We start from the raw sequence: 71273 nt of genomic DNA on the forward strand, positions 1-71273 counted from the left end.
CCCAGTCCTCTATCTTCCCACTAATTGTTGCTTTGTTGTATGTATCCTCTTTTGCTTTTACAATATCTTTGACTTCTCTTGTCAGCCATGGTTGTAATATTTTACCATTTGATTATTTCTTCATTTTTGGAATACACATGTCCTGCACCTTTCTCATTTTTTCCCAGAAACACACGCCATTGCTGCTCTGCTGACATCCCTGCCAGCAGCTCTTTCCAATTTACTTTGGCCAACTCCCCTCTCATACCAGTGTAATTTCCCTTACTCCACTGATATACTGCTACATCAGACTTTACAGTAGACAGGATCTCCCGGTTGCCACCCACTGCAGCTCTGCTTCACATTCCCATTTGGATATCTCCATACATGGCCTCCTCTACTGCCATGATGAGGCCAAACTTCGGTTGGAGGAGCAACACCTCATATACCATCTGGGTAGTCTCCAGCCCCTTGGCATGAACGTTGAATTCTCCAACTTCTGGTAATTCCCTCCCCCTCCCTTACCCCATCCCAGTTTCACTCTGCCTCCTCCTCCAGCTGCCTATTGCCTCTCTCATGATTCTGCCTTCTTCTACAAAGTGCTTTCCCCTTACATTCCTCCTTCACCTTTCCTGCCTATCCCCTCCCTGCTTCCCCTCCCGCACCCCATCCCAGTTTCACTCTGCCTCCTCCTCCAGCTGCCTATTGCCTCTCTCATGATTCTGCCTTCTTCTACAAAGTGCTTTCCCCTTACATTCCTCCTTCACCTTTCCTGCCTATCCCCTCCCTGCTTCCCCTCCCGCACCCCTTGATCTTTCCTCTGATTGGTTTTTCACTTGGAAAGCCTTCTCTTTCCCAACTTCACCCCCCCCTTCTTTATGGGGCCCCTGCCCCCTCCCTCTTCAGTCCTGACGAAGGGTCTCGGCCTGAAACGTTGACTGCTCGTTTCCACGGATGTTGCCTGACCTGCTGAGTTCCACCAGCTTGTTGTACATGTTGCTTTGACCCCAGCATCTGCAGTGTACTTCATGTTTACTTTCTCCCTATCAAATTTCAAGTCGAACTCAGTCATATTGTGATCACTGGGTCCTAAGTGTTCTTCTATCTTAAGCTCACTAATCGCCTCTGGTTCATTACATTACACTCAAGGCAGTATAGCTGATCCCCTCGTCGGCTCAGTGACAAACTGCTCTAAATAGCCATCTCATAGGCATTCAACAAACTCACTCTCTTGAGATCCATTACTAACCTGATTTTCCCAATGCATGTTAAAATATCCCATGCCTACCATAACATTGCCCTTTTGACTTGCCTATTGTAACCTGTGGTCCACCTCCCAGCCACTGTTGGCAGGCCTGTGTATGACAGCCATCAATCCTGTCACAAAATGAAGACAGGCAGACGGACAGAAAAACAGACAGAACTGGATCGTTGGTCCAGATGTCTGATCTGTGTCAAGTTAGATGGTTGTTCCTCCAACTTGGGTTGAACCTCCCTGTAACAGACAGACATCGCCAAAGGGGCTGAACTGATCTCATCTGGAATGTGCTCTTCACTCATTTATGTCTTCTGTAAATCTTTTTGCAGGTTGGAAACGATAAAGGATTTGTGTATGGGAATCTCAAGCAAATCATTTTTGCTTTCTCTGGCTGGATATTTAAGGAGTGACATTTATAACTCCAATATGTTTGTTGTTAATCCTTGGAGATGAAGGGGTAGCTCATTCCATCTGGAAACAAGTTTTGCGTCTGAAGTGTACCCACAGGAAGCGGGGAGCTGAGAGCAAACCGACATTTGTTCACTCGAGATCAGTTCTTCAACTGCATTGACTGTACGAGGCGTTAACCCTGTCTGATGTTTGACTTGGTGGATTGCCAGCAGGGATTATCATTCTCCTCTTGGTGTGTTATTCTCTCACTCAGCAAACCGCAGACACGACAGTGAACAGAGGGGGAAGCCAGTTCACCTCTGTGTGGGACAGGGTCTACACAGTCATCCAACCTGAAGATACATCAGCAAGTTCACACCACGGTGAGATGGTTCGCCCGTTCCGTCTGCGGGAAGAGATTCATTCAGTCATCCACGCCAATACATCAGAAAATTCACAGCAGTGAGGGGCCAATCGCTTGCTCTGTGTGTAGGAAGGGTTTCACTCACTCAGCCAACACACCAGAGAGTTCACAAGGGACAGAGACTGTTCAAATGTTCTCTATGTGGAAAGGAATTCACTCAGCCTTCTGATCTGCCGACACACGGGTATGTTCACTCTGGTGAGAGGCTGTTCACCTGTTCAGACTGCAGGAAGGGTTTGACTCAGTTATCTGACCTGTTGGCACCCCAGTTAGTTCACACTGGGGAGATGTTGTTCACCTGCTCAGACTGTGGGAAGGGATTCAATCGATCAGCTGCCCTATTGGTACATCAGCGAGTTCACACCGGGGAGAGACCGTTCACTTGCTCAGTGTGTGGAAAGGGATTCACACAGTCATCTAACCTATTGGCACATCAGCGAGTTCACACCGGGGTGAGACCGTTCACCTGCTCAGTGTGTGGAAAGGGATTCACACAGTCATCTAACCTATTGGCACATCAGCGAGTTCACACTGCAAAGAGCCTGTTCAACTGCTCAGACTGTGGCAAGAGATTCACTCGATCATCTAGTCTACAAAAGCATCAGCGAGTTCACAAAGGGGACAGGGCTTTCGCCTGTTCAGACTGTGGGAAGGAATTCACTCGATCATCTCACTTGCATAGACACCAGCGACTTCACACCGGGGAGAGACCGTTCACCTGCTCAGACTGCAGGAAAGGATTCACTCAATCATCCAACCTACTGGCACATCAGCGAGTTCACACTGGGGAGAGACCATTCTCCTGCTCAGTGTGCGGGAAAGCATACTCTCAGTCATCTCAACTGAAGGTACACCAGCGAGTTCACACCGGGGAGAGGCCGTTCACCTGCTCAGAGTGTGGGAAGGGATTCAGTCAATTATCTCACCTACAGGCACACAAGCGAGTTCACACTGGGGAGAGGCCGTTTACCTGCTCAGAGTGTGGGAAGGGATTCACTCAATCATCTGCCCTATTGGTACACCAGCGAGTTCACACTGGAGAGAAGCCATTCACCTGCTCAGACTGTGGGAAGGGGTTCACACAATCATTTGATTTACAGGCACACCAGCGAGTTCACACTGGGGAGTGGCCATACACCTGCTCAGACTGTGGGAAGGGATTCACGAAGCCATCTAAGCTGAAGATCCACCAGCGGCTTCACACTGGGGAGAGGCCGTTCACCTGTCCAGACTGTGGGAAGCAATTCACTCGATCGGGTAACCTACAGGCACACCAGTTAGTTCACACAGAGGAGAGGCCATTCTCCTGTTTGGTGTGTGGGAAGCGATTCACTCGGTCACGTGACCTGCATACCCATCAGCGAATTCACACTGGGGAGAAGCCATTCACCTGTTCAGTGTGTGAGAAGGGATTCACTCAGTTATCTTCCCTGCAGTCACACCAGCGAGTTCATGCTGAGAAGAGACCGTTCACCTGTGCTGACTGGGAAGGGATTCACTCGATCACGAGGCCTACAGACACACCAGCGAGTTCACACTGAGAAGAGACTGTTCACCAGCTCAGACTGTGGGAAGGGGTTCACTCGATCATCTAAGCTGAAGGTACATCAGCAAGTGCACACAGGGGAGAGGCCATCTACCAGCTAGGAATATGGGAGTGGATTGACTTGGCCTTCTGGCAGTTTGACAGGTCGGTTAATACTGGGGAGAGACCGCTCACCTGCTCAGACTGTGGGAAGGGGTTTGTTCAACCATCAGGCTTACTGACCATCAGCGAGTTCACACCGGGGAGTGGCCAAACAGCTACCCTAACTGTGAGGAGGGATTCACTAGGCCATCTAAACTGAAGGTACATCAACAGGTTCACCCAGGGGAGAAGTTGTTCACTTGCTCTCCCTGTGGGAAGGGATTGACTTGGTCATCTAACCTATTGGCACATCAATCAATTCATACTGCAGAGATGCTCCATCTACAAAAAGGTTTTCACCCAGTCATCTGCCTGCAGACACACTGGCGAGTTCAGCCCAGGGAGAATCTGCTTTGTTCCGTGTGTGTGAAGGGATTCACTCACACTGGGAAAAGGTTTCAATAAGCTACATGCTGTATCCAGGGGCAAGTTGATGTTGAACTCTGCAATTATTACTGCTGCTCATCAAACCCAGTTCTGCACCCTGGTCACTGGGGATGGGAGGAGTTTCTGCCGATGTTCACATTTAATGGGACTGGAGTTTCTGTGATAAATAAATCCATTCTATTTTAAACTCTGTCTCCGGTACTCAGTGAATCTACAACACTCCCAGTGTACAGTAGGTGGCCAACTCCACCCAGCTGGTCCCTGCCCGTATTTCTGCTCCACGACAGTCCGTTCTTGTTGTTCACCTCTCGCTGACCCTGTGATGGCGATCCAGTTACCACTCTGCTGGTGAGAACCCTGTCCGTGAATTTCCTGCACGATGTTCTGCCAACCGCAGAAGACAAGCTGACTGCTGTTTTGTCGGGCGTGTTTGTCCCTCCAGTCTCTGGGCCGAGAAAAATATTTTGGTGGTTAATCACCTTATTCCTGCCCATTTCAAAGTTTTCCTGCAGCTGAAGGGCTGTGTCTCATACAGCTGAGTGTTTTGAACACACCACTGTAGTCTAAAGCCAGGAAGCAGAATGAGGAGCTGTCAGTTGGTTGCTCAGTGGAGCAGGGTCAGCACAGGGCAGAGTTTTGGCCCCTGGATAGTGATAAGAGCATATGATGAGAAAGGAAACAGAGCGGGAGGTGGTGCTGACACTGGATGACAGAGTAGCAATGTTTGGAAGTTCATTGCAGGGAAAAACATATATCTTTGCTCATTGCGGCCAAAATGTTCTATTTTCATCATTCCACAGAACTTGTTACCAAAATGCATCAGGCTTGTTAAGATGTTCCTTTGCAAACTTCTGACGCTGAATTTTGGCCACAATGAGCAAAGGTATGCTTGGAGAAAAAAGGGTGCAGAATTTCATGAAAAGAACACCTCTCCAATTGTTAAGCATGGGGGTGGATCGATCATGCTTTGGGCTTGTGTTTTAGCCAGTGGCACGGGGAACATTTCACTGGTAGAGGGAAGAATGAATTCAGTTAAAAACCAGCAAATTCTGGAAGCAGACATCACACTATCTGTAAAACTGAAGATGAAAAGAGGATGGCTTCTACAACATGGTAATGATTGTAAACACACCTCAAAATCCAAAATGGACTACCTCAAGAGGCGCAAGCTGAAGGTTTTGCCATAGACCTTAAAAGAGCTGTGATGCAAGATGGCCCAAGAATCTCACAGAACTAGAAGCCTTTTGCAAGGAAGAATGGGCGAAAATCCCCAGAACAAGAATTGAAAGACTCTTAGCTGGCTGCAGAAAGCATTTATAAGCTGTGATACTTGCCAAAGGGGTTGTTACTAAGTACTGCCATGCAGGGTGCCCAAACTTTTGCTTCGGGCCCTTTTCCTTTTTTGTTATTTTAAAACTGTAAAAGATGGAAATAAAAAAGTTACCTTGCTTAAAATATTAAAGAAATGTGTTATCTTTAACTTATGCATTTTGGAAATCAGTTCACCTTTTACTCACTTAGCTATTCACAGTAACAGAAATTTTGACCAGGGGTGCCCAAACTTTTGTATGCCACTGTAACAATGTCACATTGCTGTTCGTAGACTATAGCTCAGAGTTTAACACCATCATTCTTACAGTCCTGATTGAAAAGCTACAGAACCTGAGCCTCTACCTCCCTTTGCAACTGGATCCTCGGTGACTTCCTAACGCAAAGACCGCAATCTGTGTGGATTGGTAGATTGCCATCTCCACATTGCTGATGATCAACACTGGCGCACCTCAGGGGTGTGTGCTTAGCCCATTGCTCTAATCTCTCTACACCAATGACTGTGCAGCTAGGCATAGGTCAAATGCCATCTATAAATTTGCTGATAATGCAAACATTGTTGGCAGAATTTCAGATCGGGACAAGAGGATGCAGAGGAGTGAAATATATCAGCTAGTTGAGTGGTGTCGCAGCAACAACGTTGCACTCAGTGACAATGAGACCGATGAGCCAACTGTGGACCAGAAAGGGTAAGGCAAAGGAACACACACCAGTCCTCATAGAGGGATCAGAAGTGGAGAGTGATCAATTTCAAGTTCCCTGGTCTCAAGATCGCTGAGGATCTAACCTGGTCCCAACTTAGCGGTGCAGCTATGCAGAAGGCAAGACAGCGGCTATATTTCATTTGAGGTTGAAGAGATTAGATGTACCATGGAGAGCATCCTCACTGGCTGCATCACTGGTTGTGGGGGGGGAGGAGGGGTTTGGTGGACAGGGGTTTGGCTACAGCATGGGATCGAAGTCAGCTGATGGATCAGCTTCATCATGCGTAGACCCTCCGTAGCATCCAAGGAGCGGTGTGCATCATTAAGAGCACCCACCACTCAGAATATCCTCTCTTATTGCTACCGTTGGGGAGCTACAGAAGACTGAAGGCCCACACTTAGTAATTCAGGAACAGCTTCTTCCCCCTGCCATCTGGTTTGTAAATGAACGTTGAAACCATGGACACTACATCACAATTTTTAAATTTCTGTTCTTGCACTACTTATTTTAATTTATTTAATATACATATTATACTTAACATAATTCATTTTTTTCCTGTTTTCTCATGTATTTTATTGCACTAATGCTGCAAAGTTAACGAACTTCATAACATTTGCTGGTGATATTAATTCTGATTCTGACAACTTGTGCTCGTTCCTTCAACCATAATTTACTTGTGCTCAAGGACAATCGTCACCAAACTGATATGAAACTTCTGCACAGATTTGTCAATTTTATATGGATATTGACCAATTCTCACAGCTACTATTAAAACTATGTAATTTACACAAAGTGCTAGAGGAACTTGGGCAGAGTCTATGGAGAATAAACTGTTGACATTTCAGGCTAAGACACTTTAACACCAGCTGTCTGAGTCTGCCTATTCGCCAACCCTCCCCTGATTGCCACCACTCTCCTTGTCTCACTGTCACCCAGTGACCTGCACCCCATCTCTGAGACACCCCTCGCACTGGTTTGGTGTCTTCCACGCTCTTCTCCCCTCTGGGCTGCTCACTTCCTTCCCACCATATCCCCACCCCCATGTCTCTAGACTGCTACCATTCACCCTGACGTTACCATCATCATTCTGTAGGTCATTCACTTCCCTACCTCGTCTACTAGTCAACCTGTTTCCCCCGCTCAGTCTGAAACATCCCCACACCCTGCACTTGTGGCTCTTACCCTTTCCTCGATCCCACTATTTCCACTGTCTCCCCTACCCCTCCTAAATTCCACTCACCCCATCTTTGGGTTGCCACACTCTATCCCCAATAGCCTGTTCCTGGGTCACATCATTCACCCTCAACCCCTGTCGTTGGGTTACCAACTTTCCCACCCACTTCTCGAGGTCATTTTCTTACACCCCTCCACCCACCTCAGGGTTGTCATCTTTCATCCACCTCTGCCATTTCTGGGTCACTACACTGACCCGTGTTTGGATCACTCATTACCTCCTACCGTTCCCCTATGTAGTGTTCATGGATTCAAAGTGTTGGCTCCCCTCCTTTCCATGGAGACTCCTGATCAATCGTTCTCACTTCCCATTCTGCCTCTTCTCCACTCATTCATGTCCTCATTTCTCCTATCACCCTTCCTCTCCCATCTGTTGATTGCACCCTTTCCCTCATCTCTGGATCTCCTCCTTCACCCTTCCCAATGCCAGCATAACCTTCCATTGATCAGGGACCCAGAACTGGTTACGAGGAAAGTTGACGAGGGTAAAGCAGTGAATGTTGTCTATATGGACTTCAGTAAGGCCTTTGACAAGGTTCCGCATGGAAGGTTAGATAGGAAGGTTCAGTCGTTGGTATTAATATTGAAGTAGTTAAATGGATTCAACAGTGGCTGGATGGGAGATGCCAGAGAGTAGTGGTGGATAACTGTTTGTCAGGTTGGAGGCCGGTGACTAGTGGTGTGCCTCAGGGATCTGTACTGGGTCCAATGTTGTTTGTCATATACGTTAATGATCTGGATGATGGGTTGGTAAATTGGATTAGTAAGTATGTAGATGCTACAAAGGTAGGTGGCGTTGTGGATGATGAAGTAGGTTTTCAAAGCTTGCAGAGAGATTTAGGCCAGTTAGAAGAGTGGGCTGAACAATGGCAGATGAAGTTTAATGTTGATAAGTGTGAAGTGCTACATTTTGGTAGGAGTAATCCAAATACGCCATACATGGTAAATGGTAGGGCATTGAAGAATGCAGTAGAACAGTGTGACCTAGGAATAATGGTGCATATTTCCCTGAAGGTGGAATCTCATGTGGATAGGGTGGTGAAGAAAGCTTTTGGTATGTTGGCCTTTATATATCAGTGCATTGAGTATAGGAGTTGGGAAGTAATGTTAAAATTGTACAAGGCATTGGTAAGGCCGAATTTGGAATATTGTGTACAGTTCTGGTCACCGAATTATAGGAAAGATATCAACAAAATAGAGAGAGTACAGAGACTTACTAGAATGTTACCTGGGTTTCAGCACCTAAGTTACAGGGAAAGGTTGAACAAGTTCGGTCTTTATTCTTTGGAGCGTAGAAGGTTGAGGGGGGACTTGATAGAGGTATTTAAAATAATGAGGGGGATAGATAGAGTTGACATGGATAGGCTGTTTCCATTGAGAGTAGGGGAGATTCAAACAAGAGGACATGATTTGAGAGTTAAGGGGCAAAAGTTTAAGGGTAACACGAGGGGGAATTTCTTTACTCAGAGAGTGCTAGCAGTGTGGAATGAGCTTCCAGTAGCAGTGTTAGAGGCAGGTTTGTTATTGTCATTTAAAGTAAAATTGGATAGGTATATGGACAGGAAAGGAATGGAGAGTTATGGGCTGAGTGCGGGCCAGTGGGACTAGTTGAGTGTAAGCGTCGGCACAGACTAGAAGGGCCGAGATGGCCTGTTTCTGTGCTGTAATTGTTATATTGAGGTAACAACCTCTGTACTGCTGCTTGTGCCGCGTGCTAGCGAGGAGAATAGGATGATTTGGCAGAGGAACTGGTGCAGAGGGTAGGGCTTCATTTGGATTTCTTCTCAGGAAGGTATGACCTGTACAAAAGGGATGTACACCCAAACCCGAGGGGAAACAATCTCCTTGCGGGAAGGTTTGCTGGAACTGTTGGGTAGGGTTTAAACCCTACTGGCTGGGGGGTTCAGTACCAGAGCGATAGGGCTGAGGATAGGGGTGTTGGTTTACAAGCAGAGGTAGAGTATCTTGAGAATATTAGGATGAGAGGCAGATAATAGTCAAAATTAGTCGGTGCGATGGGTTGAGGTGTAAAAGGACAAAATTGAAAAGGGTGACGAATACAGGACTTTTGGTTTTATACTTGAATGCACACATTATACATAAGAAGGCAGACGATCTTGCAAATTGTTGCATTTATATCTTGCAGATATAAAGTTGTTGATATCACAGAATCATGGCCAAAAAGCATGTGTGATTGGGAGATTAGTATGTAAGGATACACAATCTATTAAAAGGACTTGCAGTCCACATTGTGAACTTGCTGGTGTTAGGAGACGGAATATATCCCTTCCCACAGTTAGAGCAGTGAATGACCTTTCCCCACTGGGTCTCAGGCTGGATGAATGACTGAATCCCTTCAGAACAGGAGAATAATTTTCCTCATCTATCAGCTCGCCAGTGCACCATCAGGTCAGATGACATAGTGAATCCCTCTCACACCGCAAGCAATGTAATTAGGTGTTTAACTACCATTAGTCCTCAGTCCAGAGATCTGAGGGACTAACAACATGTCAGATGTAACCACAGTCAGCTCGTCTTCAGTCTGCAGAATGTCATGCAGGAAACTCAAGGGAAATCCCTTCACCCACAGAGTGGTGACTGTTTGGAACCCACCACACAGGGAGAGTGAGGGGTGAACAACAGGGTCAGACTTAAACAGTCTGTCGTAGAACAGAAATACTGGCAGGGACCAGCTGGGTGGAGTTGGCTGCCTATTGTACACTGGGAGTGTTGTAGATTCACTGAGTACTGGAGACAGAGTTTAAAATAGAATTGATTTATTTATCTCATAAACTCCAGTCCCATTAAATGTGAACATCAGAAAAAACTCCTCCCATCCCCAGTGACCTGGGTTTGATGAACAGCAGCAGTAAATTGCAGAGTTTAACAACAGTCACTTGTGAACTTGCCTCTGGTTACAGCAATCCTAAGTACCCAGCCTGCAGCACATCGGAACATTTTCCCCCGGTGTGAAGTCGGTAGTGTGTCACACGGTGTATGAGAGATGATTGATAAGTTCATGGTCTAAGGTAGAAGGAGATGAGTTATACAGCTCTTGTTACATGCACATGCAGTTCAACTCTTTGAGTGAAGTTTGCAGGAAGTTTGAAATTAATAACATATCCTTCTACCTTTGGCCACAAACTTATCAATCACCCCTGATGAGTTATTATCTTAAAACTTTCTGCGTAATCACTCAAAGAGTTGAACTGCATGTGCATCTCCTTCTACCTTAGGCCATGAACCTATGAATCACCCCTGCTGTGGACACTTTCTGAAGGTTCAAGATCCGTATGCTCCATGACCGCTGGACTAAGTGTGTAAATGTAGGAGGGGACTATGTTGAAAAATAAATGTGCTTGGTTTTCTAAAATTGGCCTCTTCTACCTCAAGCCATGAACCTATCAATCAAGCTTCGTATATCCCTTCCCACAGTTTGAGAAGCTGAACAGCCTCTCTCCAGTGTGAACTCGACTTTTTCTCCTTGGAGTGACAAAGGATGAGAGGTAACATGATAGAGGTGTATAAGATGATGAGAGGCATTGATCGTGTGGATAGTCAGAGACTTTTCCCCAGGGCTGAAATGGTTGCCACAATAGGGCACAGGTTTAAGGTGCTGGGGAGTAGGTACAGAGATGTCAGGGGTAAGTTTTTTACTGAGAGAGTGGTGAGTGCGTGGAGTGGGCTGCCGGCGACGGTGGTGGAGGTGCATATGATAGGGTATTTTAAGATACTTTTGGATAGGTACTTGGAGCTTAGTAAAATAGAGGGCTATAGGTAAGCCTAATAATTTCTAAGGTAGGGACATGTTCGGCACAATTTTTTTGGGCTGAAGGGCCTGTATTGTGCTGTAGGTTTTCTCTGTTTCTAACTCACTGGTGTAGCCTCAGTTGAGATGACTGAATGAATCCTGTCACACGTTTTCAGCAGATAATTGGTCTCTCCAGCATGAACTCACTGGCAGGGGAATGCCTTCCTCCACACAGAGCAGGTCAATGGCCTCTCACTATTGTCAACGAACTGGTGGCACAGCAGTGAAAACGACTGTGGGATAACCTTCCCCATAGTCTGAGCACATGAACTAACTGAGGTGCCTGTAGGTGAGTTAACTGAGTGAATCCCTTCCCACATACTCAACAGGTGAACGTGCTCACCCCAGTGTGAACCCGCTGGTGTACCTTCAGTTGAGATGACTGAGTGAATCGCTTCCCACAGTCAGAGCAGGTGAATGGTCTCTCCCCAGTGTGAACTAACTTGTGTGCCTGTAAATGAGATAATTGAGTGAAACCCTTCCCACACACTGTACATCTAAAAGGCCTCTCCCCAGTGTGAACTCGCTGATGTACCTTCAGTTGAGATGACTGAGTGAATCCCTTCCCACAGTCTGAGCAGGTGATTGGCCACTCCCCAGTGTGAAGTGACTTATGTGCCTGTAGGTGAGATGATCGAGTGAATCTCTTCCCACACACTGAACAGGTAAATGGTCTCTCCCCAGTGTGAACTCGCTGATGTACCTTCAGCTTAGATGACTGAGTGAATCCCTTCCCACAGTCTGAGCATGTGAATGGCCATTCCCCAGTGTGAACTCGCTGGTGTGCATGCAGGTCAGATGATTGAGTGAACCCCTTCCCACAGTCTGAGCAAGTGAATGGCTTCTCCCCAGTGTGAACTCGCTGGTGTACCTTCAGTTTAGATGGCTTCGTGAATCCCTTCCCACAGTCTGAGCAGGTGTATGGGTACACTCCTGTGTGAACTGACTGGTGTGCCTGTAGGTCAGATGATTGAGTGAATCCCTTCCCACAGTCTGAGCAGGTGAATGGCCTCTCCCCAGTGTGAACTCGCTGGTGTACCAATAGGGCAGATGATCGACTGAACCCCTTCCCACACACTGAGCAGGTGAATGGCCTCTCCCCAGTGTGGACTCGCTGGTGTATCTGTAGGTGAGATAAATGTGTGAACCCCTTCATGCAGTCTGAGCAGGTGAACGGCCTCTCTACCATCTGAACTCGCTGGTGTGCTTGTAGCTGGGATTTTCGATTGAATCCCTTCCCACAGGTGAACAGCCTCTGCCTAGTGTGAACACACTTGAGTGTCAGCAGATCAGATGACTGAGTGAATCTCTTTCCCCATACAGAACAGTTGAACTGTCCCCCCTGTCAGCCCACTGGTGTCTCTGTGGATCAGCTGAGTGAGTGAAACCGTTCCTACACACGGAGCAAGCGATTGGCCCCTCACTGCTGTGAATTTTCTGATGTATTGGCGTGGATGACTGAATGAATCTCTTCCCACAGACGGAACGGGCGAACCATCTCACCGTGGTGTGAACTTGCTGATGTATCTTCAGGTTGGATGACTGTGTAGACCCTGTCCCACACAGAGGTGAACTGGCTTCCCCCTCTGTTCACTGTCGTGTCTGCGGTTTGCTGAGTGAGAGAATAACACACCAAGAGGAGAATGATAATCCCTGCTGGCAATTCACCAAGTCAAACATCAGACAGGGTGAATGCTTCGTATAGTCAATGTAGTTGAACTGATCTCGAGTGAACAAGTGCTGGTTTGTTCTCAGCTCCCTGATTCTCGTGGATTGCACAGAGTCACACATAAAACTTCACTTCAGACACAAAACCTGTTTCCAGATGGAATAAGATACATCTTCATCTCCAAGGATCAACTGCAGATATATTGGTGTTACAAAGGAAATATTGTTGTGATTGAGATTCCCGTACAGAAATTCGCTGTCATTTCCAACCTGCAAAAACATTTACAAAAGATATCAATGGATGAAAGACAGCATTTCAGATGAAATAAATTTAATCTCTGTGGTGAGGATTGTCATCACACTGTTACAGAGAGGTTCAATCCAAGTTGGAGGAACAACTCCTGATTTTCTAACTGAGCACGGATCCATGCTTATCACGGATGGATGCCTCACAGAGTGTCCTCAGCCAGCTTGATTCATTCACAGAAAGGCTCTCAGGATTATAGGTGTAGATGAAGCCACAGCTCGTGAGAAGCTAGCCATCCGTAGCTTACACCACAGACGACAGGTTGCTGCAGCTTCTGTGCCATACAAAATGCACACCAGCCACAGCCACGCCATGTTGCCTTCATCTTATCAGAGACAGCACATCACACAATCTATGTTTATCTATGCCTGCTTATGCTGTTTCTGTCCCTGATGCAAGAACCTACACACTGGATAGAAGCTTCCTTCACTGTGCTATCAGAATTTGGAACAGTCTTCCAGATGCTGTGGTTGAAACATCTGCGATGATGGGGTCCAAGCCTTCAAGAGTCGAGTGCACAAACACCTATCATCTCTGGGAGGGAAGTCACATGCTTCTTCATAAGCTATCATGAAGGGGACCAGGATGGCAATGCTTGGTTGTTGGCAGGTAGGGTTGATACCTGACTTTCAAGAGCACTTGTGAGTTATGTTCTGACTGCTGGAGAACAGTGTGGAAAGAGCAGGTGCTGTTTTCTCCCAATAGGGATTAGTTTTTAGTTCCAAGTGCTCCAGCCATATTTTGTCATCCTTTAACCTTATCCTTCAATCTCTCTGAACTATGGAGGACAGTGTGTGTATAAATGTCTCTCTCCAGCAGACTTCATCATGACTCCAGTCTTTCTACTATTTTTTGATGTTTCTTAATTGTACATATGATTTTTTTAGTGTTCTATCACTGAGCAGCAGTGAACCATCTGACCGGCCTCTCAGAGTTCTCTTCGGGAACTAGTCGACAACATCTACAGAAAAGAGTACAGTTGACATTTCGGGCCGAGACCCTTCAACAGGACCGGGAAAAGAGAGATGAGAAGTTAGATTAAGAAGGCGGGGGGCGGGGGAGGGAGAAGTACAAGGTGGTAGGTGAAACCAGGAGAGGGGGAAGAGGTGAGGTAAAGAGCTGGGAAGCTATTTGGTGAAAGAGGTAAAGGGCTGGAGGAGGGAGAATCTGATAATAGAGGGTAGAAGACAATGGAAGAAAGGGGAGGAAGAGTGCCAGAGGGATTTGACGGGCAGGTAAGGAGATAAGTTGAAGAGGGAAACAGGAATGGGGAATGGTGAAAAGGGGGGGGGGGGGGGGGGGTAAATACTGGAAATTTGAGAAATCGATCTTCCTGCCATCAGGTTGGAGGTGGAAGCATCAGGTTTGTTGCAGCTACATAGGATCCTGGTCAGACCCCACTTGGAGTACTGTGCTCAGTTCTGATCGCATCACCACAGGAAGGATGTGGAAACTATCGAAAGGGTGCAGAGGAGATTTACAAGGATGTTGCCTGGATAGGGGAGCATGCCTTACGAGAATAGGTTGAGTGAACCTGGCCTTTTCTCCTTGGAGCGATGGAGGATGAGAAGTGACCTGATAGAGGTATACAAGATAATTTTTTTTTCTTTTCTTTTTTTTGTGTCACCAAAGTTTTCAATCTTTAAAATATTGATTTTTTTTCCTTTGAGACATTGTAAGTGTTATCTACTTCAATGTACTCTTGTTATTTTGGATAATAATAATAAAAAGATAATGAGAGGCATCGGTCGTGTGGATAGAGGGTTTTCCCCAGGGCTGAAATGGTTAACACAAGAGGACACAGTTTTAAGGTGCCTGGAAGTAGGTACAAAGATGTCAGGGGCAAGTTTTTTTTTACGCAGAGAGTGGTAAGTGGTAAGATAAGATAGGGTCTTTTAAGAGGCTCCTGGGACTTAGAAAAAGAGGGCTATGGGTAACCCAAGGTAATTTCTAAAGTGAGTACATGTTTGGCACAGCTTTGTGGGCTGAATGACCTATATTGTGCTGTAGGTTTTCTATGTTAACTCAGACTGAATATAACGTGACATCCCGCCAATCTGAGTGTGACCTGACATACCATTGGCTGACATATGGGAGTGGGATGTAGAATTAAAATGGGTGGCCACTGGGAGATCCCACATCTTCTCCTGGACAGAGTGAAGGTGCTCTGTGAAATGGTCTATCAATCTCTGTCGCATCTCCTCAATATACAAGAGGCCACACCGGGAGCACTGGATATAGCAGACAACCCCAGCAGATTCACAGGTGAAGTGTCGCCTCACCTGAAAGGACTGTTTGGGGCCCTGAATGGTAGTAAGGGAGAAGGTGTAAGGGCAGGTGTGGCACGTGCAAGGATAAGTACCAAAACGGAGATCAGTCGGGAGGGACGAGTGGACAAGGGAGTCACTTAGGGAGTGATTCCTGCGGGAAGTGGAGAAATAGAGGAGGGGGAAGAAGGGAAAGATTTGCTTGGTGGTGGATCCCTTTGGAGCTGGAGGAAATTACAGAGAATTATATGCTGGATGAAAAGGTTGGTGGGGTGGTAGGTGAGGACAAGAGGAACTCTATTCCTGGTGTGGGTTGAGGGAAGACAGACACAACATGGAGGAGATGCTGGTGAGGGCTGTGTTGATGGTGGAGGAAAGAAAGTCCATTTCTTTGAAGAACGAGGACATCAGTATTCTGGAATGAGAAGTCTCATCCTGGCGGAGACAGTGGAACTGAGGGAAGGGGAGGCACTTTTACAAGTGACAGTGGGGAGAGATCTAGGTAACTGTGGGAATCAGTGGGTTTTTAAAAGATATCAGTAGATGGAGAGATCGAGAATGGGGAGAAAGATGTAGGAAATAGACAAGGTAAATTTGAAGGCAGAGTGCAAGTTGGAGGCAAAGTTGATGAGCTCATAATAGGTGCAGGAAGCAGCAGCAACGCAGTTGTCAATATAGTGTTTAACATGATGCCCCCCTTCACCATTCCCTCACCCTCCTTACCTGCCCATCACCTCCCTGTGGTGCTCCTCCCCCTTACCTTTCTTCCATAGTCTTCTATCATCCCCTACCTTCTTACTCTGACTTCTCATCTTTTCTTCCAGTCCTGATGAAGGGTCTCGGCCTGAAACATCGAATGTTTACTCATTTTCCATAGATGCTGCCTGGCCTGCTGCGTTTCTCAGCATTTTGTGTGTGTCACTATACTTTTGTACCGACTTCATAACCTTTGGGTTGAGATAGCTGGAGCTCGGCAGTGTCTTACAGATTCATCACTCTTATACCCAGTCACTCCACCGAGAGAGGTACCTATGGCTGCCTCTCTACCCAGAAATCCCCACGACCAAGAAACCCCGCTATCCGTTAAGGTCCCAGTGATGCGCATGCGTTTCAGGAACGGCGCCAGCTCCTTACCTCAGCAGCAGAAAGCTCTCCTGGGGCACGCGTTACGGTTCGTGGGTCTGAGAGAGAGGGAAAGGAACGGCAATGATCCCGGTGTGTCCGGACCTCGCAAAAATTTTTCCTCAGTCCTGGTGTGAAAACCGGTGCCGATGAAAACTCTGCTCGGAGCCACGCTACTGGGATCGCCGCCGAACCGACTGGACGTCTGCCGTCCACTGAGCGCATGCGCGAGTACCGGGGAAAACAACGCATGCGCATTTGGTCGCCGAATTCCGAAGCGCCAAATTCAAAATGCTGGAGGAACTCAGCGGGTCAGGCAGCATCAATGGAGGTGAATAACTAATCAACGTTTCGGGCAGTGACCCTTCTTCAGGTCGGACAAGGATGGGAGAAGACGTCACAATATAAGAAGGTTGAGGCGGTAGGTGGTAGGTGAAGACAGGTGAGAAAAGGGATTTGTAAACCGCAGTTGCGCCCCAAGTGGACAGTGGGTGCAAACACAGCGTGATGTTTACATACGCTTCTCCCTCGGGAAAAATGCAGATTTACTTTGGAGTACGGATTTTAATGCAGAATACGGAGTTAATGACAGGATTTTTGGCAGTGACCAGGAACAGGGATATCAGGAACCACATCCTTCGAAGTTTCCATGCAATTTGATAGGGTGGTTAAGAAACAGCAGCGAGGTAATGTTGCAATTCTATGCAATCCTGATTAGATCACACTTGGAATATTATGCAAACACAAGAAAATCTGCAGATGCTGAAAATTCAAATAACACACAGAAAATGCTGGATCTCTCGGCCCAAAACGTCGACTATACTTCTTCCTATAGACGCTGCCTGACCTGCTGCGTTCCACCAGCTTTTTGTGTGTGTTACTTGGAATATTATGTTCAGTTCTGAGTGCCACACTACAGAAAGCATTGGAGAGAGTGCAGAGGAGATTTACCAGGAGCTGCCTAGAGGACAGAGCATGTACTATGAGGACAGCTTGGGGCAAAGGATGATGAGAAATGACGTGATACATGTGGACAAGATAATAACAAGCATAGATCAAGTGGACAGCCAGGCATATTTCCCAGGGCCAAAATGGCTAATACAAGGTGGCTGTAATTGTAAAGTTACTGGAATAAAGTAGTGGTTGGGAGAGCGGGGTAGTTGGAGTGAAGCACTTTGTACAGTCAGGTGGGTATGTGTCATGCCCTACCAGGGTGGATTCTGAAGCAGGTTCATGTTGGACTTTTAAACAACTCCAAGATAAGCATACAGATAGAAAATGGAGAGTTATGTAGGAGAGAACATTTTGAGTGATCGTGTAGGAGTTCCTACGGTCAGTATGACATTGTGGGCTGAAAAGCCTGTGCTGTTCTATTAAATCAGATCTCACATTATTAAATCTGCTGTGTTTCACTGTGAATTTCAGTTCTGGGTGTTTTTTTATACCGTATCGATCTCCCGAACTTCTTTCAGCATTTTGTCCAGCTTTGCTAACTCTTTCTGCATTTCCACAGAGGATTCCCACATCATTCCCTGGGACTGGGAGGCTTTCCCTGTCACCAGACTGAGACAGAGTGGGGAAACCTGTGTCAGGGATCCCTTCTCTGTGTTCCTGTGAGCAGTGAGCTTCCTGAGTGACAGACTGAGCCAAAGAGAATGTGGATGGGACATCCCAATGGCTTTGAGCGTGGTAACAGTCACCCATTCTGTAGATCTCTGGGTTCAGTCCTTAGCAGCAAACTACTGACTGTGGAAATTACAAATGAGAGTATTATTAGACTCGTACAGCACCGCAGCATAGACAGATATCCTTCAGCCCATCTAGTCTGTGCTAACCTGTTTTTCCTGCATGGTGACATTGACCTGCATCATAGTTCCTGGTAACCCTCTCAACCAGGTACTTATCCCAATTTCTCTGAAATGTTGCAATCGAACCCGCACCCACCACTTGTGCTTGGTAGCACAACCCACACTTGCACCACCCTCACCCTAATGCGATGTTCCACTTAAATACTTCACCTTTCACCCTTAACCCAGATCTCTCAGGGGGGGCAGGGGGTAGAAATGTAGGTGGAGGAGGAAGATGGGGTAGAGGGGGAGGGTGTAGGCATTGTGAAGGGGAAGATGGAGGGGTGAGGATAGGTGTGGGGAATGTTTATACTTACTACCTTTTAAATAAAAGTAATTGTTTCAACAAACTTCCCAACGGACCTTGTACATTGTCATTCAAGTTGCTGGTTGTCATCTAACAATAATGGGCCTAACACTGAGCAACCAGTCACGGGACTCGAGACCAAGAAACAGCCTTCCAACATCATCTTCTGATTCATACCATCAAGCCAATGGTGTATCCGATTAGCCAGCTCTGCCTGGATCCCACGTGATCAGACTTCCCACGGCAGCCCACCATGCTGAACCTCATCAAGGCCTCACTGAAGCCCGTGTAGGCCACCTACCTGTGGCAGAGGTTTCTGAGACTGGAGGCAAAGACTTAAACAGGAGTCAGTGATTTAGAGGAATCTGAGGAAGAGATTTCCCCTCACACTGCCTGAGGAGGTGCTGGAGGCTGGTGATTTAGAGGAATCTGAGGAAGAGATTTCCCCTCACACTGCCTGAGGAGGTGCTGGAGGCTGGTGATTTAGAGGAATCTGAGGAAGAGATTTTCCCTCACACTGCCTGAGGAGGTGCTGGAGGCAGGTTCTGTCACATTTGAGAAATGGATGAGCATTGAAACTGTCGGGAATCGATCCGCTATCAGAATCAGGTTTTATATCACCAGCAGAAGGTGCGAAATTTGTTGTTTTTTGGCAGCGGTACAGTGCAATACAGAATAATAATAATAGATTACAAAAAACTAATGGAAAAGAGATTGGAAAATTCTGAAGAAGTGTTCATGGTTTCACTGTTCTCTCAAAAGTCCAATGGCAGCAGGCCATTGAACCCAGAGATTTACAGAATGGGTGACTGTTACCACGCCCAAAGCCATTGGGACTTCCCATCGCCATTCTCTTTGGCTCAGTCTGTCACTCAGGAAGCTCACTGCTCACAGGAATTCACAGAGGAGGGATCCCTGACACAGGTTTCCTTAACGTGAATCCTTAATGATGGATGCTCTGGAGGCATTGCATTTCAATAATAAATACTTTATTGATCCAGAGTGGGAAATTCTTTCGTTACAGCAGCAACAGTTAAAATACACTTAGCAGTGTGCAGACTTAACTAATAACAAAGTACAGAATAATAATTTACCAATGTGCAATAATAATGTGGGAAATAATAAAACAGAGACTATTGTACCATGATGTGTGTTCTCCTGTCACACAGAGATGAACTGTTGTCTATGTTTATTGCATTTGGTAGGGAAGATTTTCTTTAACGATCCTGTGACTGCTGAGCTGTTTGAGTCTGTTTGAAAGGATGCTCCGCTGCTTATTCAGTAGGTCACGGAGAGGATGTGCCTGATTGTGCATGATGGATAACAATCTGTTTAGTGACCTCCTCTCCATCACTAACTTAAAAGAGTTCAGGTGTAGCCAAGGACTGATCCAGCCTTTGATGGTGTTCTTGATACTGGGGAGGCTGCTGCCTATGACGGAGGTGTGTGAGTTTACAACTGCAGCAGTTTTTTCCGATCCTGTGCAGTGGCCTCTCCCTACCAGACGGTGATGCAACCAGTTAGAATGCTCTCCACAGCTCATCTGTAGAAATCTGCAAGAGTCTTTGGTGACATTGACTGGGACACCTCCCATCCCCATTTCTTCTTGTTCATCTGCAAGACAAAAGAATTGATTGTGGACTTTAGGAAGGGGAAGTCCGGGAACACACACACCTACACATTGAGAGATCAGACATGGAAAGAGTGAACAGTTTCACATTCCTGGGTCTCAATGGTGAAAGGCCTTGAAAGAGTGGACGTGCTGAGGATGTTTCCTACAGTGGGAGAGTCTAAGACCACAGCCTCCGAATAGGGGGTTGTCCTTTTAGAACAGAGATGAGAAGGAATTTCTTTAGCCAGAGAAAGATCAAGAAAGGGGAGGGAGGTATTGGTAATGGACCAGATAAATTTGAGGGCAGGGTGAAAGTTGGAGGCAAAATTAATGAAGTCAATGAGCTCAGCATGCATGCAGAAAGCAGCACCAATGCAGTCACCCACCTCCCCTTTCTTGATCTTTCTGTCTCCATCTCTGGAGATGGCTTATCTACTGATATCTACTATAAGCCTACAGACTCTCACAGCTACCTGGACTATTCCTCTTCCCACCCTGTCTCTTGCAAAAATGCTATCCCCTTCTCACAATTCCTCCATCTCCACCGCATCTGCTCTCAGGATGAGGCTTTTCATTCCAGGGTGAAGGAGATGTCTTCCTTTTTTAAACAAAGGAGTTTCCCTTCTTCCACCATCAACTCTACTCTCAAACGCATCTCTCCCATTTCCCGCACATCTGCCTCACCCCATCCACCTGCCGCCCCACTCGTGATAGGGTTCCCCTTGTCCTCACCTACCACCCCACCAGCCTCTGGATCCAACGTATAATTCTTCGTAACTTACGCCACCTCCAACGGGATCCCACTACCAAGCACATCTTTCCATCTCCCCCCTTTCTGCTTTCTGCAGGAATCGCTCCCTACGCGACTCCCTTGTCCACTCATTTCCCCCCCATCCCTTCCCACCAATCTCCCTCCTGGCACTTATCCTTGTAAGCAGAACAAGTGTTACACTTGCCCTTACACTTCCTCCCTCACCATCTTTCAGGGCCCCAGACAGTCCTTTCAGGTGAGGCGACACTTCACCTGTGAGTCGGCTGGTATGGTTTACTGCGTCCGGTGCTCCCAGTATGGCCCTTTATCTATTGGTGAGACCTGACGAAGAATGGAAGACAGTTTTGATGAACACCTACGCTCAGTCAGCCAGAGAAAGCAGGATCTCCCAGTGGCCACACATTTTAATTCCACATCCCATTCCCATTCTGACATGTCTATCCATGGCCTCCTCTAATGTCAAAATGAATCCAAACTCAAGGTGGAGGAACAACCCTTTATATACCGGCTGGGTAGCCTCCAACCTGATGGCATGAACATTGACTTCTCTAACTTCTGTTAATGCCCCTCCTCCCCTTCTCACCCCATCCCTGACATAGTTGTTTTTTGTCTCTCTCTGCCCATCACTCTGCCTGTTCTCCATCTCCTTCTGGTGTTCCCCCCCTCCCCCTTTCTTTCTCCCGAGGCCTCCTGTCCCATGATCCTTTTCCTTCTCCAGCTCTGTATCCCTTTTGTCAATCATCTTTCCAGCTCTTAGCTTCATCCCACCCCCTCTGGTCTTTTTCTATCATTTTGCATTTCCCCCTCCCCCTCCTACTTTCAAATCTCTTAGTATCTTTCCTTTCAGTTAGTCCTGACGAAGGGTCTCGGCCCGAAATGTCGACACTGCTTCTTCTGATAGATGCTGCCTGGCCTGCTGTGTTCCACCAGCATTTTGTGTGTGTTGTTTGAATTTCCAGCATCTGCAGATTTCCTCATGTGTGAACAACAGGGTCGGATTTAAACACTCTGTCGTAAAACAGGAATTCTGGCAGGGAGCAGCTGGGTGGAGTTGGCTCCCCACTGTACACTGGGAGTGTTGTAGATTCACTGAGTACCCGAGACAGAATTTAAAATACAACTGATTTATTTATCACAGAAACTCCAGTCCCATTAAATGTGAACATTGGCAGAAACTCCTCCTATCCCCAGTGACCAGGGTGCAGACCTGGGTCTGATGAACAGCAGCAGTAATTGCAGAGTTCAACAACAGTCACTTGTGAACTTGCCTCTGGATTCAGCAACTGTGCTGGTTCAATATCCACCAGGCAGCTTAATAAACTTTTCCCCCATTGTGAACTCCATAGTGCTTCTGGAGGCTGGCTGAATGATTGAACCCCTTCCCACACTCTGAGCAGATGAATGGTTTCTCCCCAGTGTGAACTCGCTGGTGTGCCAACAATTAGAGGTACAGACAGGAGGTTCTGTGGTCGTGACGAGTCTCCCGGATGGCTTACTGCCTCCCAGGTGCCAGGGTCAGGGATGTCTCTGATCACGTGCACAGCATTCTGAAGTGGGAGGGTGAGCAACCAGATGTCATGGTACACATCGGTACCAATGGCGTAGGAAGAAAGAGTGAGGAGGTCCTTAAGAGTGAGTATAGAGAGCTTGGTAGTAAGTTAAAAAGTAGGACCTCGAGGGTGGTAATCTCAGGATTGCAATCCATGCCACGTGCCAGTGAGGGTAACAATAGGATGCTCTGGCTGAGGAACTGGTGTAGGGGGCAGGGTTTCAGATTTCAGGATCGTTGGGACCTCTTCTGGGGCAGGTGGGATCTGTACAAGAGAGTCAGGTTACACCTGAACTACAAGGGGACCAATATCCTTGCAGGGAAGTTTGTTAGTGCTATTGGTGAGGGTTTAAACTAAATTTGCAGGGGTATAGGAACCAGAGTGCCAGAGCAGATAGTGGAGCGCAGGGTGAAAATAATTGATGTTAAAAGTTCATTGAAAGTCAGAAATAGAAGGGTTATGTGTAGTGGTAATAATCTTCTGAGGTGTGTCTAATTCAATGCAAGGAGTATTGTGGGGAAGGCTGACCAGCTGAGGGTGTGGATTGACTCATGGAATTACGACATGATAGTCATTAGTGAATCTTGGCTACAGGAGGGACAGGACTGGTGCTTAATGTTCCAAGGTTCTGATGTTTTGACATGATAGAGGCAGAGGAATGATGGGTGGCGGGGGGGGGGGGTGGCATTGCTAGTCAGGGAAAATGTTACAGCAGTGCTCAGGCAGGACAGATTAGAGGGCTTGTCTACCGAGGCCATATGGGTGGAGCTGAGAAACAGGAACGGTATGACCACATTAATGGGGATGTATTATAGAGCACCCAATAGTCAGCGAGAATTGGAGGAGCAAATCTGCAGAGAGATGGCAGACAACTGCAGGAAACAAAGTTGTAATAGTAGGGGATTTTAATTTTCCACATATTGATTGGGACAGGTGACAGAAGTGTGTGTGGGGGAACACTTTGGTTCCAGTGATCATAACACCATTAGTTTCAACTTGACCATGGATAAAGATAGATCTGGTCCTTGGGTTGAAGTTCTAAACTGGAAAAAGGCCAACTTTGAAGAAATGAAAAAGGATCTAAAATCGTATATTGGGACAGGTTGTTCTCTGGCAAGGTTTTGATTGGTAAGTGGGAGGCCTACAAAGGAGAAATTTAGAGAATGCAGAGTTTGTATGTTCCTGTCAGGATTAAAGGCAAAGTGAATAAGAATAAGGAAACTTGGTTCTCAAGGGATATTGGAACTCTGATAAAGAAGAAGAGAGAGATGTATGACATGTATGGGCAACAGGGAGCAAATAAAGTGCTTGAAGAGTATAAAAAGTACAAAAAAAACTTAAGAAAAAAATCAGGAGGGCCAGAAGAGGACATGAGGTTGCTTTGGCAGTCAGGGTGAAGGATAATCCAAAGAGCTTCTACAGGTATATTAAGAACAAAAGGATAGTAAGGGATAAAATTGGTCCTCTTGAAGATCAGAGTGGTCAGCTGTGTATGAAATGGGGGGGGGGGGATCTTAAATGGGTTTTTTGTGTCTGTATTTACTAAGAAAACTGGCATGGAGTCAATGGAAATAAGGCAAACAAGTAGTGAGGTCATGGAATCTATACAGATTGAAGAGGAGGAGGTGCTTGCTATCTAGAGGCAAATCACAGTACATAAATCCTCAGGACCTGACAGGGTATTCCCTCGGACCTTGAAGGAGACTAGTATTGAAATTGCAAGGGCTCTGGCAGATATATTTAAAATGTCAGTATCCAGAGGACATGGGTTAAGGGTGAAGGGAGAAAAGTTTAAAGGGAACATGGGGGGGGGGGGGGGCTTCTTCACACAGAGAGTAGTGGGAGTGTGGAATGAACTGCCAGATGAAGTGGTAAATGCGGGCTCACTTTTAACATTTAAGAAAAACTTGGACAGGTACATGGACGAGAGCTGTATGGAGGGATATGGTCCAGGTACTAGGCAGAAAAATGGTTCAGCACAGCCAAGAAGGGCCAAAAGGCCTGTTTCTGTGCTGTAATGTTCTATGGTTCTAAGTTTGATAACTGAGTGAATCCCTTCCCACAGTCTGAGCAGGCGAACAGCCTCTCCCTTTCGTGAACTTGCTGATGTACCTTCAAGTGAGATGACTGAGTGAAGCCCTTCCACACTTTGAGCAGGTAAGGGGCTTCTCCTCAGTGTGAACTCATTGGTGTGCCAAGATAGAGAACTGAGTAAATCCCTTCCAACAATGTGAGCAGGTGAACGGCCTCTCTACAGTGTGAACTCACTGGTGTTTCTTCAGTTAAGATGAGAGACAGAATCCTTTCCCACATTAAGAGCAGGTGAATTGCCTCTCCTCAGTGTGAACTTGACAGTGTGCCACAAGGTGCCACGACTGAGAAAATCCCTTCCCACATTCACAGCAGGTGAACGGCCTCACCCCAGTGTGAACTCGCTGATGTTGCTTCAGGTGGGATGAGTGATTGAATCCTTTCCCACAGTCTGAGCAGGTGAATGGCCTCTCCCCAGTGTGAACTCGCTGATGTACCTTCAGGTTACATGATCGACTGAACCCCTTCCCACAGTCTGAGCAGGTGAATGGCCTCTCCCCAGTGTGAACTTGCTGGTGTTGCTTCAGGTGAGGTAAATGACTGAATCCTTTCCCACAAAGTGAGCAGGTGAAAGGTTTCTCCCCAGTGTGAACTCGCTGGTGGGCCAGTAGGTAAGACGATTGAGTGAATCCCTTCCCACAAAGTGAGCAGGTGAAAGGTTTCTCCCCAGTGTGAACTCGCTGGTGTCTCAGTAGGTTAGATAACTGACTGAACCCCTTCCCACAGTCTAAGCAGGTGAATGGCCTCTCCCCAGTGTGAACTCGCTGGTGTCTCAGTAGACTGGATGACTCACAGAATGCCTTCCCACAGTCCAAGCAGGTGAACAGCATTTTCCCCGTGTGAACTGACTGGTGAGCCAATAGGTCAGATGATTGAGTGAATCCCTGGCCACATTCCGAACAGGTAAGGGGCCTCGCCCCCGTGTGGACTCTCTGATGTTCCTTCAGGTGAGACGATCGAAATCATCTCTCCGGTGTGAACTGACAGTTATGTCTACAGGTGGGATGGCTGAGGGATTCCACAGACTGAGTTGGTGAATTGCCCCTCTCTTGTGTGTACCCGCTGGTGTCTCTGTAGTTGGGGTGAATCCCTTCCCACAGCCTGAGCAGGTGAACAGCCTCTGTTCCCTCACACGGAACAATTGAACAGTCTCTCTCCCCTGACAGCCCACTGGTGTCTCTGCGGGTCGGCTGAGTGAGTGAATCCCTTCCTACACAAACAGCAAGTGATCGACCCTTCACTGCTCTGGGTTTCCTGACGTATCATCAGCTTGGATGAATCACTTCCCGCAGACTGAACAGATCAATAAATGCTGGTGTGTTCTCAGCATCCCGGTTCCAGTGGATCGCGCCCAGAGACGTCTTCATCTCCTAGGACCAACAACAGATACACTGGTGTTACAACGGGAATATCTGCTCAGTCCTTAAATATCTGGACAAAATCATTAGAACTGATGTGCTGTTGTGTTTGAGATCCCTGCACACAAATTCTTTGTTGCGTCTATCTCACCTGTAAAATGATTTACAAAAGCCATCAAAGGGTGAAGCGCAGCATTTCAGATGAAATAACTTCAATCTCTATGGTCAGGACTGACAGCACACTGTTACAGAGGGGTGCAACCCAAGTTGGAGGAACAACTCCTGATTTCTCAAACTGAGCACGGACCAGGAACCCCGACTGACCATCCAGTTCTCCGACTGGTTTTCTGACTGTATCAGGATGGGCCTTTCCTGCTTGACTTCAATCTGTGACGTGACTCAGTTTGTCTCTCTCCATTTGTATTATTTCCAGTTCTGGTCACGTCCCAGAGCACTACAAAGGCACATGGTATTACATGGCCAATCCCAGAGACTTCCTGATCACTCTGATCCCTCCCCCCCCCCACACTGACAGTGGTGAACTCAGAATCAGAACCAAGTTTATCATCACCGGCATGTGACGTGAAATTTGTTGACGTAGCAGCAGCAGTTCAACGCAATACATAATATATAGAAGAAAAAAAACCAAAATAATAAATAAATAAATCTCTTACAGTATGCATATATTGAATAGATTAAAATTGTGCAAAAATACTATGTATTAAAAAAGTGAGGAAGTGTCCAAGGGTTCAATGTCCATTTAGGAATCCGATGGCAGAGGGGAAGAAGCTGTTCCTGAATCACTGAGTGTGTGCCTTCAGGCTTCTGTACCTCCTCCCTGATGGCAGAGGGGAAGAAGCTGTTCATGAATCACAGAGTGTGTGCCTTCAGGCTTCTGTATCTCCTACCTGATGGGAACAGTGAAAAAACGGCATGTCCTGGGTGCTGGAGGTCCTTACTAATGGTAGCTGCGTTTCTGAGACACTGCTTCTTGAAGATGTCCTGGGTACTTTGTAGGCCAGTACCCAAGATGGAGCTGACTAGATCTACAACCCTGTGCAGCTTCTTTCGGTCCTGTGCAGTAGCCCCCTGCCACATACCAGTCAGTGATGCAGCCTGTCTGAATGCTCTCCACGGTACATCTATGGAGTGCAATTTTAGTGTATTTGTTGACATTACCAAGTCTCTTCAAACTCATAATGAGGTATAATCACTGTCTTGCCTTCTTTGTAACTGCATCAGTATGTTGGGACCAGGTTAGATCCTCAGAGATCTTGACACCCAGGAACTTGAAGTTATTCACTCTCTCCACTTCTAATCCCTCTGTGAGGATTGGTATGTGTTTCTTCGTCTTACCCATCCTGAAGTCCACAATCAGCTCTTTTGTCTTACTGCTGTTGAGTGCCAGGTTGTTACTGCAGCACCACTCCACTAGTTGGCATATCTCACTCCTGTACACCCTCTTGTCACCACCTGAGATTCTACCAACAATGGTTGTATCATCAGCAAATTTATAGATTGTAGCGATGTGCTACACACAGCGCTGAAATAACGACACGCAGTCGGTAAGTCATTTCGAGACTAGTTTATTTAAACTTCGCAGCGCTGGCATTTAATCCCTAGTGCCCGCCCTCTCCGGGTGGAAATGACGTCAGAGGTGCATTACCAAAGTCTCTCCCTGCGTGCTGGCTATTTGTGAGCCAGTTTGCCTGTGCAGAAAGTGGTTGGCCACATAACCCCCCCCACAGAACCGGCGATACACCCCCCAATGTCCACAGTCTGGATCAGCCTCTGTTTGGGAGGTCTGCCTCCGCACCACGGTGCCTGAACCTTGACCGACTGCGCCAAGTCCACATGGGCTGGTTTGAGTCGGTCCATCGTGAAAACCTCCTCTCTCCCCCCAATGTCCAGAACGTACGTGGACCTGTTTTTGTTGATCACCTTGAACGGCCCCTCGTACAGCCGCTGTAGCGATGCCCGGTGTCCGTAGAAACACAGGTCTTTGGGTACATGGGTCGGGGCCCGTCCGTGCTGTGAAGTTGGTACGGGGGCCAGGTTGCCGAGCCTTTCACGTAGCCAGTCCAGGACTGCTGCAGGTTCTTCCTCTTACCCCCTTGCGGCTGGTATGAACTCTCCCGGGACGGCCAGGGGTGCGCCGTACACAAACTCGGCTGACGAGGCGTGCAGATCCTCTTTGGGCGCTGTGCGAACTCCAAGCAGGACCCAGGGAAGCTCATCCACCCAGTTAGGTCCTCTCAGGTGGGCCATGAGAGCCGACTTCAAGTGATGGTGGAAGCGTTCTACCAGTCCATTCAACTGTGGGAGGTAGGCAGTTGTGTGGTGTAGCTGCGTTCCCAACAGGCTAGCCACAGCCGACCACAGGCTGGAGGTGAACTGGGCGCCTCTGTCGGAGGTAATGTGGGCCAGTACCCTGAAGGGTGCTACCTAGGTTGCAATCAGTGCTCGGACGCAGGAATCTGCAGATGTGTCGGTGAGCGGGACTGCCTCTGGCCACCTCGTGAACCGGTCTACCATAGTTAGGAGGTACCGTGCTCCTCGGGACACTGGTAGGAGGCCCACAATATCCACATGAATGTGGTCAAACCTCCGGTGGGTGGGGTCGAACTGCTGCAGTGGGGCTTTAGTGTGCCGCCTCACCTTGGCTGTTTGGCACTGCACGCACGTTCTGGCCCATTCACTGACCTGCTTGTGAAGTCCGTGCCACGCAAATTTGCTGCAGACCAGCCGGATGGTTGGCCTGATAGATGGGTGCGCCAAACCGTGTATGGAGTCGAAAACTCACCACCTGCAGGCTGCCAGGACGATGGGGCGAGGTTGGCTGGTAGCCACGTCGCACAGGAGGGTCCTCTCACCTGGGCCTACGAGAGAGTCTTGCAGCTGCAAACCCGAGACTGTGGTCCTGCAGCTGGGCATCTCGTCGTCTGCCTGCTGCACCTCCGCCAGTGCTGCATAGTCCACCCCCAGGGACAGGGCCTGAACAGCTGGTCTAGAGAGTGCATCCGCCACGACGTTGTCCTTCCCTGAGACATGCTGGATGTGTACTCGGAGATGTAGGACAGATGTCGCTGCTGGTGAGCCGACCAGGGATCAGACACTTAGGTCAATGGTTTGTGGTCTGTGAATGCGGTGAATGGCCTGCCTTCTAAGAAGTACCTGAAATGCCGGATTGCCAGATACTGTGCCAACAGCTCCCGGTCGAAAGCACTGTACTTGAGTTCGGGTGGCTGTAGGTGCTTGCTGAAGAACGCCAGGAGATGCCAGCGCCCCTCGATGAGCTGCTCCAGCACCCCACCGACTACTGTGTCGGATGCGTCCACCGTGAGTGCGGTCGGAACGTCCGTTCTGGGGTGCACCAGCATCACGGCATCTGCCGAGGCTTCCTTGGCTTTAATGAAAGCGGCCAAAGCCTCTTCGTCCCAAGTAACGTCCTTGCCTTTACTCGATATCAGAGTGTACAAAGGGCTGCTGAGGGGAGGAAACGGTGGTAGAAGTTCACCATACCAATGAACTCCTGCAGGCCTTTGACCGTGTTGGGCTGGGCAAAGTGACGGATCGCATCTACCTTGGCGGGCAGAAGTGTTGCCCCGTCTTTGGTAATCCTGTGGCCCAGGAAGTCAATGGTATCGAGACTGAACTGGCATTTGGCCGGGTTGATCGTGAGGCCGAAATCACTCAGGTGGGAGTAGAGCTGGCGGAGATGGGACAGATGCTCCTGGCGACTACTGCTGGCTATGAGGATGTCGCCCAAATAGATGAACGCAAAGTCCAGGTCGCATCCCACCGCATCCATTAGCCGCTGGAATGTCTGTGTGGGATTCTTCAGGCCAAACGGCATTTGGAGGAACTCGAACAGGCCGAACGGGGTGATGAGTGCTGTTTTGGGGATGTCTTCAGGGTGCACCGGGATTTGATGGTATCCCCGGACGAGGTCTACTTTGGAAAAGATTCTTGCCCTGTGCAGGTTTGCTGCAAAGTCTTGGATGTGCGGCACGGGGTAGCGGTCTGGAGTTGTAGCCTCGTTCAGTCTGCAGTAGTCGCTGAATGGTCTCTAACCCATCGGCTGCTTTGGGCACCATGTGCAGGGGGGAGGCCCATGGGCTGTCGGACCTCTGTATGATCCCCAATTCCTCCATCCTGTTGAACTCCTCCTTCACCAGGCGTAGCTTTTCTGGGGGGAGCCTTCGTGCGCGGGCGTGGAGCGGTGGTCCCTGGGTCGGGATGTGGTGCTGTACCCCATGTCTGGGCATGGCTGCCGTGAACTGCGGTGCCAGAATCGATGGAAAGTCCGCCAGGATTCTGGTGAATTCATTGTCTGACAGCGTGATGGAGTCCAGGTGTGGGGCCGGCAACCTGGCTTCACCCAGGGAGAACATCTGGAAAGTCTCAGCATGTACTAGTCTTTTCCTTTGCAAGTCGACCTGTAGGCTATGAGCTCACAAGAAGTCCGCCCCCAGGAGTGTTTGGGCCACCGCGGTCAGTGTGAAGTCCCACGTGAACAGGCTGGTGCCGAACTGCAGCTGCACTGTGCAGGTGCCATAGGTCCGTATCGTACTGCCGTTTGCGGCCCTCAGGGTGGGTCCTGGCTGCCTGTTGCGGGTGTCGTACCCCCTCGGGGGCAAGACGCTGATCTCCGCTCCGATGTCAACCAAGAAGCAGCGTCCCGACTGTTTGTCCCAGACGTACAAGAGGCTGTCCTGGTGGCCAGCCGCCATAATCATTAGCAGCAGCTGGACCTTGCAGGGCGGGTGACAACGGCAGGCTTACCATGGGTGGTAGAAACACCACTGTTCGCTGGCCTCCTCAGTCCTGCCTCTGTGTTGTGTGCGCCCCGTTGCCGGGTCTGGTCTGGTCCGCTGTTGGGCACGTGGCCTGGTAACCTGACCGTCAGACGCCACGCTCTCCCTCTTGGCTTTCCACAGCACATCTGCCCGGGCCGCCACCTTCCGGGGGGGTCACTGAAATCTGTATCAGCCAGCAGCAGATGTATGTCCCCGGGCAGTTGCTCCAGGAACGCTTGCTCAAACATGAGGCAGGGCTTGTGTCCATCAGCCAGGGACAGCATCTTGTTCATCAATGCTGATGGCAGTCTGTCTCCCAAACCGTCCAAGTGAAGCAGGTGGGCACCCCGCTCACGCCGTGAGAGGCCAAAGGTCCCAATGAGCAGTGCTTTGAATGCTTCATATTTGCCTTCTTCTGGGGGTGACTGTATGAAATCCGCAACCTGGGCGGCTGTCTCCTGGTCAAGGGCGCTCACCACGTGGTAGTAACACGTGGAATCAGAAGATATCTGCCGAATCTGGAACTGGGCTTCTGCTTGGCTAAACCACACCCGTGGTCGCAGCGTCCAGAAAATCGGCAGTATTAGCGAAACTGTGTGAACAGATGAAGAGTCGGTCATCTTTGGTCCAAATCCTGTATGGACCGTCGGGATCACCAATGTAGTGATGTGCTACACATAGCGCTGAAATAACGACACGCAGTGGGTAAGTCGTTTTGAGACTAGTTTATCCAAACTTCGCGGCGCTGGCATTTAATCCCTAGCGCCCACCCTCTCCGGGCAGAGATGCATTACCAAAGTCTCCCCCCACGCGCTGGCTATTTGTGAGCCGGTTTGCTTGCGCAGAAAGTGGGTTGCCACAAGGTGGTATTTGAGCTATGCCTAGCCACACAGTCATGTGTATATAGAGTGTCGAGCAGTGGGCTAAGCACACAGCCTGAGGTGCACCAGTGTTGATCGCCAGCGAGGAGGAGATGTTATCACCAGTCCACACAGATTGTAGTCTTCTGGATAGGAAGTCGAGGATCCAATTACAGAGGGAGGTACAGAGGCCCAGGTTCTGCAACTTCTTAATCAGGATTGTGGGAATGATGGTATTAAATGCTAAGCTATAGTTGATGAACAGCATCCTGACATAGGTGTCTGTGTTGTCCAGGTGGTCAAAAGCCGTGTGGAGAGCCATTGAGATTGCGTCTGCCGTGTGATGATAGGCAAATTGCAATGGGTCCAGGTCCTTGCTGAGGCAGGAGTTCAGTCTAGTCATGACCAATCTCTCAAAGCATTTCATCACTATCGATGTGAGTGCTACCGGGCAACAGTCATCAAGGCAGCTCACATTATTCTTCTTAGGGACTGGTACAATTGTTACCCTTTTGAAGCAAGTGGGAACACCACCTGTAGCAGTGAAAGGTTCAAAATGTCCTTGAACACTCCCGTTAGTTGGTTGGCACAGGCTTTCAGAGACTTACCAGGTACTCCATCGGGACCTTCTGCCTTGCTAGGGTTCACTCTTTTTGAATAAACAGTCTAACATCGGCCTCTGAGACAGAGATCACAGCGTCATCAGATGCAGCTGTAATTGTGTTTTCCCTTTCAAAGCTGGCATAGAAGTCTTCTCAAAGATTTCAAGTTCCCTGGCCCCCACTGCCTCATTTTCACCATGGACATCCAGTCCCTATATACCTCTATCCCCCACCAGGAAGGTCTCCAAGCTCTCCATTTCTTCCTGGATTCCAGTCCCAGCCAGTCACCCTCTACCACCATTCTTCTCCGCCTGGCAGAATTAGTCCTCACCCTTAACAATTTCTCCTTTGGCTCCTCCCACTTCCTCCAAACTAAAGGTGTAGCCATGGGCACCCGCATGGGTCCTAGCTATGCCTGCCTTTTTGTCAGCCATGTGAAGCAATCTATGTTCCAAGCCTACACCGGTATCTGTCCTCTTTTCTTGCGTTATATCGACGACTGCATCGGTGCTGCTTCCTTCACACATGCTGAGCTCGTCAACTTCATTAACTTTGCCTCCAACTTTCACCCGCCCTCAAATTTACCTGGTCTATTTCCGACACCTCCCTCCCTTTCTAGATCTTTCTGTTTCTATCTCTGGAGACAGCCTATCCACCGATGTCTACTACAAACCTACAGACTCTCACAGCTACCTAGACTATTCCTCCTCCCACCCTCTCTCCTGCAAAAATGCTATCCCTTTCTCTCAATTCCTCTGCCTCCGCCGCATCTGCTCTCAGGATGAGGCCTTTCATTCTAGGACAAAGGAGATGTCTTTTAAAGAAAGGGGCTTCCCTTCGTCCACTATCAACTCTGCCCTCCATCACATCTCCAGTATTTCACGCACCTCTGCCCTCACACCATACCCCCACCAGCCCACCAGGAATAGAGTCCCCCTGGTCCTCACTTATCACCCTACCAGCCTACAGATCCAACGTATAATCCTCTGTAACTTCCGCCACCTCCTACGGGATCCCACCACCAGACACATCTTCCCATCCCTCCCCACCAACCTCCCTCCTGGCACTTATCCCTGCAAACGGAAGAAGTGCTACACCTGCCCTCACACTTCTTCCCTCACCACCATCCCAGGCCCCAGACAGTCCTTTCAGGTGAGGCACCACTTCACCTGCAAGTCAACTGGGGTGATATACCGTATCTGGTGCTCCCGATGTGGCCACTTATACATTGGAGCGACCTGTCGCAGACTAGGAGACCGTTTTGCCGAACACCGGCACTCGGTCCTCCAGCAGTGGCGGGATCTCCCTGTGGCCACACACTTTAATTCCACAGACCACTCCCACTCCGACATGTCTGTCCATGGCCTCCTCTACCGTCAAGATGAGGCCACATGTAGGTCGATGGAGCAATACCTTATCTCCCGCCTAGGTAGCCTCCTACCTGCCGGCATGAACATCCAACTCACAGACCTCCGTTGATACCCCTGCCTCCCCTTACCCCCATCCCTATCTATAATTTTAGTCTGGTTCTCTTTCTCTCTCTTTTATCCCCCCTCACTATGATCTCCCCCCAGCCCTACCTTTCTTTCTCTTTTATTTCCCATAATTCTCCACCTTCCCCCAGCCCATTTCCCTTCAGCCTATCACTTCCCCGCTCTCTACTTCATTCCTCCCCCCACTTCTTAACCACCCCCCCCAACCATCCCATGTTACTTCACTCCTGATGAAGAGATTCGGCCCAAAACATCGTCACTACCTCCTCCCATAGATGCTGTCTGGCCTGCCGAGTTCTGCCAGCATTCTGTGTTTTTATTTACAAACGTTTGTATTTCCAGCATCTGCAGATTCACTCATGTTGCCATAGAAGGCGTTGAGGTCATCACTGCCATTCATGCTGTTGGGTTTCGCTTTGTACGAAGTAATGTCTTGCAGTCCCTGTCAGAGTTGTCGTACATCTGATGTCACTTCTAACCTCTTTCGAAATTGTCTCTTTGCCCTTGAAGTAGCCCTCTGCAAATCATACCTGGTTTTCTGGTACGGACCTGGGTCGCCGGACTTCAATGCCACAGATCCAGCCTTCAGCAGACGACGCACCTCCTAGTTCATCCACAGTCTTTGGTTTGGGAATGTACAGTAAGTCTTTGTAGGCACACACTCATCCACACAGGTTTTAATGAAATCGGTAACAACCGCAGTATACTCATCCAGGTTCGAAGATGAATCCCAATATGCAGTCCAGTCCACCAATTCAAACCAGTCCTGTAGGCGCTCCTGTGCTTCCCTTGTCCATACCTTCTTGGTCGTCACTACTATTTTTGCAGTCTTCAGTCTCTGCCTGTACTCAGGGAGTAGAAGTACAGCCAGGTGATTAGACTTCCTGAAGTGAGGGCGTGGATTAGCACGGTAGGCATTCTTGCTGGAGGTGAGCAATGGCCCAGTGTGTTGTTTCCTCTGGTATTGCAAGTGATCTGTTGATGGTAATTGCTGAGTGAATTTTTCCAGTTTGTCCTGGTTAAAATCCCCCAAAACAATGGAGAAAGCATAAGGGTGCGCTGTTTCGTACATGTTGATCCCATTGCTCAGATCATCTAAAGTCTGATTGACTCTGGCCTGAGGTGGAATGTAAACTGCTACCAGAATGACCCCAGAGAAGGCAGGTAAACAGGACGGTCCTTAACTGCTGGATATTCCCGGTCTGCTGAGCATAACTGGGACAGCACTGATATACTTGTGCACCAAGAGGAGTTGATCATGAGGCATACTCCTCCACCTCTGTTCTTGAGAGACTCTATAGATCTATCCAGATGGTGTACAGTAAACCCGTCGATCTGAATCGCTTCATCCAATACAGAAGGGGTTATAACCAGGATTCCATGAAACAAAGGACACACATGGTCCTAATGTCCCTCTCATTCAGCACCCTGCCTCTGAGATCATCGATTTTATCCCCCAGAGACTGCACGTTTGCCAGCAAGATAGTCAGTATTGGGAGGTTAAAACCCGTTTCCCCAAAAGCATTTGTATCCCTGACCTGCAGCCACGCTTCATGTGTGGAATGCTACATGGATGCTTCTGTCCACAATCAGTGTTGCTTCTGTCAGTTTTAAGCAGCGATAGTTCATTTAAATGCTTTGAGACATCTTTGTTGACTGTACTCACCTTGGAAGTAGTTGTGCTTTTTTCCTGTAACAGGCTGAAACGAGAATGTTTAGTCATATCCATTGAGAGTACTGCTGCTACTTGAGTCACCCCTAGGTGCCCCAGAAGTGAGAATCATCGATGGCAACAAATATGAAGGGGAGGCCAGTTGTCTTTCCCATTGGAGTGTGGCATTTTTGTGATGTGAAAGCTACAGGTCACTCATTACCCAGGAGAAAGGTGTTTGATATCATTATGTACCCAGAGAGAATGGTACAAAACTTGTTCTCAAGGGTAGAAAGGTCCAGAGAAAGAGCCCAAACAAAGGTGGTTTTCTCAAGAACTAAATCTGACAGAAGGATTTTGTTCTTTCTCCCCCCCCCCGCCCCCAATGCAGCAATAACTGACGTTTTCATTGACTGGAGGGTGGACTCTCCATCTGAGCTCGACTCAGAAATATGTTTTTGTTCTGAGTGCCGAATCCTTGGATTCAGAAAGCTGGAGCTGGGCAGTGTCTGACAGATCCATCCACTGCCATTCCCTCCACCTGCACTTGGAAACACACCCTATGGACTGCTCGGAAAGATTCACAGCTGCCTCTATACCCAAGAGCATCCACGGAGGCTGACGGCAGACCCTCACAAAGCAACTAGGCCCAATGGAGTACGTGGCGGGGCTGTGGAAACTTGTGCCAACCAACTGGTGAAGATATTCAAAGACATTTCCAATCTCTCGTTGCTTCGTCGGAGGTCACTACCTGATTCAAAAGGGAAGTAACTACACCAGTGCCACCATATGACTACAGCAGATGCCACCATATTGTCCCTTCACGTGAACAATACCAATACTTATGTCAAGAGGTTGTTTATTGGCTACAGCTCAGCGTTCAACACAACCATTCCTACAGCTCTGATCGAAAAGCTCCAGGATCTAGGCCTCCACACCTCTCTCTGCAACTGTATCCTCGACTTCCAAAGCAGAAGACCACAGTCTGTGTGGATTGGTGGATTGATAACATGTCCGCCTCACTGGCTATCAACACTGGCGCACTGCTCCACTCTCTCTGTACACCCATGACTGTGCGACTAGGTGCAGCCCAAATGCTATCCATAAACTTGCTGACAACACATCTGTGGTCACAAGAGGGTGTAGAGGAGTGGGGCATATCAAGTGGTTAAGTTTCACAGAAACAATCTTGCACAAACTCAGTTAGACCACAGAACAGATTGTAGACTTCAGGAAGGAAAAGGCGAGGGAACACACACCAGTCCTCAGAGAGGGATCAGATTGGAAAGAGTGAGCAATTTCAAGTCCCTAGGTGTCAACATCTCTGAGGGTCTACCCTGGACCCAATGCATCAATGCAGTTATAAAAAGGCACAACAACGGCTATACTTCAGGAGGAGTTTGAGGAGATTTATGTCACCAAAGATATTTGCAGATTTCTACAGATATACCACAGGGACCATTCTGGTATGGGGTGTAGGGTGAAAGAAGTTACAGGAAGTTGTACACTCAGTCAGCTCCATCATGGGCACCAGCCTCCACAGTATCCAGGACATCAAGAAGCAAAGCCTCAGAAAGGCGGCATCCATCATTAAGGACCCCCGTCAGCCTCTTGTCATTGCTACCATCAGGGAGGAGGTACAGACGCCTCAACAATTCAGAAACAGCTTCCTCCCCTCTGCCATCAGATTTCTGAATGGTCATTGAACCCTTGTACACTACCTCAAAGCATTCAAAGTACATTTATTATCAAAGAATGTATAAATTATGCAAAGTTGAAATTCGTCTGCTTACAGGCACAGAAACATAGAAAATAGGTGCAGGAGTAGGCCATTCAGCCCTTCAAGCCTGCACCGCCATTCAGTATGATCATGGCTGATCATCCAACTCAGAACCCTGTACCTGCTTTCTCTCCATACCCCCTGATCCCTTTAGCCACAAGGGCCATATCTAACTTCCTCTTAAATATAGCCAATGAACCGGCCTCAACTGTTTCCTGTGGCAGAGAATTCCACAGATTCACCACTCTCCGTGTGAAGAAGTTTTTCCTCATCTCGGTCTTAAAAGGCTTCCCCTTTATCCTTAAACTGTGACCCCTTGTTCTGGACTTCCCCAACATCGGAAACAATCTTCCTGCATCTAGCCTGTCCAATCCCTTTAGAATTTTATACGTTTTAATAAGATCCCCCCTCAGTCTTCTAAATTCCGGTGAGTATAAGCCTAGTTGATCCAGTCTTTCTTCATATGAAAGTCCTGCCATCCCAGGAATCAATCTAGTGAACCTTCTCTGTACTCCCTCTATAGCAAGAATGTCTTTCCTCAGATTAGGGGACCAAAACTGCACACAGTATTCTAGGTGCGGTCTCACCAAGGCCTACAACTGCAGTAGAACCTCCCTGCTCCTGTACTCAAATCCTTTTGTTATGAATGCCAACATACCATTTGCCTTTTTCACCGCCTGCTGTACCTGCATGCCCACCTTCAATGACTGGTGTACAATGATACCCAGGTCTCGTTGCATCTCCCCTTTTCCTAATCGGCCACTGTTCAGATAATAATCTGTTTTCCTGTTCTTGCAACCAAAGTGGATAACCTCACATTTATCCACATTAAATTGCATCTGCCATGAATTTGCCCACTCACCTAACCTATCCAAGTCACCCTGCATCCTCTTAGCATCCTCCTCACAGCTAACACCGCCGCCCAGCTTCGTGTCATCCGCAAACTTGGAGATGCTGCATTTAATTCCCTCATCTAAATCATTATATTGTAAACAACTGGGGTCCCAGCACTGAGCCTTGCGGTACCCCACTAGTCACTGCCTGCCATTCTGAAAAGGTCCCGTTTACTCCCACTCTTTGTTTCCTGTCTGCCAACCAATTCTCTATCCACACCAATACCATACCCCCAATACCATGTGCTTTAAGTCTGCACACTAATCTCCTGTGTGGGACCTTGTCAAAAGCCTTTTGAAAATCTAAATATACCACATCCACTGGCTCTCCCCTATCCACTCTACTAGTTACATCTTCAAAAAATTCTATAAGTTTCATCAGGCATGATTTTCCTTTCACAAATCCATGCTGACTTTGTCCGATGATTTCACCTTTTTCCAAATGTGCTGTTATCACATCTTTGATAACTGACTCTAGCATTTTCCCCACCACTGATGTCAGACTAACCGGTCTACAATTCCCCGGTTTCTCTCTCCCTACTTTTTTTAAAAAGTGGGGTTATATTAGCCAACCTCCAATCCTCAGGAACTAATCCAGAATCTAAGTAGTTTTGAAAAATTATCACTAATGCATCCACTATTTCTTGGGCTACTTCCTTAAGCACTCCGGGATGCAGACCATCTGGCCCTGGGGATTTATCTGCCTTTAATCCCTTCAATTTACCTAACACCACTTCACTACCATTTCCCTCAGTTCCTCCATCTCACTAGACCCTTTATCCCTGACTATTTCCGGAAGATTATTTATGTCCTCCTTAGTGAAGACAGTAGTTATTCAATTGGTCTGCCATGTCTTTGTTCCCTATGATCAATTCACCTGTTTCTGACTGTAAGGGACCTACATTTGTCTTGACCAATCTTTTTCTTTTCACGTATCTATAAAAGCTTTTACAGTCAGTTTTTATGTTTCCTGCAAGTTTTCTCTCATAATCTTTTTTCCCTTTCCTAATTAAGCCCTTTGTCCTCCTCTGCTGGTCTCTGAATTTCTCCCAGTCCTCAGGTGTGCCACTTTTTTTTTGCTAATTTATATGTTTCTTCTTTGGACTTGATACTATCCCTAATTTCCCTTGTCAGCCACGGGTGCACTACCTTCCCTGGTTTATTCTTTTGCCAAACTGGGATGAACAATTGTTGTAGTTCATCCATGCGATCTTTAAATGCTTGCCATTGCATATCCATTGTCAACCCTTTCAAGTATCATTTGCCAGCCTATCTTAGCTAATTCACATCTCATACCTTCAAAGTTACCCTTCTTTAAGTTCAGAACCTTTGTTTCTGAATTAACTATGTCACTCTCCATCTTAATGAAGAATTCCACCATATTATGGTCACTCTTACCCAAGGGGCCTCGCACGACAAGATTGCTAACTAACCCTTCCTCATTGCTCAATACCCAATCTAGAATGGCCTGCTCTCTAGTTAGTTCCTCGACATGTTGGTTCAGAAAACCATCCCGCATACATTCCAAGGAATCCTCTTCCTCAGCACCCTTACCAATTTGGTTCACCCAATCTATAAGTAGATTGAAGTCACCCATTATAACTACTGTTCCTTTATTGCACGCATTTCTAATTTCCTGTTTAATGCCATCCCCAACCTAACTGCTACTGTTAGGTGGCCTGTACACAACTCCCACCAGTGTTTTCTGCCCCTTAGTGTTATGCAGCTCTACCCACATTGATTCCGCATCCTCCAGACTAATGTCCTTCCTGCACTACCTGCCTACTGCTACGCTGTCTAGTGGCCACCCCTTCCCTTTCCACCTGTGTAGCCGTTACCTGCGGTGTGGCCAACTCACTGAACGTGCTATTCACGACTTTCTCAGCATCGCGGATGCTCCAGTATGAATCCAATCGCAGCTCCAGACACTCAATGCGGTCTGCCGAAGCTGCAGTTGGACACACTTCCTGCACACGTAGTCGTCAGGGACACTGGAAGTATCCCTGATTTCCCACATGCTGCAGGATGAACAAACCACGGGGCCAATCTCAGCTGCCATAACCTACCCAATACTTGCCTCAACTTTTGAAACTTTCTCCTTTGAAAGGAACATACCTCACTTGGAGTGAAGCTCGTCCTCAGCCTCTTCTCGTTGAAGCCTCTCGAGTCAAAACCTCAAATCTCCACTCACTCACTGGCCACTTTCCACAGGCCACTCCGCTTGAGATAACCCTCTATTTATTTGTTTGAGCTTTTCAAACTGCTTGGTCAATTGCCCAATCAGCTGCTTTCTGCTGAGTCTGAGCTATTCAAATCTTAGCAACAGAGCAAGTAACCAAAAAAATCCCAATTAAGAAAAACACCAGATGCACAGAGAATGAGGAAAAAAACTCAAATGACGCAAACAACAGAGCATGCAACGGCAAATGCCTGGTCCAGTTCGCAGAGCCCTCACTGATGCCCCTGTGATGGAGCATAGGCAGCTTGCTAAAATGGCTGATAGTCTACACTCAGCTAGGCAGTGGTGCATCATCCCTCTTCCTTTCTCTGCCTCAATAAGCCCATCAGCAAGACCTCCGCAACATAAGGACTTGCACAGCTGCCAACGCGAGCAAGTGACGACGGCCTTGCGGTTTTGACAGTGTCAGTGCATCGGGGCACCAGAGGTCTGTGAACACCGTGGGTTCCATCTGCCGGGGCCGTCTATGGATCACTTTCGGTGCTGTCAGCATTGCCTAGGCGAAGAGCAATGAAACCTCACCAGGGCAGCAAGACCCAGACTGATGGGACACACTCTGCTTCAGTGGGTGACATTACACATGGGGCTTTGCCCTGACCTCAGCTTTGTGCACATTTCCTGAGCACCAAAGGACTGTTAGTGGTTCTTAAGAACTGCTTGTGGATATCAGGGACTTTGGGTCGTTACCCTGCTCCCCAACTAAGTTCCCTCAACGACTCCGTCAGGAGCATGCACCACTGCGTATGAATTTACTCATCGGCCGGGCGACTCCCCTGACTTGCCAAGCCCACAATCTCCACTACAGTCACAGGACATGGGCTCCAGCACCACATTCCCAGCATTGGCCCTCCAGCCTACGCCCGAGCACGTAGACAACTGCGAAGGCTGCGTTTGCCAGCATGGAATTGTACACCGTTTGAATAGTCTGGGGGTTTCACCCCTCCATAGGGTCCCTCAGTCTGATGGTGGTTGCTGCCCATGCGGTGACGATTGATGCCTCAGCAAGTTCGACACCAGGTTTCGGTGGATCACCTTAGACTTGGAATCTCACCATGACCACAGAGCCCAGTTCCTGAGCCCGAGCTCAGACAGGCTCACAACGCCGGTTTTAGTGAATTCTGCATAGGGAACAGGGCTGTAGTGCTGCTGGAGCTGACCGGGGCGCCACTCCAGAACCCCTGTAAAAAAAAAGTCAAAATAAACAAGCGGGAGTTGGGGAGAGGGGGTGGCGGTGGTGGGGAAAACGCCACTAATAACATTAGCATATTTGAGCATTTTTGGTGAAATCCAAGAGCCATATTTGTGAAATTCCCCCTCGCTCGTCCCGTTGTCCCAGCATACCCTGCTGTAGCCTCCCGCCATTTCACAGATCCTCAGTCTCTCTCCAGCACCCATTGTCTGAGCATTGTTCGCCAAGAAAATAAAAGTCTTAGATCTTTTAAAAAGTGGCCTGTCACTTGCTGAAGTGGGCCCTAAGGTTGGCAAGAATGAATTGAGCATTCGAATAAAGCAGATAGAAGCTGAAGTTCGTGGAAGTGTTGGTGCTACCCCTACAGTGGCAAAAATGGTCTCTCTGGTTCGTGATAAAGTGCTTGCAAAGACTGAGAAACATTAAGTGTGTGGCTAGAGGACACATCACAGAAGCATATCCTTGTTGATGGTAACATTAAACGTGGAAAAGCACTTAGCCACTATGAGCACTACTGTGAGGGGGTTGAGGAGAGCAAGAGGGAGGAGTTTAAGGCTCGTAAGAGATGGTTGGCTAGCTATATAAAGTGCTACAGCCTCAAGAACTTAAAAATCACGGGAGAATCGGCAAACCACACCAATCTGACACTTTTCACTTAGAAGGGTTTGAGGCCGATGTACCAAGTATCCTACTATGGAGTCGATCCAAGTCTCTCAAAAAAAATTGTTGATCACAAACTATCAACAGCTCACACTGCTGCTCTAAGGGTTGAAAATACAGCTAGTGAAGATGCTCTTGGAACATTATGTGACACCATGAATGATTCGCAACTAAAGGCAACTTGTTTGATTTTTCGTTCTGCATATTATTTCACTCAGAATGACAGACCATACTCTGATCACTTTGATTTATTGAACTTCAAAAAGAAAAGGTACTGACATTGGAATTGGACTGCATTCCCGCACTAGTGCTACAGAGGTAATTAATCACAGAGCCATTAATATGAAAAGAAAATTTGCCAGCATATCAAGCAGATAAATTGCAAATTTCCTGTTCTCATTGATGAATCAGCAAGCCTGAGCATTGAGACCACCCGAATAGTTTACTTGAAATGGGAAAGTGATAAGGAAGGTGATCACCATCTTATATTTTTAAGATTTAATTGAACTGCCTGATCAGAAAGCTGTAACTACACCCACCCTCGTTATACGCAGGGGATACGTTCCTCACTGTCAACACATAATGTGAATAATTATTTAAATAGAGAAAAGGGGATTGTGCTTCAAAGGGCTTCCTAAATATGTCTTATCTGTAATTTATTCACATTTTCAAACCAACACAAAAGCAGTACCACAAGGCAACATTTGTATTATATTTCAACAATTTTTTAATTAGTTTTTTTATACATTTTACAGATTAAAAAACCCCAAATCACAATGAGGATCATTAATACAGTGCAAAATTAAGCATACAATGACAATATGATACAGAGAAAGAGAATTTTTTAAAAAAAGCACCTAAATTGAAGATAAGTAAAATTAGTATCCTCCCCAAGCCCCACAACACAAAAAAAACTCCAGACCAACCACAACACAATATAGAGAATATAAATCAGGATAGTCAAACTCCCAGACTGTGAATACACTTAGCAACAGAGGATAGTAATGCCTTCTACCAGAAAAAAAAAAGGAGCTGAAAGCAAGGGACGGAAAAGAAAAAAAAAACCCTAGTCACGAGGAAGGTTATGAAAGTACTCGATAAAAGGTCCCCAGACCTTATGGAACTTTAGATCCGAATTAAGAACTGAATAATGAATTTTTTCGAGGTCCAAGCAGGCCATAATGTCGTTAAGCCATTGAGCATGAGTGGACGGGGCAACATCTCTCCATCTAAGGAGGATCAAGCGTCTAGCCAGGAGAGAGGCAAAGGATAATATTCGGCATTTGGTCGGACTCAAGTCGTAAATCTGTCTCGCCCCAAAAACCGAACAAAGCAATTAAGGGGTTTGGTTCTAGGTGCTGATTCAGAATATACGATAACGTAGTGAAGACATCTTTCCAAAATTTCTCCAAGCTAGGACAGAACCAGTACATATGAATGAGAGAGGCCACGCCCCTCTTGCATTTATCACAGAGTGGACTAATGTCAGGGTATAATCGAGATAGTTTAGATTTAGACATATGGGCTCTATGAACAATCTTAAACTGTAAAAGGCAATGGCGAGCACAAAGAGAGGTTGAGTTAACGGATTTGAAAATCGAATCCCAGCACTCATCAGATAAGGTATTTAAATCATGCTCCCATGCCATTTTAATTTTATCCACAGGGGCCCGTCGTAAGGCTGCTAATTTATCCTGGATAATTGATATTAAACCTTTACCTAGTGGATTAATGGAAAGAAATAAGTCCATAACATTTTTCACAGGCATTTCAGGAATGTTAGGAATTAAAGGAGCAATAAAGTGTCTAATTTGGAGATAACTAAAAAAATGAGCATTGGGCAGACTGAACTTAACAGAGAGCTGCTGAAAAGAAGCAAAGCGATTATCAATGAAGAGATCTTCAAAACGTCTAATGCCCTTCCTATACCAAACCTGGAATGCTGAATTGTACGTGGTAGGTAAAAAAAAGTGATTATGTATGACAGGGCTGGAAACGGAAAAACCATGGAAACCATAGCATTTCCTAAACTGAGCCCATATACGCAAAGTATGTCTAACAAGAGGATTTGCTATTAATCTGGACAGACTGCTAGGGAGTGCAGAGCCAAGAAGTGCAGAGATAGATAATTCTTTAGTGGAGCTCAATTCCATTGCCACCCAATTAGGGCACTCGGGTTGGCCATGGAAGAAAGACCAAAAGGTAGCACAACGTATATTAGCTGCCCAATAATATAAACCAAAGTTAGGTAAAGCCATGCCACACTCTTTTTTAGATTTTTGGAGATGGATTTTATTAATTCTAGAGCGCTTATTCTTCCACAGATATGACAAAATAATAGAGTCTAAGGAATCAAAAAAAGATTTAGGAATAAAAATTGGGATAGATTGAAATAAGTATAAAAATTTGGGGAGAACATACATTTTAACAACATTAATCCGACCTACCAAAGACATAGATAGAGATGACCATTGTACCAGACTCTGTTTTATAGTATATGAAAGATTGGCAAAGTTTTCATGAAAGAGATCTTTAAACTTCCTTGTGACCGTAATTCCAAGATAAGTAAATTGATTATGGGCTACTTTAAAAGGGAGATCACGAAATGTTAATTCTTGTGCTTCTTTATTAATTAGGAAAAGTTCACTCTTATGTAAATTAAGTTTATTGCCAGAGATCTGGCTAAACTGGTCAAGAAGCAAAAACATTGGAGGTAAGGATGTAGACGGATTTGAGAGAGGAAGAGTAATAAGTCATCAGCATAAAGGGAAACTTTACGCTCAACACCCCCTCTCCAAATCCCAGTCAATTCAGGACAATTTCGAAATGCTATCGCCAAAGGTTCTATAGCCAAATCAAAGAGAAAGTGACTTAAGGGGCATCCCTGACGGGTGCCATGTTTAAGATTAAATACCTGGAATTTCTGAAAATTAGTTAAAACAGAAGCAGTAGGACACAGGTACAGCAACTTGATCCAAGAGATGAAACTTTGACCGAGGTCAAATTTTTCTAAGACTGCAAAAAGGTAGTTCCACTCTATACGATCAAATGCTTTCTCTGCATCGAGGGAAATAACACATTCAGGAATCCCAGTTGGAGGTGAGTATAAGATATTAAATAAACGCCGAATGTTAAAAAAAAGGGAGACGGTTTTTAATAAAACCTGATTGGTCATCAGAGATAATGGAGGGAATAACGGTTTCTAATCTATGAGCCAAAACTTTAGCTAAGATCTTTACATCAACATTGAGCAAAGAAATCGGCCTATATGAGGAACACTCTGTTGGGTCTTTGCCCTTTTTTAATAGAAGATGCCTCATTGAAAGAGGGTGGCAATTTGCTGTAATTAAACGAATCAGATAACACTGAAAGTAACTGAGGAGAAAGAAGTGAAGAGAATGATTTATAAAATTCTACAGGGAACCCATCAGGTCCAGGAGATTTCCCCGAGGACAGTGCAGAAATTGCTAAAGATATTTCTTCTGATGATATAGGCGCATTAAGTTTGGCTTTAAAATCAGATGAAAGTGAAGGAATATTCAGATTCTTTAAAAATTGATCAGCAGAGATATTGTCATTCAAAGATTCAGAGGAATAAAGCGGAGAATAAAAGTTTTTAAATGCGCCATTAATTTCTAAATGATCCGATGTAAAGTCTCTGTTCTCCTTCCGGATCTTTGTAATATGTTGTTTGGCTCTGGAACGGCTCAGCTGATTGGCTAGAAATTTACCAGACTTATCCCCATGAATGTAAAAGCGACTCTTGCTTTCGAGAAGTTGGCGTTTGACAGGTTGAGTAGACAGGAGATTAAATTTAGTTTGGAGTTCAACACGCTCCTTGTATAGTTCAGGGTTCTTAGTTTGAGCACATAGTTGATCCAATTCTTTAATCTGGTTAATGAGGTCTAATCGATCTGCACAGGATCTTCTGTTGAGATTTGCTGGGATGCTTTCATGGCATCCCAGACAATCTGGGATGACACTTCAGGTGATGTATTAGTGTTAAAATAAAAGGTTATCTGATCCTTAATAAATTTTTTAAAATCATCATCCGATAATAAAGTTGAATCAAACCGCCAGTGTTTATTCCTCTGAGGGAGACCAGGAAAGTTCAGCGAGACAGTAATTGGGGCATGGTCAGAAATCAGTATACTCTGATAGTCACAAGAGTAGGCCAATGGAATAAGTTGGTTATCGAGTAAGAAATAGTCAATTCTAGTGAAGGTATGGTGAACATGTGGAAAAAAAAGAATAATCCCTCTGAGTAGGATGAAGGAAACGCCATATATCAGAGATACCAAAATTAGAGAGAAACGATTGGATAGCTAAGGCAGATTTAGTAGGTGATCTGGTAACAGAGGACGATCGAACCAGATTAGGATCTAACCAACAGTTGAAGTCACCACCCATGAGTTTATGAGTTTAAGTCTGGTAGTGAAGAAAAAAACGTTCAAAAAAGTTAACATCATCAAAGTTGGGAGCATACAGGTTTGCTAGTACAACTTCAGTGTTGTATAGTTTACCAGAAACAATAATAAAACGGCTATTTGTATCAGATATTTTATTATGGAGCTCAAAAGGAATATTTGAGTTAATAAGAATGGAGACTCCCCTAGCTTTAGTGGCAAAGGATGAATGAAAATGCTGACCTGCCCACTTTGACAGAAGCCGGGAGTTATCAAAACAACGAATATGAGTTTCTTGAAGGAAAGCAATGTCAGCTTTGAGTTGTTTAATATGTGAGAATACCTTCCTCCTTTTAACAGGGTGATTCAATCCCTTTACATTCCAGCTCACGAATTTAAGTGCACTAGCCATTATCAATTACTAATGCATAAAAGGCAGCAGGCATATAAAAAGTCAAGCAATACAATAGCAGTCTGGGAGCAGAAATGTAAACATAGATTCGTGAAATCAAAACATAAACATGTCCTGAGCAATAAAGACAAACAATAAATACAGTGAGTGATGTTGGAACTGGAAAATCCACCCCACTCACACAACCCAAAACTAGACGGCTACCAAAAAAAGCAGCTAGCTCTACCAAAAATATTAACCTAAATATAACTTCCAGATCTGTGTCATTAACAGCAGTTCCGTATAAATATTATAGCAAATAGTAACTAGTTTATGCACTAGAAAACATAACTACAAATTGGAACATCTTCTGCAGAAATATAAAACTTAATACAGAGAAAATCGGAAGAAAACCAAAACTAACCTACCCGCGAAAAATTATGGAAGAATAAAGTAAGAGAAAGGGAAAAAAAAAAGGGAGGAAGGGGAAAATTATAGATTCAAGAAGAGTACTTATCAACCATTTACAGAGAGGAAAAAAAAATCAAAGATTAAAAAAAAGTGAAAATAAATAAATAAATAAAAAACAATCAGCAGTTAAACTGTGAACCAACAGGGAGGCCTTCAATAAAGACTTCAAACCTCCAAAACAAGTTAGAGTCAATTGTAGAACTCTATAGATAAAGTTATACAAGAATAAAATAGATTACACAAGTACTATTTAAACGTCCATAGGGAAACATTAAGCACAGAATGTCTATTTAAAAAAGACACACCAAATCCAGGGAGAGATTGTCAACAGCCCTTAGAGTTTCAATAAATAGTGCCTGAGCGATTCAAGTAAAGTCTGAGTCCAGGAAAAGTAATTTTACTATGAGAAGTACTTATCCACCATTTTAGTTGGTCTGATCGGGTTCCGAAGATGGCTGGATAGCCGGAAGTCTTGCAACAAATGCCTCAGCCTCCTTCACTGACTTAAACCACTTATATTTTCCAGTATTAAGCGTGATTCGTAAATTGGCAGGAGTGCGAAGAGAGGGTTTAAAACCATGATCAAAAAGCACTTTCATTACGCCTTTAAACTCAGCGCGCATCTTTAAGGTCTGGGGTGCAAAATCTTCCACAAAGCGAATGATTGTATTTTGGAAAGTAAAAGTACCTCTGCGACGTGCCTCCATAATCAGACGGTGTTTTACCTGATATTTATGAAAGCACATAATTACCGGTAGCGGGTGGGAGCCCAGAATTCCAGGGGAACGTAGACCCTGTGTGCCCTTTCGAGCTCAGGCGGGTTCGGAAGCAAATCTTTCCCGAATATCTCACAGAGAAACTTGGCGATAAACTTCACGGTTGATCCCTGTTCAGTAGCCCCTGGCAACCCAAGAATTTGAAGGTTACAACATCTGCTCCGATTTTCGAGATCGACCATTTTGGAAAGGAGTTTATTATTTTTTTCTTCTAGGCTGGAACAGAGAGTCTCCAAATATCGAGCACGACTTTCTAAATCTTCAGAAGTCGAATCGATGCAAGATAAGTGTTCAGCATGTTCGTCCACTCTATCGTTGATCCGATCCAGTTTGGCTTCCAGCTGTTTGAAAGCGGTTCTAAATTCCTTTAAAATATCGTCTCGGTGTTGTTCCAGCGCAGCGAGGGTCTCAGACGGCAGAGCTGGAACTTCCTTTCTCCCGGATTTAGAACTCTTGCTAGACATTGTAAGGTAGATGTGTTCACAGGCAAGTAAAAGAAACCAAATAAAGTTCCTAATTAAGGTTTAAAAAATGGAGACATTTAGTGCAAAGATAGCGAAAATAACGGAACAAAAGTTCGGAGCAGCTAAGCAATCGCCATCTTACAAGAAGTATATTTCAACAATTTAAGGTAGTATTCAATGTAATAAATCATAGAAAGTTAACATAGTAGAGTGTACTGTACTCACCAACAGTGGCAGGTGTGTTCGCTCCGGGAGATGAGTGGTTGTTGTGGTGTCGGGCAGCTTTACATGGATAAGGTGGATGGTTGTGGTCGTCAGGATCGTATCAAGCACAGCAAGGGATGAAGGAAGACTCACAGAACGGCAGCAGATGACACCGGTTTGAAGAAAGTGGTGAGGGTTGTTTGCTTGGCAGCATTTTGTTTTTCAGCATAAATTTGCTTGTAGGGAAGAAGGGTTGATGGCAGGGAATGACTGAAATGCAGACTCCGTTCTAAACTTGGGTCCAGTGTGTTCCGACTTCCACCATTCCCTCACCGTTGGTAAACTCCAGGGATTTTCAAAATAGTCTGTTGCTTGCAGCATCTGAGAGATAGTTCACCGTAAAAAAATACGCCTTGAATGTGGATCACACCTTGGTCGAGTGGTTGAATCAGCGATGTTGTGTTAGGCGGCAGGAAACGCACTGTTATATTAGGATGAATGCTGTTCAAATGTTTAGGATGGGCTGGCGCATTGTCAAGCAACAAAAGAACTTTAAAGGCAAGATTCTGTTCCCGGCAGTAGTGTCCCAGAGCTGTGTTACCTTCACCTGATGCCTTGCTATTTATAATTTCCAACTTTTTTCAAGTGTTAAAGCGGTTCTCTGCTGCTCAGCTGATGGCCCAGGACATGATATCGGTCGCTTAGAGGGCACAGTTATACATTTCAGACACAAAATCACTGCAGCGTAGGTAAAAAGTCAAAAGTTTTAAGAGCGCAAGATCGCACAACCACACCTTGCCAAAACCGATGCGAGACTGGCGGGAGTGAGACTGTGAGGCGCGTGCACCTGACTTGTATTGGCGGGAAAGCAGTGCTCCTCGCATAACTGAGTTTTGGACACATATAAGGAGATGTTGGTAGAAATAGGTTCCTCGCATAACTGTGAATCCACATTGTCTGAAGACGCAAATAACGAGGGAAGGGTGTATTGCTAAGCATCTATAGAACTGTCTCAATAACCATGGGTTTGATGACTCTTACTTGAAACAGAACTTTGTAGCATTTGCTAGTGATGGGGCAAGCGTAAAGCTTGGTGTCAAATCTGGTGTTGCTACAATTCTCAAGGAACGTTACCCTGATGTGATAATTTGGCACTGTCTTAATCACAGATTAGAACTTGCAGTAGGTGATTCGGTGAGAGAAGTTCATTTTCAATCATTTATGGACAGATTGTACTCTGTTTACAGTAGACCACCCAGGAATTGTCTCAATGTGCCTCTTAACTAGAACAAATTTGCAAAATAGGCCATGTTCTGGGCACCAGGTGCAAAGCTAGCTCGTTTCGAACGGTTTCAGCAGTGTGGCAAAATGATGAAGCACTGTGTTTTCATTTTGAAAAAGCAATGAAGGATGAAACCAGATCTGGGAGCGACAGAACAACCTGTGAAGGTCTGTTCAACAGACTCTCTTCAGAACAGTTTCTATTGGACTGAGCTCTAACGTATGACACGTTGCATGAACTCGGTTTACTGTCAGAGTGTTTACAGAAACGCACTACTACGAATTTTTAAGCAAACTGATCAAATGGAGCATAAGATCACTGCATAGACTGAAAAAGCAACGTGGTACAAAAACTCTAGAAGCTCAAACGGCAGGTGAAAAGAGGAAGTTTGGAGAAATTACCTTAACAAGCAACAACAAAGTTGTCTCCATTAATTATCTAGTTTCTACTAGTCTTATAGACAATTTGCAACACCATATGTTCATGGCAACATCCTTGAAAGATTCTCAAACTCCTAAACCTCAAAGTATGTATAAATCCCTGCTAAATGAAATGTGTGTCCTTGATAAAGATAACTGGCCTGCTGAATTACTGTCCAAGAGAAGCTGCAATATCATCTCTCTGTAAGTGGTTTAAGCTTTCTTCTTCCTCTGTAATAAATGCCTTCAGAGATTATGTGGAGGATCACGGACACCGCATCCCCCAAGATTTACGCCCATTACTAAGCTGTTCACAAGTTATTCCTATTAGTACTGCTAAATGTGACAAGGATTCAGTCATGTGAACTTGATAACAACAACACACTCAAGGATTCTCATAGACCATGTATCATCATTTATGTTTGTTAAACTACATGGACCTCCTCTAATTCAGTGGAATCCTGAGCCAGATGTCACATCATGGCTGCGGTACCACAGATCAGCAGATGACACCAGGACAAGAGTTGCTTCAGTCCCCCAAACACATATTACACCTGACCCTTTGTGGAAATTATTGTGAAACTTCTCATTGGTTGCATTTGCTAAGTAGGTAATTACTTTTAAATGGATAAAATACATCTTTTTCTTTACTTGCTTGATAATTATATCTTATGATAATTAGTGAGTGCAACTGTGCAATACTTTGTCATATTATTGTATTATATGTTTTATTGAACCAGTTATACACTGAAATGTAGCGATAGGCTATAATCTTGTTAATGTCTTTAACTACGATTATATTTCTGTGGAGCTCTGGAATTCATATATTTCATTTATCTTGGTTTAGTACTTGACATTTAAGAAGCCCTATTCATATATCTATGTCACACCCAATTTGTGTACCTGCTCATTTCATGCACTGGGTAACTTCCTTGCCCCATTCGTGTAATGAGCAGGTACACAAATTTGGTGTGACATAGATTTAGAGAGGATATAGGAAATGGCAAGCATTATCACTGCACCCCTGGTAGGGTCACCTCGAGTTGGGGCTGCTCTGACGTGACGACGTTGTTCCCTCCGGATTTTGAGTAGACTTGTGTGTTCTGGGCTTTGGGGTCCCATAAAATATGTTACGGGTTTCATTACACTTAAAACGCCTCACTCCGTTTTATTCGCGAAAATCCACACCTGTATAATAGTACTGCTGCCGCAAAACGAGATTTCACGGTACACGCCAGTGATATTAAACCTGGTTCTGAACATCACGGACACAGTGATGCGCATGCGCCACAGAAACGACGCCGCGTCCTCCCCCGATCAACACAAAGCTCCCCGGGGCCCCGACACGGATCGAGGGGCAAAAGGACCGGGAATGTCCCCGGGTGCGGGGTCACGGTGTGTCCGGAGCTCGCAACAACAGTCTCTCAGTCGTGCAGTGGATGAAACTCCCGCCCGCAGCCCCGCTCCTACCTGCTGCTGATTCTCCCCAGCATGTCGTCCACCGAGCGCATGCGCAGTTTCCGGGAACGATCTGCGACTCTCACGCCTGCGCGTTTGGTCGCTAAGCGCCCGATTTTCAAGCGCAGAGGTTTCTGGGTATCCACGGTGCCATTGAAGCAAAGACCAGTTCCACAGATAAATGTATTTATGTAGAAAACTCAGCAGCAACTTAAATACAGCGTATTCAGCGTCAACAGGCAATCCGTGTGACGAAGTCCAACTCACTTACAAATGCAGATATAAAACACACGAGATTCAGCAGATGTAAAGCGCTGCAGGAAGTCAGCAGGTCAGGCAGCATAAACTGTCTGGGGCTGATGAAGTATCTCGGACATTACATCGGCTCTGAGTTCCTCTCCACAGATGCTGCCTGACCCACTGGGTTCCTCCAGCATTTTGCAAACACAAATCTCTCTCTTCAGTCAATCAGTTTCCAAATGTTGCTGGACTTTCATTTGTAGCCTCATCCTCCTGGTCTTATTCCCTCCTCGTGTTCCCCGTAAACTCTACCAAAGCCCCAAAGCCCTCATTTGTGCTGTCATACTTTAGAGGAGAGTGTTGTATACAACAGCCCTTCAAAATCAGTGAAAATGACACAAAACATTGAACAGAGCAGGGCAGATGGATAGAAATTCAAGGTAAGCCTCCTCATCCACACACTGGTGACCAGTTGCAACCTGAATATTACAGGGTGAGTGAGAGGTAAACAGCAGGGATGGATTTGAAAGCTCTGCTGTGGACAGTAACCGACTGAGACACAGAGTTTGAAATATAACTGATCCTATTTCAAGGAGATTAAGGAGTCAGTGCAGAGTTCCCTTGTGGCCATACCACTCAGCAATAGCTACACCTGGGTTACTTGCAGCCAAGCTAGGGGCTGTGATCAGCTCTGAGGTTCCACAGGGAAGGGTAAAGTCAGGCAATACAATAGTTATAGGGGACTCAATAGTTGAGGGGGGGACATGGGGCAGAAAGGAGATTCTGTGGCCACAAAAGAGATATCAGGATGGTGTGTTGCCACCCAGGGGCTGTGGTCCAGGATGTATTGGAGCAGCGTGGGATATTCTCACGGAGGAGAGGGATCGGGCAGAGGTCGTGGTGCATATTGGCACCATGACATAGACAGAAAAGGGGAAGAGGTCCTACACAGTGAGTATATAGGGCTAGTAAAGGGGCTGACGAGAAGGAGCACAAGGGAGTAACCATGGCCTAGTTCAGGTAGGAATGGGATGACAGCACAGGTGAATGAGTGGCTGTAGAGATGGTGCAAAGGAGAGGGTTTCAAGTTCTTGGATCCTTGGAACTTTACTAGGGAAGGGGAGACCTGTTCAAGAGGATGGGTTGTACCTGAACTGAAATGGTGTTGCGGGGGCGACACACGCAAAATGCTGCAGGAACTCAGCAGGCCTGACAGCATCTATGGAAAAGAGTACAGTCGACGTTTCAGGCCAAAACCCTTCAGCAGATCTCTTGGGGATAGGGTATATGGGCATGTGGAAACTCAGGACTTAATTAGGGAGAGCCAGCATGGCTTCATGCAGGGCAGGTCATGTCTTACCAGTTTGACTGACAAAATGACCAGAGAAATGTTGTCTACATGGATTTTACTAAAGCATTTAACAAAGTCCCTCTAGGGAGGCTGTTCCAGAAGATTAGGATGCATGGGGTCTGCAGCGAGTTGGCTGTTTAGATTCGTAACTGGCTTGCATATAAAAGACAGAGAGTAGTGTTTGAAGAGACTTATTCAAGCTGCAGGTCTGTAATTCATGGTTTTCTCTGCTAGGACCTCTGCATGTTACAGGTCAGCTGAAGATATAGAAAAATGGCAGATGGGACTCAATCCAGATAATCTGAGGTGTTGCTCCTCGGTCAGGCAAATGCAAGGAGGTGGTAAACATTTAAGGGCAAGACCCTTAACAGTGTTACTGATCAGAGAGATCACAGGGTCCGAGTTCATATCTCCTCAAAAGTGGCTACGCAGGTCGATGAGGAGTTTAAGAATGTTTGCTTTTATTAGTCGAGGCATTGAGTTCAAAAGTCGAGGTTGTGTTGCAACTTCATAAAACTCTGGTTGAGCCAGTTCTGGAGTATTGAGTACAGTTCCGGTCACCTCACTATAGGAGGGATGTTGAGGCTTTGGAGAGGAGGCACAAGCGGTTCACCAGGATGCTGCCTGGTTTGGAGGGCATGTGCTATCACGAGAGGCTGGATAAACTTGGTTTGATTTCTTTGGAGCATCAGAGGCCGAGGGGGAGATCTGATAGAGGTTCACTTGATTATGGCAGGCAGAGACAGAGTGGACAGACAGTGTCTGCTTCCCAGGGTTAAAGTGTCTAATACCAGAGGGCATGCATTGAAGGTGGGGGGGGGGTAATTTCAAAGGAGATGTGAGGGACAGGTTTTTGGTGGATGACTGGTATGGCGGTGGAGGCAAACACATTAGAGAACTTTAAGAGACGTTCGGACAGGCACGTGGATGTGAGGAAGATGGAAGGATATGGTCGTGGTGTGGGGAGGAGGTATGAGTGTCTGGGTGTTTGGGATCTGCTTCATGGCTGGCCCAGCACAACATTGTGGGCTGAATGGCCTGTTCCTGAGCTGGGCTGTTCTATTTGTCACAGATCCACAATATTAAACACCAATTTATTTTCAGAGGTTCATTTATTATAAAAGTGTGCAACTCTGAGATTTGTCTTCTCTAGAGAGCCACAAAACATGAAACTCATTCAGAGAGAAACATCAAACCACCTCTCTACCCCACCCGTACAAAAAGAGTACGGCATCCTGATCATCCCCCCCACAAAGCAGAGCGGGGACAATAACGCTCCCCACACAACTCACTAGAGGAGACCGAGCCACCATATCAAACCAGCAAGTGCTGAGGCCATGCCACTCACACAACCCTTCTCCGGCAGCGATCGAAGGCAGGCAGTTGCCACTGAACCACTCACTCGCCTTCTGTGTTTGCCTCCGTGTCTCAATCTTCCCCGACCTGGTGCTTCAATAGATCCTGTGACTGAATGAATCCCGTCCCACACACGGACAGGTGAATGGCCTCTCCCCCTGTGAACTTGCTGGTGTATCTGCAGGTGCAGTGGCTTGGTGAATCCATTACAAAATGAGAGGAACTGAAGTTCAGCTCAGTAGTGTCAACTCTTCGGCCATTTATGAGGTCAGATCATGGACATGTCCACATATTGGGGTTCTGCTTGCAAACACTGGTGTGCTGTCTTCTCAACCATCTCCTGCTTCACTTTCAACCATCGGTAGCACTCGAATGCTGGGGAACTGACAGACACAGTCGAAGAGACACGCTGTTGCATTTGAGATTCTCACACAGAAATTCTTTGCCTTTTCTCCCCTGCGGAATCTTTGCAAAAAAAGATCAACAGGCGAATGAGAACATCTCAGCTGAGATTATTTTTGTTTTCTTGTTGATGTCTGATGTTACATTGTCACGGCGCCGCTGAACACTATTCGGAGGAACAAGACTTCGAACTGGTTCAGACAATAGGACACAACATCAAATTCTCTGTTTTCCTCTCTGCCCATCAACCTGTGACTTAGCTCAGTGTGTCTCCCTCCATTAGTGTAGCCTCACATTCTGGGTATGTCCCTCAGACCTGCTGAAGCACACAACACTTACAGAGCTGCTTTGTGAGAGTTTCAGCTGATTGTGACCCTGCTGGCATTTGACGGTGGTAAATTCAGAGTCAGCAATGCCATGAAGCCTCAAGACAATGTGATCAAGCTTTCTCGGTGCAGATGGACACTGCCGTATTTTTGTGGTGTGAATACTACTGGTCACTTGTTACCCAGTACGATCTTGCTAACCAAACGGTAGGGGCATTTTATGTTTAAGAAAGACTGTAACAACTAATTTACTGTCCTCCAAACGTAGTCCTGCCTCTTGAGGTGAAGCCCACTCGATGTCAGTGGCTGTGAATTCTGTACGTTTGCATCAATGACATTCCCCTACACAGTGCCTGCACCCCTGCTGGCACTGTGAGCCCCTCCTCCAGCCTCATGGGTGGAGGAATAGCTGAGGATGCTGGCTCACACAGGGGTGTGCTGACACGCTCCTGTCATGCCGTGATGCCTGGGGCGTGGTAGCGGAATCCTCCAAATCTCAGTGGGCTGGTTTAAAGTAACCTACAGAAATACATTAAGGTTTACCCTTCCTGTCGACGATAAAAGTCTTTATTCTCCATTGTAAATCATGGAATGGGCCGTCGTAAGGGGGCTTAAGGGGATGTTGGTGTACATCATGGCGGACAAAAGCAATCGAGGCAGATCGCAGGTCAATGGGAACCCGGGGTGCTGTACCGCATGATGAGACCTGGGAACAGGAGAACACTGAAGTTCAAGGAGATGTCTGACGGGGGTACCAATGATCACCCAAGCCAATCAGTGTCTGAGAGGCCTTCCGGCCCGGGTGCAAGAGCCCACGATGTAGTCAAAAACAGTCCATCTCCAGGCTGCAGGCACCACGAGCTGTGAGGCATCACCCAGGAGAGAAACCCCAGCTTCCCTGAACTCAGTGTCAGGCCCATGCCTACTGTCCAGTAGGCCCAGACCTCAGTGTGGCCAGCATCGTCAACCCCGATGTCTGACCGTGAGAGCAATCATCCACACACAGCTTTTCCCCAGGTATGCTGTACGTCAGTTGTTTACTTGGATATGTAGGCCAGGTAACGTCGCAGCCCTGCAGACCCAGGGTCTGATATTTTGGCCATCGTGTGCATGAGGGGCTTGTGGTCAACGAACGCCATGAGATGGCGACCCTCTAGTAGAAAATGAAAATGGCGGCCAGCCAGATGGAGACCGAGAAGCTTGCCTGAAAAGTGCTTTCTTTTGGGTGCTCAGGGAGGGACTTAGCTGCCAGCCGCAGAAGGCAAGTGGTTGCCACACACCTCTGCTTGACTGTTCATGCACAACACCCACTACAGAGCCTGAAGCATCGATAGTAAAGCCTGTGGGGAGTGGGTCGCATTGGAAAGAGGCCACCTGATGCCATCAACTGCCTGCTGACCAGTCTGTAAGTTCTCACACTCAGGCTGTGCCAATCATTTGATTCGTTCCATGGGAGAGTGTATCCCCGACGATGAAGTTGCTCATTTGGACTGTGTAAACACGAGTGGGGATGAGCCCGGACCCTGTTCTGTGCAGGCTCAAGATGGGCGAGTGGGGAATTGTGGGTAGAAAGGTGGCGGCCTGTAAGCCCTGAAAGCAATCGGAGCAAGCCAAATTGTTTAAATGAATGAAAATTATTGTTTCAGTGGCGCCAGAGGTTGGTTCCTGTCAGCATTCGATGAGAGCAAGCGTTATGAAAGGTGGAAAAAATGACATTGAATTAGGGAATCGTGTTGCGGAGAACCAGCAGGACTTGGCTGTTGCGTTGTCAGGTCTGCAGTGAGAAATTGAGCAAAGAGGACAGAATGAACACTCAAATCAATGCAAGAGTCAGGCAACATCCACACTAGACTACATAATTCTGAAAACATAAAAACGATTGGCGTCCACACCAAGCGTTTTTGAAAATACCTCAGTTCACATTAAAACGGGTATTTGGGTGAATCTCCTCCTACTGGCCGTGTGCAGGACACATCTACAGAAAACAAGCAACACATTTGGGGTCAAATCTCACTGTGAAAGGCTTGGTGTGTGTTTGTCCAGTTACAGACTGGAAAAACTTAAAAACAAAATTGCCAAATGATAGACAGCTGTTCACCCCCGTGCCGGAGGACTTAAAACTAAAAAATCAAACACTGGAGTGTATGGAGGCAACTGACAGGGAGTTCATGGACAGCATGAACCAGCTGACGACGAACATTGAAAAACTGACTAACTCTGTTGCATTAATAAAGCACCTTGTTAAATGTGTAAAATATGTCTGCATCAGTATTATCTTGTATTTCCATACAATGTTACATTGGGCTGTTCCACATCTATTGTCAGAGAAGTACTTGCATAAATAGGTAAACCACCTTCATAGCAGCAAGGACAGAAAACAGGGCAAAGTGAGTACAGTATACTTATTTATTCAGTAAGTTATGGGTCAAAGTATTTGGTGAGTACATTTCTAATTCTTCTGGCTTCAGTCTTGTTGCTGTCTGTTCTGAAATTGTTAGGTTGTGTGGGGGGTTGCATTCAGGAAAACAGTGAACTGCCGCCATCTGTTCCGGCACGTCATGACAGCGTTTCTAGAAATCTCTGGTTACCTCGTCCACACCACTTGCCCAGGTGGCATTTTCAAATTTATATACTCCGGAGGGCTCAATTTTCGGGGGAGGAAAATGCCATTTCAGTGTGAACACAGGGTCAAAACGAAGAGAAAAGGCTTCAGTTATGGATTTATCCGGTCTAGTGTGGACGTAGCCTTAGTTTCTCTGAAAGAAGGAAAGGATTTGATTCATTTAGACTTCGACAACATGTCCAGAGACAATTATACAATCATGGCTGATTATATTACCGATTTAGAACAAAAGTACAGTCACACGTGTAAATACATGATGGAGCTTTGTGACGCAGGTCAGCTTTCAAATTGTTGGCTACTGCCTGTCCAGACTTAAAGGGCAGACAGATGGCATTAACTGCACCTACAGAACTTGGGTTTGCATCCACGAGATCGGCCCTGAAGAGGAATGTTTGGAGAAAAGGCTGGCGAGACAACAGTTGGAGTTAGTTTCAGTCAGGAAACGGCATACTTCTCTGAGCAGAAATGGGAGTATAGCAGGTGTAGTTCCCACAGCAACCAGGTGAGGGCACCATTACCTGGCACATATCTACTGAACAAGTACGGCAGGAGATGAAAGTGGTTCGTAAACTGAAGAAAATAACAGTCTGAAGATTTACAAGAGTGCTATATGGTATCATACTGCTTGCAAATAAATCAATTAATTGGATCTGCTCCGATTCGCCTACCGAAGCAACAGGTCTATGGCAGATGCCATCTCATTGGCTTCTCACACAACCTTGGAACATCTGGAGCATAAAGATGCATACATCAGGATGCTCTTTATCGGTTACATCTCAGCATTTAACACCATCATCCCCTCAAAACTAATCAATAAACTCAAGACCTGGGCCTCAATACCCCATTGTGCAACTGGATCCTGGATTTCCTCAGTCGCAAACCCCAGTCAGTTTGGGGGCTTTGGGGCTCTAACGTTTAACTGTCATGCATTCTAGGGGGCACACCTCTGCTTTCGTGGATGGTTGCAAAGAAAAAGAATTTCAGGATGTCTATTGTATACATTTCTCTGACATTAAATGTACCTTTGAAACCTTTGCAAAAGTAGTCTTGAAGTTTCAACAGCTGGGAAAAGATAGCTCGCTGAGGCTCGTTGTCTTCAGTGATGCCTGATTTGGAAATCTTCCTGATGGGGGTATGAAAGGAGGACATTTTATTGCACTGATAAGAGAAGAGGGAAGATGTTCACCTCTCCATTGGCAATCCGAAGTTGTACTTAGTACACTGTCAGGAGAAACCCTTGCATTGTCTGAAGGAATTGACAATGCTGTTTTTCTGGCCACAATCTATTCCATGGTGACCCAAAGAAGGACAGTCTACAGATACTCCCTGGTTGATGTCATCAAATCCACCAAGTCAGTGATCAAGAAGAGACTGCGGAGAAGCAGCATCGAGGAGCTCGTCCAGGCATCACGTGCTGTGGCCAACTGTAAAGGAACAGCTGGCTGACCGTCACAAAGAAGGACAGTCTACAGATACTCCCTGGTTGACGTCATCAAATCCACCAAGTCAGTGACCAAGAAGAGACTGGGGAGAAGCAGCATCAAGGAGCTTGTCCAGGCATCACGTGCTGTGGCCAACTGTAAAGGAACAGCTGGCTGACCGTCACAAAGAAGGGAGCTGCAGCTCTTGTGTTGCTGAAGGCATTCGGTACCTTAAGAACTGTACCAACAGCAGGGCTGAGAACTAATCCCCAGATTCCAGAGGACATTCGAGTGTTGGAATTAATTCCCATATCCAAAAAGGATATTTGAGTCAATATATATATCTATCTATATATATGCAACTCTCGCTTTGGCAGCATCTGCAGTATACTTTGTGTTCGCTTTGGCTAGCAGCTTAATATAGGGTGTGATAGCCCCTGGCCCGGCCAAACCTAAGAAATCTCGTCTGGGTGGATGCTGCCCGATGAGTCCCCTGTTACAAATCAGTACCCTGAATAACAAACAGTACACAACATGCAATTAAATGATTGAGCTTTATAATTCTTACTTTGACTAATGGTTAGTAAAGAAACAAAAAAGAAGGAAGAAGGCCCATTCTCATGAAACAGTCTGTTGCGCAATGTTGGAGCTCATTGATAAGCCGGTCATCCACCAATGACCTCCTCCGATCGTCACTGACCTCACTCCAAGTCCACCCCGTCCGGCAGTCTACCAACTCTGTCCATTCGTGTCTTCTCACCTCATCTCTCCCCGGCAAAAGACCATGGAAGTCTCTCTTCCAGACTCACAAGAAAGAACAGCAGTTCTCTCATTCGATAGCCCAGCATTCCAAACCCTGTTATCTCTAGTCATAACCCTCTGCTACAGAGAAACCATTACATTCGCAGTGAAACCTTACAGCATGTTACATATATATATACTTATTATTTTGTAGAACTCTCAGGGCATTAGGTGAGGTTAAAAAAAATAATCCTGAGTGGGAAATTCTTTCATTACAGCAGCAACATTTAAAAACACACTTAGTCTGCAGACTTAACTAACAATAAAGTGCAGAATAATAATACACACAATAATTTACCAATGTGCAATAATAATGTGGGAAATAATAAAACAGAGACTATTGTACCATGATGTGGTTTCTCCTGTCGCATAGAGATGAACTGTTGTCTATGCGTATTGCATTTGGTAGGAAAGATTTTCTTCATCGATCCTGTGACGGTGGAGCTGATTGAGCCTTTTCAAAGGGGTGCTCCACCGCCTGATTCTATAGGGTGTCTTAAGACATTTATTAGGCCTAACAACTAGAGTTAAGACTAATACGTCTCAGCCAATGGGCATTTTGATGGGAGATTGTTGAGATCTGTCCACTCGGGCCGTGTAGGCATTTGGCTGGGAAGCTGTTTCCCTATTATGGAGGGAGCGGCTGTTTGGTAAGGAATTGGCAACCTTGTGTACGGAGAAAGTAAAGTTGTTGAAACGAAAGAAACTCTTGCCTTTGTCATTTGGACGTTAGCAGTGGGACCGTCCCCCTTTGAGGGTCAACCTGGGGTGGGGGGTGTTGCATCAGGCAGGCCCGTACAACAGGTTCGCCGACGCCCCAATCTGCAGGCGGGGGGAGGTCAGTGTCCCACGTGTATGCGGAGTGCGACAGGTTGAACCGCTCGTTGAGTTTCCCAGAGAGCTGCTGCTGCTGCGTCGTCTACGGGCACCCAGTTTGGAAGGCGTCAGGTGAGAGGAGAATCTCCTTGTGGGCTTGCTACTGAGCCTGGCCAAGATGCCCATTTACGGATCTAGTATGCTGAAGGTGGACTGCTTGCCCCTTCTCCAATGATACGTCCATGCCTGGCTGTTCTTTGCGGGAAGCACACGGCCCCGGCAGGAACACTGGGGGAGCGGTGGATCCCCCTGCTGTCTAGACTGTTTCATAGACAGTAGTGACCATCTTGTAATTTAAGTGTATTTGTAAATATTAATTGTCTTGTGTCTATGTGTTTGTAATTAAATTTTATAGTTTCGATACAAGAAGAAACTGTGTGTGTGTGTATATGAGAGAGAGACCTGACCCCATTGAGAGAGAGACCCTTCGCCCGGTGAAGGTCAGTGTGTATCAGAGAGAGGCAAGTTTAACAGTGAGGGTAGTCTGCGCATAGAGACTGCCCCCAGTGTGTGTGTGTGTGCTCTTAGACCCTAGGACCGTAATACACAGGGGCAGAATAAGGCCATTCAGCCCATTGCATCTGCTTTACCATCCCCTCATCTCTGATTCAGGAACCCACTCAACCCTGTACACCTGCCTTCTCACCATACCCTCTGATGCCCTGACCCATCAGAAAACAACCAGTCTTTGTTTTAAAAAAACCCACTGTCTTGGTCTGCACAGCAGTTTATATCAGAGGGTTCCACAGATTTACCACCCTCTAAATCTGGATACCCCCACCATAGGAAATATCCTCTCCACATCCACCTTACCCAATGCTTTCAACATTCGGTAAATTTCAGTGAGATCCCCTGAAATCGTTTCAATTCCAGTGAGTAAAGGCCCAAAGCTGCCAAACACTCCACATACATTAACCCCTTCGTTTCCAGAGTCATCCTTGTGAACCTCCTCTGGACCCTCTCCAATGACAACACATCCTTTCTGAGATATGGTCGGAGAGGAAACTCCACACTGAGGGAAGAGTGAGGGATCTCCACACTGTGTGGGGTGAGGGATCTCCACACTGTGGGAGGAGGTGAGGGATTTTCACACTGTCAGAGGGGACAATGAGGGATTTTCACGCTGTGGGATGGTGTGAAGGCACTCCACGTGGTGGGATGCGGTGAAGAGGGATCACACTGTGGGAGGGGGTGAGGGATCTCCACACTGTGAGAGGGGGTGAGGGATCTCCACACTGTGTGCGGGGGGGGGGGGGGTGGGTGGGGTGAGGGATCTCCGCACTGTAGGAAAGAGTGAGGGATCTCCACTATGGGAGGGGGAGAGATCTCCACACTGTGGGAAGGGTGAGGGATCTCTGCACTGTGGGAAGGGGTGAGGGATCACTCTGTAGGGGACAATGAGTGATTTCCACACTGTGGGATGGGGTGAGGGATCTCCACACTGTGGGAGGAGACAATGAGGGATTTTCACAGTATGGGATGGGGTGAGGGCACTCCACATGGTGGGATGCGGTGAAGAGGGATCTCCACACTGTGGGAGGGGGTGAGGGATCTCCACACCGTGTGCGGGGGGATCTCCGCACTGTAGGAAAGAGTGAGGGATCTCCACTATGGGAGGGGGAGAGATCTCCACACTGTGGGAAGGGTGAGGGATCTCCGCACTGTGGGAAGGGGTGAGGGATCACACTGTAGGGGACAATGAGTGATTTCCACACTGTGGGATGGGGTGAGGGATCTCCACACTGTGGGAGGGGACAATGAGTGATTTTCACAGTATGGGATGGGGTGAGGGCACTCCACATGGTGGGATGCGGTGAAGAGGGATCTCCACACTGTGGGGTGAGGGATCTCCACACTGCGGGAGGGGGTGAGAGATCTCCACACTGTGGGAGGGAGTGAGGGATTTCCACACTGTAAGAGGGGACGATGAGGGATCTCCACACTGTGGGAGGGGGTGAGGGATCTTCACACTGTAAGGAGTGAGGGATCTCCACTGTGGGAGGGGGAGGGATCTCCACACTGCGGGAAGGGGTGAGGGATCACACTGTAGGGGACAATGAGTGATTTCCACACTGTGGGATGGGGTGAGGGATCTCCACACTGTGGGAGGGGACAATGATGGATTTTCACAGTATGGGATGGGGTGAGGGCACTCCACGTGGTGGGATGCGGTGAAGAGGGATCTCCACACTGTGGGAAGGGGTGAGGGAACTCCACACTGTGGGAGGCGTGAGGGATCTCCACACTGTGGGAGGGTGATGGATCTCCACACTGTAGGAAAGAGTGAGGGATCTCCACTGTGGGAGGGGGAGGGATCTCCACACTGCGGGAAGGGGTGAGGGATCACACTGTAGGGGACAATGAGTGATTTCCACACTGTGGGATGGGACAATGAGGGATTTTCACAGTATGGGATGGGGTGAGGGCACTCCACGTGGTGGGATGCGGTGAAGAGGGATCTCCATGCAATGGGAAGGGGCAGTGTGTTGAAGTTTCTTCATGCTTCTGATGACATTACACTTGGGGGAATAATCCGAAGGTTAAATAAGTGAAGAAAAGAGGCAGCCTATTGTCCACAGAGGGAGAAAGCAGCTTTTCACTGTATCTCAGCATTTGTGACAACCATTGACCCATTCTAATTCCTTGTCTCGTTGGAATGGATTGGGCCAGCAATGGATCAGGCACTATGTATCTCTGAAGTCAGCTACCTGTAGGAAAGATCTTAAGGACGGTGAAAGAGTACAGAGAAAACGTACCAGGATGTTGCCCAATCTGGAAAGCCTGAGTTATAGAGAATCAGAGTGGTCAGCTATGTGTGGAGCCGAAAGAGATGGGAGAGATTTTGAACGAATTCTTCTCTTCGGTATTCACTAAGGAGAAGGATATTGAATTGTGTAAGGTGTGGGAAACAAGTAAAGAAGTTATGGAACCTATGACAATTAAAGAGGTGGAAGTACTGGCGCTTTTAAGAAATTTAAAAGTGGATAAATCTCTGGGTCCTGACAGGATATTCCCCAGGACCTTGAGGGAAGTTTGTGTAGAGATAGCAGGAGCTCTGAAGGAGATCTTTAAGATGTCATTAGAAACGGGGATTGTGCCGGAGGATTGGCGTATTGCTCATGTGGTTCCATTGTTTAAAAAGGGTTCTAGAAGTAAGCCTAGCAATTATAGACCTGTCAGTTTGACATCAGTGGTGGGTAAATTAATGGAAAGTATTCTTAGAGATAGTATTAATAATTATCTGGATAGACGGGATCTGATTAGGAGTAGCCAGCATGGATTTGTGCGTGGAAGGTCATGTTTGACAAACCTTATTGAATTTTTTGAAGAAGTTACGAGGAATGTTGACGAGGGTAAGGCAGTGGATGTAGTCTATATGGACTTCAACAAAGCCTTTGACAAAGTTCCACATGGAAGGTTAGTTAAGAAGGTTCAATCATTAGGAATTAATGCTGGAGTAATAAAATGGATTCAACAGTGACTAGATGGGAGATGCCAGAGAGTAGTGGTGGATAATCGTTTATCGGGATGGAGGCCGGTGACTAGCGGGGTGCTTCAGGGATCTGTTTTGGGCCCAATGTTGTTTGTAATATACATAAATGATCTGGATGATGGGGTGGTAAATTGGATTAGTAAGTATGCCGATGATACTAAGGTAGGAGGTGTTGTGGATAATGAGGTGGGTTTTCAAAGTTTGCAGGGAGATTTATGCCGGTTAGAAAAATGGGCTGAACGTTGGCAGATGGAGTTTAATGCTGAGAAGTGTGAGGTTCTACATTTTGGCAGGAATAATCCAAATAGAACATACAGGGTAAATGGTAGGGCATTGAGGAATGCAGTGGAACAGAGAGATCTAGGAATAACAGTGCATAGTTCCCTGAAGGTGGAGTCTCATGTAGATAGGGTGGTGAAGAAGGCTTTTGGAACTCTGGCCTTTATAAATCAAAGCATTGAGTACAGAAGTTGGAATGTAATGTTAAAATTGTACAAGGCATTGGTAAGGCCAAATTTAGAATATTGTGTGCAGTTCTGGTCACCAAATTATAGGAAAGATATCAATAAATTAGAGAGAGTGCAGAGACAATCTACTAGGATGTTACCTGGGTTTCAGCACTTAAGTGACAGAGAAAGGTTGAACAAGTTAGGTCTCTATTCATTGGAGCATAGAAGGTTGAGGGGGATTTGATCGAGGTATTTAAAATTTTGAGAGGGATAGATAGAGTTGACGTGAATAGGCTGTTTCCATTGAGAGTAGGGGAGATTCAAACGAGAGGACATGATTTGAGAGTTAGGGGGCAGAAGTTTAAGGGAAACACGAGGGGGTATTTCTTTATTCAGAGAGTGATAGCTGTGTGGAATGAGCTTCCTGTAGAAGTAGTAGAGGCCAGTTCAGTTGTGTCATTTAAGGTAAAATTGGATAGGTATATGGACAGGAAAGGAGTGGAGGGTTAAGGGCTGTGTGCGGGTAGGTGAGACTAGGTGAGATTAAGAGTTCGGCACGGACTAGGAGGGCCAAGATGGCCTGTTTCCGTGCTGTGATTGTTATATGTTATGTTATGTTATGTTATAAGGAAAGATTGAGTGGGTTAGGATTTTATTCCCTGGAACACAGGGCATTGTGAGGAAATTTGATAGGTGTACAAAATTGTGAGGAGTACCAGTAAGTCTGTTCCACTGAGGTTGGGTGGGACTACATCTAGAAGTCATGGGTTAAGGGTGAAAGGTGAAGAGTTTAAGGGGAACATGAGGAGAAACTCAGAGGCTGCTGAGAGTGTGGAACAAGCTGCCAGCACAAGTGATGGACATGAGTTGGATGTCAATGTTTAAGAGAAGTTTGGATTGGTACATGGATGGGAGGCATGTGGAGTTGTGATTGACAGGACTAAGCAGTTTAAGTGGTTAGGTTCGGACTAGATGGGACAAAAAGCCTGTTTCTGTGCTTTACTTTATGATTCCATGACTCTATGTAGATTTATGGTGACATAGGGAATGTTTGAAGGAAAGTTTTATTTTTACAAAGAATGTAGGGTGCAGGGGGTAGTGATTGAGGCAAATACATTTGCAGCATTTAGACAGGTGCATTTTGCAGCCGGGAGTGGAGAGACAAGGACTGTGTACAAGCAGATGAGATTGGCATCATGTGGCAACTGGCATTGTGCTCTGAAGAGCCTCTCCGGGATGTTCTACACCCAGTGGCTCCTCTATCAGCTACCTCCTGTACCTAACGAAGTGGCCACTGAGTGTATGTCCGTGGTCTTCTGCTGCTGTGGCCCCTCCACTTCAAGGCTCAATGGTGTCGCGTGTTCAGAGATGCTCTTCTGCACACCACTGTTGTAACGTGTGGTTATCCGAGTCACTGTCAGCGTGACCCAGTCTGGCCATTCTCCTCTGACCTCTCTCGTTAACGAGGTGTTTTCACCCACTGAACTGCCCCTCACTGGATGGTTTTTGTTTTTCACACCATTCTCTGTAAACTCTAGAGACTGTTGTGTGAGAAAATCCCAGGAGATCAGCAGTTTCTGAGATACTCAAACCACCCCATCTGGCACCAACAATCATTCCACAGTCAAAGTCACTCAGATCACATTTCTTCCCCATTCTGATGTTTGACCTGATCAACAACTGGACCTCTTGACCATGTTTGCATGCTTTTATGATGTAACATGATTGGCTGATTAGATATTTGCATTAATGAGCAGGTGTATGGGCGTACCTGATAAAGTGGCCTCTCAATATTCTCAAGTATAATGGCAGCAAGATTCCCTCACTACCCCTCCCACCGCATGGAGATTCCTACCCTCCACACTGGTATTCACCCACCCCCCCTCCACCCCGTCGGCCAGGACGTGCTAAGTAGGCTTGAACCAAAAGCAGAGCAGCAGGGACCATTCAGCGGTCAATGATAGCTTTAATAATAGACCGCAAAGTAACAAGCCACAAGGGGCCACTGCACATGAGAGAGCAGAAACTCAACGCAACAGGCAACAAGGTGAACTTTCAGCAAGCAGAATGAAAGCTAGGAGCGGCTGTCTGAGGCCAACTTGTTCCGTGAGTGAACAGGGACTGCGGATGAGAGCGGAGGGCTAAATAGGCTGCAGGTGATGAGTCTGGAATGTGCGGCAGGCGAATCCTATGGGCCGGCTGGAGACTGGGAGGGGCCTGTTTGTGCAGGCTGGGAGGTGTCAGCAGGAGCAGGCCTAATACCCCAGCCCTTGCAGGGGTACCCCGAAAATAGCCCTCTTGTTCCCAGAAGCTGAAAGCGCTGAGGTTGACGAAGATTGGCTATCCATCCCTCACACGACAGCTGACATTGCGTATTTATTTATCTCACAGACGTTACTCCCTCTGGAGATGCGAACATAGCCCTGACAGGAGAAAGAGAAGACAAAAAGGTCATTAGTCCCCCACTGTCATCAATCCCAACACAGTCCTGGAATGTGGGTAGGACTCAGCAGGTCAGTCGGTATCTGTGGAAGGGGAACACCTTGGGTATGCAACTCTCCATCGCAACTGTAGTAGAGGGGGACAGCTTACTGGGGCAGAGGTATATTCTTAATAGGATCTCAATTTTTCCTCCACAGTAATACACACAAAACGCTGGGGGAACTCAGCAGGCCAGGCAGCATCCATGGAAGACAGTAAACAGTCAGTATTTCAGGTCACGAGTCTGATGAAACTGCTGAGTTCCTCCACTAGTTTGTGTGTGTAACTCCAGCCACCCCTCCCATCCATGTACCCATCCAAACTTCTCTTAAACGTTGTACTCCAGCTTGCATCTACCACTTGTTCCACACTCTCTCCACCCTCTTAGTGAAGAAGTTCCCCCTCATGTTTCCCTTTCACCCTTAACACATGACCTTTCTCAACTTCAGTGGAAAAGCCTGCTTGCATGTACCCTGTCTATACCTCTAATAATTTTGTATACCTCTGTCAAATCTCCCCTCAATTATCTATGCTCTAGGAAATGAAGTCCTAACCTATTCAATCTCTCCCTAGAACTCAGATCCTCAGGTCCCAGGAACATCCTTGAATATTTTCTCTCTATCCTTTCAATTGTATTGATTTTTCTTCCTGTAGGTAGGTGACCAAAACTGCCCACAATACTCCAAACCTGGACTCATCAATGTCTTATACAACTTCAACATAACATCCCATCTCCTGTACTCAATTCTTCAACTTATGAAGGCCAATGTGCCAAAGCTTTCTTTACGACCCCATCTCTCTGTGACACCACTTTCAATGAATTATGGATCTGTATTCCCAGATCCTTTTGTTCTACCACACTCCTCAGTGCCTGACCATTCACTGTGTGAGACTGACCCTCCTGAAGTGCAATACCTCACACTTGTCTGCACTAAATTCCATCTGCCATTTTTCAGCCAATTTTTTCCAGCTGTCACAGATCCCAATGATAGCCTTCCTCGCTGTCCACTACGTCCCCAGTCTTGGTGTAATCCATGAATTTGCTGATCCAGTTGACCACATTGTCATCCAGATCGTTGATATAGATGACAAACAACAACGGACCCGGCACTGATCCCTGTGGCACTCCACTAGTCAGAGAGGCAACCCTCCACTACCACTCTCAGGCTTCTCCCTTGAAGCCAAAGCCTAACCCCAATCCAATTTACTCCCTCATCCTGAATGCTGAGTGTCTGAACCATCTTGACCAGCCTCTCATGTAGGACCTTGTCAAATACCTTCCGAAAGTCCATGTAGACAATATCCCTGCGGAAGTGTTTTGGCCTGAAACGCCAACTGTACACTTTTCCGTAGAGGCTGCCTGGTCTGCTGAATACTTGGTGTAGTGTTGATCCACTGCCTTGCTTTCATCCACTTTCCTGGTAAGTTCCTTGAAAAGCTCTGTAAGCTTCATTAGGTATGACCTACCACACACAGCCATGCTGACTATCCCCAATCAATCCATATCTATCCAAGTACTTACATCCAGTACCTTAAAAAAGCCTTCCAATCACTTTCCCACTACTGATGTCAGGGTCAGCAGCCTATCATTTTCTGGCTTATTAGCAGAGCCTTTCTGAAACAACAGAACAACATTGGCTATCCTCCAATCCTCCAGCACCTCACCCGTGGCTAAGGATGATTTAAATATCTCTGCTAGGACTCCAGCAATTTCTGCACTTGCCTCCTACAGGTGTCCGAGGGAACACCTACTCAGGCCTAGGGGATTTGTTCACCCTAATTGTCCTCAAGACAGCAAACACATCCTGCTCTGTAATCTGTGTAGCTTTGCCCCACTTCTGTAAACTCTGTATCAGTCCCATGATACAACAATCATTTTCCGATCTCCCCCATCTATTTTGGCTCCACAAACATGAGAAAATCTGCAGATGCTGGAAATCCAGAGCAGTGCACGCAAAGCATCCGAAGAAAAGAGTAAACAGTCAGCGTTTTGAGCCGAGACCCTTCTTCAGGTCTCAATGACAGGGGTCCTGATGGAGAGTCTCGGCCCAAAGTGTTGACTGTGCTCTTTTCCACGGATGCTGCCTGACATTTGTGTCATTTGGCTCCACGGTCAGATTACCAATCTGATCTTACTGAGGACCGAACCTTTTGATCTTAGTGTACCTGCAGAAGCCCTTTGGAATCTCCTTCACCGTGACCACGAGGGAAACCTCAAGCCTTCTTTTACCCTCCTGATTTCTTTCTTCTCTTGGATGTCTTGTACCACGTAAGCACCTCATTTGCTCCTACCTGTCGCAACCTGCTGTGTACCTTGCCTTGGCAGCCAGACCCTCAGTCTCTCTGTAACTGTAACACTTGATTCTGTTCTCAATGGCACTATCTCGATGCACTGATGTGACGTTATGATCTCAACAGAACGCTTCTCATTGCATGCGACAATAATAAGACCAACAGGAACTGAATTAGGCCATTCTGCCCATCGAGTCTGTTCTACCATTCCATCACGGCTGACTCATTTACTCACTCAACACCACTCTCCTGCCTTCCCCTTCTAACCATTGACACCCAGGCTGAAGAAGAAACAATCAGCCTCTGTTTTAAATAGGGTTAGGGTTAGGGTTAGGGTTAGGTAACCCTAATGCTGATGACTTGGCTGCCTGTGTCAGGGATTTCCACAGATTCACCTCTCTGGCTGAAGAAATTCCTCCTCATTTCCGTTCTAAAGGGATGTCTTTGTATTTTGAAACTGTGCCCGCCCGCACCATAGGAAACATACTCTCCACATCCACTCTATCCGTGTCCTCTGGTCCTAGACTCCCCCACTATGGGAAACATCCTCTCCACGTCCACTCTATCTGTGTCCTCTGGTCCTAGACTCCCCCACTATAGGAAACATACTCTCCACATCCACTCTATCTGTGTCCTCTGGTCCTAGACTCCCCCACTATAGGAAACATACTCTCCACATCCACTCTATCTGTGTCCTCTGGTCATAGACTCCCCCACTATAGGAAACATCCTCTCCACATCCACTCTATCTGTGTCCTCTGGTCCTAGACTCCCCCAGTATCGGAACCATTGCCTCTCTCTGTGCCCACAGACACACACGTGCATGTGCAGCGCCAGAGGTAATTATCAACATGGGTTTCAGGATCTGGGAGACTGCAGTGCCCCCCCAATGCGCCGCGCAGCAGGGATGAGTGGGTTGCAACCTCCAATGATGAAGGATGGAATATCATCGCAGTCCACTGTTCACTGACCTTCTCCCCCCAATCTGTTCCCCAGCTGTTCTTTAAGATCCAGTATGGCG

General features: G+C 46.7%; 4 protein-coding genes and 1 long non-coding RNA gene across 7 annotated transcripts in view; 1 reads left to right on the plus strand and 4 right to left on the minus strand.

Annotated features, from left to right (window-relative positions):
* Positions 1-5568, plus strand: part of LOC132385561 (zinc finger protein 229-like) — a 9958-nt gene extending 4390 nt beyond the window's left edge. Inside the window, exon 2 of the mRNA XM_059957725.1 lies at positions 1567-5568. Coding sequence (XP_059813708.1) covers positions 2339-3592 — 1254 coding nt within the window. The 5' untranslated portion in view covers positions 1567-2338 and the 3' untranslated portion in view covers positions 3593-5568. The remainder of the gene's footprint in view (positions 1-1566) is intronic.
* Positions 5569-10158: 4590 nt separating this feature from the next.
* Positions 10159-17858, minus strand: LOC132385553 (zinc finger protein 239-like). 2 transcript variants are annotated; one of them, XM_059957707.1, is made up of 3 exons: positions 16580-17858; positions 16237-16289; positions 10159-13141 (listed from the first exon to the last, which is right to left on the minus strand). In XM_059957707.1, the coding sequence occupies exon 3, from the start codon at positions 12390-12392 to the stop codon at positions 11526-11528; it is 867 nt and encodes a 288-aa protein (XP_059813690.1). In that variant the 5' UTR covers positions 12393-13141; positions 16237-16289; positions 16580-17858; the 3' UTR covers positions 10159-11525. The 2 variants fall into 2 exon arrangements, with proteins under 2 accessions (XP_059813690.1, XP_059813689.1); XM_059957706.1 differs by lacking the exon at positions 16237-16289.
* Positions 17859-19693: 1835 nt separating this feature from the next.
* Positions 19694-52207, minus strand: LOC132385563 (gastrula zinc finger protein XlCGF49.1-like). 2 transcript variants are annotated; one of them, XM_059957728.1, is made up of 3 exons: positions 52154-52207; positions 21358-26116; positions 19694-20335 (listed from the first exon to the last, which is right to left on the minus strand). In XM_059957728.1, exon 2 carries the CDS (start codon positions 25574-25576, stop codon positions 24968-24970), a length of 609 nt encoding a protein of 202 aa, XP_059813711.1. In that variant the 5' UTR covers positions 25577-26116; positions 52154-52207; the 3' UTR covers positions 19694-20335; positions 21358-24967. The 2 variants fall into 2 exon arrangements, with proteins under 2 accessions (XP_059813711.1, XP_059813710.1); XM_059957727.1 differs by having other exon boundaries at positions 21310-26116.
* Positions 43057-51254, minus strand: LOC132385562 (uncharacterized). Its single transcript, XM_059957726.1, has 2 exons — positions 49004-51254; positions 43057-48827 (listed from the first exon to the last, which is right to left on the minus strand). The coding sequence occupies exon 2, from the start codon at positions 44976-44978 to the stop codon at positions 43518-43520; it is 1461 nt and encodes a 486-aa protein (XP_059813709.1). The 5' UTR covers positions 44979-48827; positions 49004-51254; the 3' UTR covers positions 43057-43517.
* A 15218-nt stretch (positions 52208-67425) lies between the features above and the next one.
* Positions 67426-71273, minus strand: part of LOC132385554 (uncharacterized) — a 3936-nt gene continuing 88 nt past the window's right edge. The window contains exons 1-2 of the long non-coding RNA XR_009509191.1: positions 71224-71273; positions 67426-67902 (exon numbers count right to left, since the gene is read on the minus strand). The exon at positions 71224-71273 is cut by the window's right edge and continues 88 nt beyond it. This is a non-coding gene — a long non-coding RNA (uncharacterized LOC132385554). The remainder of the gene's footprint in view (positions 67903-71223) is intronic.

Source organism: Hypanus sabinus (genome assembly GCF_030144855.1).
Source record: "Hypanus sabinus isolate sHypSab1 chromosome 31 unlocalized genomic scaffold, sHypSab1.hap1 SUPER_31_unloc_3, whole genome shotgun sequence".
Lineage (NCBI taxonomy): Eukaryota > Metazoa > Chordata > Chondrichthyes > Myliobatiformes > Dasyatidae > Hypanus > Hypanus sabinus.

Excerpts from the sequence above, each read along its gene's own strand:
- LOC132385563 (XM_059957728.1), bottom strand. The coding sequence starts at position 25,576 with ATGCTGTTCACCTGCTTGGACTGTGGGAAGGCATTCTGTGAGTCATCC.
- LOC132385553 (XM_059957706.1), bottom strand. The coding sequence starts at position 12,392 with ATGGTAGAGAGGCCGTTCACCTGCTCAGACTGCATGAAGGGGTTCACA.
- LOC132385562 (XM_059957726.1), bottom strand. The coding sequence starts at position 44,978 with ATGTTTTTGCTTCTTGACCAGTTTAGCCAGATCTCTGGCAATAAACTT.